The sequence below is a fragment of the Hakea prostrata genome, chromosome 1, assembly GCF_041222555.1.
Source record: "Hakea prostrata isolate BN-2017 chromosome 1, UWA_Hpros_2, whole genome shotgun sequence".
Classification (NCBI taxonomy): Eukaryota; Viridiplantae; Streptophyta; class Magnoliopsida; order Proteales; family Proteaceae; genus Hakea; species Hakea prostrata.
The window spans coordinates 44548044-44620132 of NC_142600.1; the positions used below are offsets into that span (position 1 = coordinate 44548044).

Sequence of the window (72089 nt, forward strand, 5' to 3'; positions counted from 1 at the left end):
CATAAATAACATAGTAACATAAACAAAGCATAAAGTGATATGATATGAGTCAGATAATGCATGTATGAATCTAACTCTATGTATGCTGGTCTCTATAGGTAGACATGCTTGAAATCATAGCACCATACTTCTTTGGGTAACAACTGTGGACCATTAAAGGAGTAAACAATCCTGGATTTCTAACCCGTTAACCTATGGTTTCAGGACCGTGAACCCGGGCCTCGAGTCGGCAACAACTGTGGACCATTCGAGTTGAGCCTGAAGGTTCGAAGGAGGACCAAATGATCGTGGATGAACCTAGTGATGATTTGATAACTCTCATGGAGTTTAAAAGAAGAGAGAAGATTCATCACAATGGTGGTAAAAGGTGATTTTGGCATGTTTGTAGATCGGCGATGGATAATTCAATTGACACAAATAAGGTATCAAATTGAAGATTGTCAAAAACCTTTCCAACGAGCTAAAAATCACTGAATTCCGAGTCTGTTTGGGGGTCCAACCATGGACGGAAAGTTGGGCCGGTTGGGTGAACCAATCCCCCACCCTATTTTCTATTTAGGGGCAAAAACGGAATTTCGGATTTTTAAACCCTATTTTAAGTTTTAACTCATCCGTAGCCGCATTTTATTTTACAAGAACGACTTTGAGGCTGCGGGAAGAGGAGAAACGAAAGAGGGGGCGATTTCCATTCTTCCGGAGGCATTCTGTGATTCGAATCTTCACGAAAACTTCAAGAAAGGTTAGTTTTCTTTAATCATTCTCTTACTCACAATTTTGTGAGTATTTTCTCTCCTTCCCTTTTGAGGAATCTTGAAAGGGAAGCATGTTATATTGATGCTTATTTCTCAATTTTCATTTAATGTCCCTTTCTAGTTGATGCGTCTAAAATCTGCTCAGCCCTTAGATCTCCTCGTGATGTCCTGCAAAACGAAAGCGTCAGATGTGGCCCGACCGCTGGGGTCGGGAGTCCACCTCCGAAGGCTAAGCCATTTGATGAACTTAATCACAAACGGCTCTGCTAGAAGCGCAGAGCTTAAGGAATGAAGAACGGGGAAAGGTGATCTAGATAGCAGATCGCTGATAGTTTAGGTCTATCAGTATGTATTTGAACCTGAGTCTCAGATAGTATTCTTTTCGATCCCCTCACCTTGTATGGTAGTGAGGTTTATATAGAGTGTACCTTCGAATCTCCTTCGTTGGATGCACTTGAGCCTTCTTCGGGTAGTCGTTGGATCTTAACAGTTAGATCCGTTGAGCAATGGACTTCTACTAGTTTGGACTAGTAGAGGACTCCTGAGATAACCTTTAGGTTATGCGATGATTATCCGTAGCCGTCAATTCGAGTCTGCCATTATTAGGGTGATTACCCTAATCCATAAGTAGGATTAGGGCGCGCTTGCAGCCGAATAAGCTTTCTTCTTCAGCAAGCCATCTTCAGGATCCGGTTCGCTCCGGAGTGAGTCGGATCTCTTCGTCTCGACCGGGGTCGAGGGTCGGACCAGGTATGAACCTGGTCTGATCATAATCTCTCCATATCACGAGCCCCCCAGACCAAGCGTTCAGTCGATCCCGAGGGCTTGGTTTTTAACTGGGTTCGTCGTTAGGTGATAATCTCTGCGTGCTTCATTAAATGTCATATCACATTTAATGCGGTGGTCACTTTTCCTCGAGCGTTGTGAGTGTAAGGCCACATATCTCCTTGCAGTTGATCTGTCTTGGCTCACGTCATCCAAGCGACGGTTTCCGAACGCCTATTTCGGATTCGTGAGTTCAAACTTTCAAAACGTCTTTCAATCTTGATCGCTGATTTTGAATCAATCTCGATCGTTTAGATTCCCGAACACTCGTGCAGGAGTTTTAAAAGCGGTTCGTTGTCTTCCTAGGTTTCATTCTTCCTATCTGGAATTTGAACCTTTGTTGTCTGCTTCGCGCCTTCCTGCTCTCAAGCTTCGCTCACCGAATCAGTAAGTTTCTTGGTCTTTTTCTTTTTGTAGTTTACTGAAACAAGTAATGGCGGACGATAGGGCTTCTCTCCGGTACCCGGTGTTGGTAATATAGTGTGAGGCTTTTGCTTCTCCCCGCTCCCGAACAATCGGATAGTGATAACAAAACCCTAATCGTCCTCTCGGCGCGAGTTCGCTGAAGTTTCTCAAAAAGGTTTTGAAAGAAAAACCGAAACTTCTCCTGTCCTTCTCGAGTCTGGATCTTCCAAGATTGTCGAGTCTTCTAGGTAGCCTCAAACTTCCGGGTCCGATGGTGGACGTGGACCTGGCTCTGTTCCCTCCATTTACGATGAGGAAACCCTTCTTTCAGCTGTCCAAGATTTTGATTTTCCTTCCTCATATCAGGTTAGGGCTCCCCACCCTGATGAGAGGGTTGATTCATCCCTTTTGGGTGAATTTTCTCTCGTATATAGATGCACCGGAAAGCGGGGTTCGCTTTCCCTTTTTTAATCCTTTGTTCTCCGCAGATTCGAATCATTGGAACATTTGTCCCGGAATGCTCCTCCCCAATAGCTGGCGTCTTATCGTCGGCTTCTTGGGTTTGTGTTTTGAACTTGGCATTACGCCATCTCTTTCTCTCTTTGTACATTTTCATGTTCTTTCTATCTCCCATCCTCCCGGATGGGTTTTTCTGTCCAAACGCAATAAGGCTGAACTTGATTGGAGGGGCAGCATCCTTGTCAAAGGAACTTGCCCTTCTAACCACAAAAGATGGCGTGAACGATACTTTTTCTGTCGAGCGCCTCCATCAGATCTTAACTTCCCAACCACCTGGAGGAGGTGTACTTCTTCTTCCGAGAATAACCGAGGCCTTCCCTTATCCAGAGAAGACGAGGCGGCCATCAGGAAGATCAAATCCATTCCGTGGTATCAAGAGATACATGGACTTGAAGTGGAGTATAACTCCATCCTTCAGTATTGGGGCTTGGCTCATTGTGAGCTTCTAACCACCATCCTTTAATTTGACTGAAGTGATATGTTTTTAATTCTGACTCTTGTCCTTCTTCTTTGCAGTGCCTCCAAGAATGAACCCTGAAAGCCTGCGGGTGAAGGCCGCTAGGGCCGTTGTGACAGCCAAGCAATGATCGCACAGAGCCTTGACCGTAGATCAAGAGGCTTCTATTCCCTCTCCTGACCCCTCTTATAGGGGTATCAGGAATATCAGGCCTGTGGCTGATGCTTCGGGTAAAGGGAAGAAACCGATGGTGGAGAGGTCTAATGTCTCCTCCTCCGCCCGAACCAAGAGGAGGCATGACACAATTGATGCTCCCTCCAATAAAAAATCCAAAGCTTCAACGGATGGTGAGGAGGTCTTCACCCCCCAGTGGACCCTGAAGCTGACCGACAGGGTGACTCGGGATCCCGAGAAAGCTGGAGAATGGAGCTCCCTCAGTCTTGCTCCTTTTGATCGCCAGGAATTTGAAGCCCCGGATGACACCTCCCTTGTTAGTCAATCTACAAGGTACCGGTCTTCTTGCTTAGTTATTTTTTCATAATTCCTTATGACTTCTTCTCGATATTTTCCGCCTTCCCAAGAATGCTGTGTTGAGCTTTTATCAACACATGGAAGCATTGAGCCGGGTTGGTCGCACCAGCTCCTTGCTGCAAACCTGTGAAGAGAATTTGGCGAAAGCCAATTCTGAAATAGACCAGCTGACTGCAGCTGCCGTGGAGCTGCAAAAAAAGCATGAGGAAGAAGTGATCTCCCTCAAGGAGGCCCTCGAAGCGTCGAAGATTCGTGCCGCTGCTGCCGAGCGCGAGGCCAGGAAGCAAAAAGCAGCTGCCACGTTGTTTGGTGACAGGCTTGAATTCAAAAGTAGGGAGCTCGAAGAACATCTGAAGTTGGCGATCCCTAGCAAGCCCGAGCATATAAAGCCAAAGCTTCGAAAGCAGTGTGTTCGGAAATACCTGAACAGCGTACCTTTCTCCGAGCTGCTAGGTATCTACAACCTTCAAGCTTATCGCTTGGGGCAGAACGACGTTTGGGAGTGAATCCTCAGATCAATCCTTGCCTTTGACACTGCTCCTTTTCGTGAGGTGTGCCACAAAGAGGTCTTCGGGAAAGTTGGTATGGATCTCCCGGACTGGGCTCAGGAAGAAGATGATCCTTTTCCAGCTGACCCTCAATATGAGGCATACCTGGCTGACAAGCCGGCACTTCCAGAGGAGAAATCACAAGCCGAGTCTCAAGTTGCTGCTGTAGAGGACTCAGCCGATGCCATTCTTGAGGAAGGCTCTTCTCATGATCTTGAGAAAAGTCCTCCCGATCAGGGTCCCTCGGGCAACAATGAAGAAAAGGCTTAGGGAGTTATCTTTTTGTACAGATTTACCCTCTATTTAATGAATAGACATTTCTTTCTCATGTTGGCCTTTATATTTCCCCGTCTCCTGCCGAAATCTTGCCTTGATTATCAAAGTATTAATGATAAAACTCATCACTTAACTTTACATTCCTTGCCGAATAATAATCTTGTAGAAATATTGTGAAGATGCGTTTCGGGAAGATGCATTAATCTTCTCCACTACTTCATTTATTGCAAAGTCCGCAAGTTTCCCTTCTGCAAAGTTCAAACGTTTTCTTGCCTTTGTATACCATTCACTGTTTCCAATGAATCGGAAATACATCCATTATTTTAATGGCGGTGCGACGATTGGAGGTATCTCTGCATCAGGTGCTCGCTTCCACATGTTTCCATGTGGCATCCCTCCGACCGTTGATCTTGCTTTCTGCGGATTTCGAAGCATCATTTCGATCTAGTTTGTCGGTTGTCCTTAGCCTTCAACCGTCGTCTTAATACTTGAGGCTATTTAAAGCGTTTGTGGGTACTCTCCATCTATCCTGTCTTCTGCAAGTTAGATTTGCTAAAGTGTTAAAGCGACCTTTCGTCCTTCGGCCTGCTTCCGTATTCCTCGTACTCCAACAATAGTTCTATCAACTTCTAAACAAGTGAGTTTCTTGATTACTCATCTCTTTCCCCGCTTCCCCCCTGAGTAAAATGCATAGTAGTTATACTTGGGGTTTAGTTATTTGGGTTTGTTGGAAGTAATAAAAAACTAGGGTTTTCCCTCTTGTTGTTGTCGTTTATTTCTGTACTGATACGGCTTGTTTGTTTGCATAGTGGCTCTCAAGATCAACCCGAACTTTATCAGAGCAAAATCTTGCAAGAAAATCGTTCCATCGGTGGTGGTTGGGGCCAGTGCGGTGGTTTCAGCTAGTGAATCCTCCAAGCGTAAGGCGACTGCTGCCGGTGAATCTTCAAGTCAGATTCCCACTGTCACATCCCGCCCTAAATCCACCAAGGGGATACCCTATCTGGATTACCCGGGGAGTGAATTACTGTCCCGCCGATCAAGTTTAGGAACGATCATAATCACTTAGCACAATAATATAATCAAAAGCAAGAACAATTCCTTATTTCCAAATAATTCAATAATAAAAGTCGAGAAAGTGCCTCAGAAGGATTCACAAATAACATCAGAGTGCGGAAAGGATTTCATTAGTATAAACAATCAAGTGTGAAAAGGAGGGAGGAAACTCATCCTATAAAAATAGCGGAAGATGGTTCGACTAAAATTTAAAGATTACAACCGGTTCACCAAATAACAAGTGAAACAACTAAACTATAGTCCCAACAATTCAAATAAAAGGTTGAAAAGGGAATGAGGCGACATCCCATCCCTAACACACAATATAAAACTGAACTACTATAAAAAAAGTCCCGATCTCGGTCTACTCGTCTTTATCAACTGGTTCATCGCCACCAGTATGATACAAGTCTTCAACTCGGCCTCCAGAGGGTTGACTGCTATAGCCAACAGTGGTAGTACCTGCAGGAAAGTCTAACAAAGTATGTTGCAAAAAGGAGTGAGTTCGAAAGAACTCAGCAAGGAAAGTTATTCCATAATAACATAAATCATATGATGCGCAGCATAGCATGATGCAATATGATATGAGACATATGATGCAAATATGGATCTAACTCTAAGTATGCTGGTCATCTAGGGTAGACATGCTTTAAGTCATAGCACCATACTTCTTTGGGTTGTCAGTCACTCCCCCTCAATCATACAAGATATCTTGGGTCTGCCCGGGGAAGTTCGGTAAAGTCATCTAAAAAAAAAAACCATGGTAGGGGAATCGGTCACCGCTCTCTCACATCACCGTTTGGTATAAGTACTGGCGCATGTCACAGAAAAGCCTAGCCCAATGCAAGTCATCTACTCAGTCGTATCAACTCAGTTCCAGATATGTCCATTCCTCGCCCCCGGCGATCCTTTCCGGTATCCTTCACACTAGAGTCAGCGTAATCCCGGATTACAGACTCATCAACCCTATTGGTCATCCACAAATAGTAAACGGGAAGCTCTCACGTCCTCTCACGGATTGGTTACCGGTCTTGAGCGCTCGTGAGCCCAAGTCTAGCCATTTGCAACCCTACCAATAAATGGCCCCTTTCAGGTATCCGTAGCATGGTTTATGTCCCCTACCGGATTGGTTACCGGCCTAGAGCGCCCATCAAACCATACACTACCACGGGTCGTTCGGTCTCAATGCCCTTTCGATTCGGGTCTGATACGACAGGGATATCCTAGCCATACATCTAGACAAGTCCTATGTATGTCATCCAATGATCCAGGAGAGCGTCGATGGGCATCTTCGGAGAACATCCCATACTATTCCCTCCAATGTCCAAGGACAGAAGTACCAGTAGGGCACTACCCAATCCCAAATCATACCTAAGCAATCACATGCTTATTTCCATCCATTACATATCAACAATACATTATCATATTGAAAACATGTCATAACATCTCATAATACAATGTATAAATAAATGACAAGAATAAGTAAACATGATAAACCAAGTAATTAAGCATGGTGCTACTGTCATAAGGTAACTACAGTAGTCATATGATGTCTGAAATCAATTAATAAGTTATGTCTACTAAGTTACCAACAACAGTGTAAAAGTCATACAGTCTATGTTATATGGCAATAATCGTCCTTACCTTAAGTCACGATGATGATAATCCAACAATCTCAAAGGAATGATCCAAAGATGGTAATAAGACCCTAGACAAACATAAATGAAAGGTTAGAAAAGAAATTGGGAAAATCGGAGGTCGAACGGATCAAAACGGAGCAAGGTTGCTGTCAGCAACAAGTTTGGTCGATGGTCTTGGTCGATGGTATCGACCAAAAGGATCGACCAAAATTGTCTCCGGGACAGAATAGAGGATTTTGGGGATTTTGGTCCGAAATGGGTCTTCCGGGGTTCGGATCGATCTGAAACTTGGAGGGATGATTAATAACAATGTAAGAACACTACCTAGCAAGTATTATCACAATCCAATGGTTCAAACGAAAACCCCCAAATTGAGGTCCTATGTTCTAAAGACAAGAATCCTAGCATTCATGAGAAATTGATGTAATTGAAAGGGAAGCTAGAGAATTAGTTGGGGAATAGGTTAGGAACATGATTACAATCATTTGCAAGCCAGAGATTAGACTAATCATACTCCACATCTTAGTTTAGTATAAGAAATCAAGTTGTTAAGCAAGAAATCATGGTAATGTATATGTAAGGATCAAGATGCAAGTGAAGCATAGCAAGAATGAAGGAAAAGCAAGTATAAATGGGAAGAGACGTTCATGGCAAGGTGTTTGCAAGGTTGCAGCACCTTGGCCATGGTCTCATCAGTAAAAAGAAGAAGGGAAGTGAGTAGAATAGAGAGCAAGAGAGAGAATCATACCTTATAAGATGGTAGTTGGAGAAGAGAGACAAGGATTCTTGTAGAAGGTCATCTCCCAAGCTAAGGAGGAGCCTAAGAGGAGCTTTCCCACGTTCTCAGGTGTTGAAATGAGTGAAATATCGTTCTAGGTTCGAGGTTTCACTTAAATAGATGAAGGAATATCCAAAAAGCATATTTTTCTCGATTCTGGGCAACTTTGGTCGATGGTTTTGGTTGATGGCATCGACCAAAATGATCGACCAAAACAGGTAACAGGTTTCAGCAGAAAATCTAGAAATAGTTCAGCAACTTCGAACAGGGATTCAGAGGGCTATACAAGGTCAAATTGAGTGAGGTTTTCTCCTACAAGTCAATCAAGAAGTCTAGTTTCCAGAAATACCTTTGGATCAAGCATGTGAGGTCATTAGGTCCACCAACTAAGCTCACCTTCTTCGATGCGCAAGCAGGATTTGCCAGACACAGTTCAGCAACTTCGGACAAGGATTTGGAGGGCTATATGGGGTCAAATGGAGTGGGGTTTTCTCCTACAAGTCCATCAAGAAGTCTAGTTTCAGGAAATATATTTGGATTGAGCACATGAGTTCATTTTTTATTTCAACTAATTCACCCCTCTTCGATGCGCAGATTCAAAACTAACACTGACAATGCCCTCAAGTGAGGGGCATCATCGTCAATGTCCACGGGCTTGGGTTCCGACACCAAAACATCAACCAAAAGGGTCCACAAGTCTCATTTCCCCCACTTTGGGTTTTCGGACCTACAAACATAATAGGTCCCGGGCCGGGCCAAGGTAGGATAAGGCCAACCATTACAGATCTACCCTAAGGGAAAGGTCTGACATGGCTTCCTAAGGTTTTCAAAGATAATAATATTGAAATTAAAGTCCAACTTTTAAGGTCTAACATTCAACCAGTCTTTCTTTATCCCAAAATAAATAGGGTGTCCGGGCTAGGTTTGGGCTGGATGTTACACCCACAGTTTCTATTGATGTAGTCCCTTCGCCTCCTTTGCCCAAAGTGATCGCTCGTCTTTCCCAGGAAGATCTTGATCACTCCGTTGCCGATGGTGCTGATTACGCCCCTGCTGGTGAGACTGTTGGTGCACCCCCGAAAGAGACTCTTCGGGCATCTGAGGCAACTATGTTGGCGTCTGATGAAGGTGTGGTCCCAGTAGGTGCTGCTCCTATTTCCAACTCCAGTGCTTGTTTGGCATCCTCCTCCTCTCCTTCCGAGTTGGAGGATTTTGCCACTAGGAAGCGCCGTTGGGTGACAAGTGATGCAGCTCATCCTTCTCTTGGTGTAGCTCATCCTTCTCATCCTTCGCTTGAATTAGTGTCAAACGAGTTTGACAGGGCGTTGGAATGGTGTATTGCTGCTCGAATGACTTCTGAGAGCGCAGTTCTTTCCAAACTTCCAGATGAAGTCTTTACGAAGTCACTGGTGATGTAAGTCTTTCTTCATTATCCTCTAATTTTGAAAAATTACTTTTCTGCTCCTCGTTAACTCGGAAGTTGTTTGCAGGAGTCTTGCTGGTAACTTCCACAACCAAGTGGAAGCAGTTACTAGGCTCAGTAGATTGAGCAATGAAGTTTCTAGGCTTCGGGAAATCTCCGAAGCTAAAGAAGTTGAGATTGCTTGCCTTCGGAATCTAGCTTGGGAGGTGGCAGGAGAAAAAAATTCGATGATTGGTCGTCTTTGGTCAGACTTGGATGATGCCAGGGAGAAGATCCGGCGACTGGAGCGAACAGTTGGAAAGTCAGGAGCCAAAGGATCTGAAACATTACCTGAAAGGCAAGCTGTCGTTCCTTTGCCCGAATCCCTTCCAACTGATGTTCGCAGAGCCTGCGTCTTCAAGTATTTACACAATAAGCCTTTTGTTGATATGCTGAATGCTTATAACTTGCAGGCGTACCGGGATGGTGAGAACGAAGTATGGGAATCAATATTAAGGAAGGATCCTCATTTTGGTACGACTCCCTACAGTGCTATTTGCCATCCTGAAGTATTTACTGACCTGGGTATTCCTCCTCCCGACTAGACCAAGGATAAGATTGATCCTCCACCTTCCGATCCAGATATTATGCATTATCTGGAAGATTCTTCTGTTTATTCTCCCCTGGAAGAAGTCAATTATGACGAGCTTGTCTTGAATGTGAGTTTGGTCGAGGACCATGCTTCTCCTGGACAAAGAGTATGAAATTGCGGAGGATTTTATGCATACCGAAATATTTTTGTAATCCTCATTTCTTCTCTTCTTTTCCTTGAATCCCCACCAATGGTTGACTCATATGTTTGTTCTAGCAAAGTCGCGTTGATCTTGTATAACTTCTCAACAATCACCTATGATGACTTTCTTTTTTGACCGAAGATTGTATCCAGCTCTTGTAATTGTTTTGATACTGGCCTCTTTGGATCTTTTGAAGAAATAAGAAATTAACTTTATCTTGAACTTTGCTAGCCACTTAAATCGCTATTGCATTAGGTCTTAGTTGTTTGAAACAACGCCTTTACTTAAGGATTTCCGGAGAAATACAATAAGTCTGAGAAGGAACTCACTCGGGTTTTAAACCGATGCCTTTACTTAAGGATTTCCGGAGAAATACAATAAGTCTGAGAAGGAACTCACTCGGGTTTTAAACCGATGCCTTTACTTAAGGATTTCCGGAGAAATACAATAAGTCTGAGAAGGAACTCACTCGGGTTTTAAACCGATGCCTTTACTTAAGGATTTCCGGAGAAATACAATAAGTCTGAGAAGGAACTCACTCGGGTTTTAAACCGATGCCTTTACTTAAGGATAATTCAAAAATTCAATAAGTCTTGAAGGAACTTACTCGGGTATAACCTACGCCTTGCAAAAGGAACTCACTCGGATTTTCATTTGATGCCTCGACTTAAGAAAGTCCAAAAATTTCCATAAGTGTTGAAGGACCCACACGAATTTTCATCCGATGCCTTATAGTTGGATATTGTTCTTGAATGTGGTGTATGATGCCCCCCAATCAAAAGATAGTTTGTTGAAAGCCAAAAATTGCATTGATTGAGTTGAAAATGATTACATCGCGAACAAAATTGAAATCATCCTCAAGGATAAAACTTTTTGAGATGCCTAGCATTCCACGAACGATCCAACTCTTTCTGGGTGTTGATGTTCTTCAGCCTGTAAGCTCCTGAACTGACCGGTTTCACAACCATATAAGGTCCTTCCCAGGAAGGGTCTAATTTTCTTTGGTGACGCGGGTCGGAAGCTAGGGTGTTTCTTTGGTGACGCGGGTTGGAAGTTAGGGTGTTTCTCAACACCAAAACGCGGGTTGGTCTAATTTTGAAATGCCTGCACTATCTCTTGATATTTCTGCAAGCGTGGTTCTTTAATACCATACTCCCCCTGGACTTGGTTGACTATAAGTTGAGAGTCACTATAAATAGTAACATCTGCAATAGATAATGCTTTTGACAACTGAAGTCCTGCTATCAGAGCCTCATATTCTGCTTCGTTATTACTTGCGTCAAATGCGAATCTCAAAGCATATCGAATAATAAATCCTGCTTGACTTTTTAATAGAATTCCAGCTCCTACTCCATCTTTATTACTCGAACCATCCACATATACCTCCCAAGTGGTTGGTATAATTGGATCCTCAATGGTGGGTTCCACCGGTGCAGTAGTTTCTACTACAAAGTCGGCTAATGCCTGAGCCTTGATTGCAGTTCTGGGCTTAAAGCTCACTTGGAACTCGCTGAGTTCAACCGACCAGGACACCATCCTTCCGGACAAATCAGGTTTGTTAAGAACTTTACTAAGAGGAAAAGTTGTAAATACCTCAATTGGATGAGCCCGAAAATATGGCCTTAGCTTCCCTGGCGGCCATCATGAGAGCCGAGCCGCTTCTCAATCTGTGAATATCTTGTCTCCGCATCTAGCAACACGTGGCTTACATAGTAAATCGGCCACTGTTTTTTATCTTTTCCCGAACAAGTACTCGCACCGACCGCCGAAAGGGACGTCGCTAGATATAGCTGTAATACTTCTCCCTTCTCTGGTCTGGATAGGATCGGTGGTTGTCCAAGTGCTTCTTTTAATTCCTCGAAAGCTTTCTGGCACTCTTCAGTCCACTTTGCTTCCTTACTGCCCTTTAGGTCTTTAAGTGCCTTGAAGAAAGGCAAACATTTTTCTCCGGACTTGGAGATGAATCGATTTAAAGCAAGAACTCTCCTCGTTAAACACTTGTACATCCCGAACAGTTTTGGGCAGAGCTTGTATTTTGGCAAGATTAGCCTCAATTCCCCTCTGTGATACCATGAAGCCCAAAAATTTGCCCGAGGAGACTCCAAAGGCACATTTTTCTGGGTTTAGCTTCATTTGATGTTTCCGCAAGATCGAGAATACCTCAGTCAAATCTGCAATATGATTTGCTTTTGTAAAGCTTTTCACTAGCATGTCGTCAACATAAGCTCCAACATTCTTTCCTATCAGCTCTTTGAAAATCTTGTTGACGGCCCTCTGATATGTTGCTCCCGCATTCTTCAGGCCAAAAGGCATGACCTTGTAATAATAGCTCTCACGATCAGTCATGAAAGCCGTATACTTCTCATCCTCCTTATTCATAAGGATCTGATTATACCTCGAGTAGGCATCCATGAAACTTAAAGTTTCATATCCTGCAGTCGCATCTATCAAGAGGTCAATCCGAGGCAACGGGTAGCAATCTTTTGGGCAAGCTTTGTTAAGATTTGTGTAGTCTGTACACATCCTCCACTTCCCATTCGCCTTTTTTACCATTACCACGTTGGCCAACCAAGTTGGGCACTCAATTGGTTTTATGAAACCAGAATTCTTAAGTTTTTCAACTTCGCTCTCGAACGGCTTCATACTTTTCAATGGAGAAATTTCTTCTTTTCTGTATCACTGGTTTCGCCTTAGGGTCTATCCAGAGTTTGTGCTCTGCAATGGCCCGATCGATTCCGAGCATGTCCTCAGCAGACCATGCAAATACATCTTTATTCTGCAGAAGAAAAAACTTCAACTCATCTTTAAATTCTTCCATTGCTCGGACCCGATATAAGTAATCTTTTTCTCATCCTCGGTACACAGCTGGATTTGTTCCAGCTTCTCCACTGGTTCGGGTCTTTGCATCTTTGTCTCTTCCCGATCATCTTGAACTTCTATGGGGAGGGTAGTTACCTTCCTCGGGCCCTCCTTGTCTTTTAAATAGGCAACATAACATTGTCGAGAGATCTTCTGGTCAGAGGAGACTTGACCAATTCCCATATCAGTCGGGAATTTTATCTTCAGGTGCTTTGTCGAAACAATAGCACCTATCTTGGATAAAGATGGTCGCCCGAGGATCATATTATAAGTGGCAGTTTCCGAACCACCAAAAAATTGATTCGGACAGTTGTTTCCTTAGGAAAACTTCCAATGGATAAATCCAACTGGACCGATCCTTCCGCCACTACAGATGACCCTGCAAAACCATATAGATGTGTGGATGAAGGTTTCATCAAGTCTTGATCCACCTTCAATTTTTGATACACTTCGTAGGAAATTAGGTCAGCTGCAGACCCTGTATCAATCAAAACTCTATGCACTTCCCGTCGTGCAATCTCTACCTTGATGACTATAGCATCATCATGAGGTAAACAAACATCTCTTTTGTCTTCCTCGCTAAAGGTGATAGAATCTTCACCATTAAGCTTCTTCCGCTTCTGCGTCTCTCCGGTTCCAACAAATTTGGATTTTGTTTTCAGACTCCAGAGTGATTCGGGCTCTAGTCCCCCGAAGATGGTAAGGATTGGTGACCAAGTAGCTTCAATCACCTCATTGCCCTTCTTAGATTTCGGGGCCTCCCTTGATCGTTCCGAACTAACCGAACGATCCCTTTTCGGAGCAGCCGCACGTGGCTCACGTGGCTCCTCCCTTCTTCTCGCTAACGAAACCGGAGAGATGTCCCCGAGATATTAATCTCTCAATATCTGCCTTCAGATGATGACAATCATTAGTATAATGACCATAGTCCTTGTGGAATCGGCAATACTTTTCTCGATCCTGCTGCTCTCCGGGATTCAAAAGAATTTTAGGCGGCCACTTTAAAATATTTTTTCTTTTGAGGATATTTAAAATATCAGCCCGAGGAGCATTCAATGGAGTGTACTCACTTTTACCAGGGGACCTTTGGCGCCAAGCCTGAGATTTTCCAACCCGATCACGAACATTTTTCTTTGGCTTTGGCTTCGCTCGTCAGAGCCTTCTGTTCCTTATTGGAGACTTTATTATCTCCTTGGCGCGCATCTAGAATCTCCATGACTTCAGCCTCGCTTCGGCATCTCTGTACCAACTCAAGCATAAGTCGCAGGCATATCCCGTAGTAATAACTCCAGGAGTTTCCTATTAGTGAGTCCCGTGAATAGAGCAGTTTTGGCTACTTGTTCGTCCAAATTTTCTATCTCCATCGTCACCTTGTTGAATCTTTTCAGAAACTCTCTCGATTGATTCGCTCTTTCCTTGTTTGACAAGAAACAAGGTTTCTTCCGTTTTCTTGACCTGTATTCCACTCTGGAATCACCCTATGAATTGGCGCGCCAATTCGTCAAAGTTTACGATCCTTCTAGAGGGGAGGTTCAAAAACCACTTTTGTGCTGCTCCAGTAAGTGATGAACCAAAAACCCTGCATAAAATTTCATCGAATTACTCGAAACTCGCCATGGTCTCGTTGGTAATAGCCGATGTGAGCTGTTGGATCTCCGGAGCCATCGAATGTTGAAAAGGTAGGCAAACGGAAGTTACGGGGAAACTGATATCCCGCAATTGGCTCGGCAAAGGGAGTCTTCCGAATGACTGAGTAAATATCCTCAGTTATTCTTCCCTTAGCCAACTGCCCTAATTTCTCATTGATGTTGGCCAATTCCTGACCAATCTGGGTCGGGTGATCTTCAGCAATATGATCACAACCTCGATTAACACGATCATCCCGTGCTACTCGATCATCACGAACAGCCCGTCCTTCCCGAGCATTCCTCTCGTCGCGAATCGCTTGATCATCACGAACGGTTCTTCCGACGGTGGGTGAGTGAGTTCTTACCCCCGTATCCAACCTTGTGTTTGAATCAGTTGTACTCTCTTGCGGTCTGTCGAACCGATCGTCTCGCCTCGGTTGATCATCGATCCTCCTAAGTCCTCGGTCTCCTTCACGGAAATTCCGATCGATATTCCGGTCTTCAGCCAATCTCGGTCACGTGGCAATGCACGTCTCTCTCGAATCGCGCCGACCGGGCTCTTGTGGTAAAACCACTCGTCCGGTGAGCATGCGGAGTGCTTGGCTCACCTCCAAGAGTTGAATCTTTACCTGATCCAATTGATCTTGGATTGTATCAGGAGGAGGATTACGTCCTCCCTGGCCACCATATACCTCGATAGGATTTTGGCTTTCCTGGGGAATATCTGGATTATTCACTCCAGGGATCTGAACACCGGAATTGCATTGTGCAGTGGCTGCTGCGGCTGCTGATCTAGTCACCATGGCTTTTCTAGTTGTTTCCCACAGACGGCGCCAATTGATGCGTCCAAAATCTGCTCAGCCCTTAGATCTCCTCGTGATGTCCTGCAAAACGAAAGAGTCAGATGTGGCCCGACCGCTGGGGTCGGGAGTCCACCTCCGAAGGCTAAGTCAGTTGATGAACTTAATCACAAACGGCTCTGCTAGAAGCGCAGAGCTTAAGGAATGAAGAACGGGGAAAGGTGATCTAGATAGCAGATCGCTGATAGTTTAGGTCTATCAGTATGTATTTGAACCTGAGTCTCAGATAGTATTCTTTTCGATCCCCTCACCTTGTATGGTAGTGAGGTTTATATAGAGTGTACCTTCGAATCTCCTTCGTTGGATGCACTTGAGCCTTCTTCGGGTAGTCGTTGGATCTTAACAGTTAGCTCCGTTGAGCAATGGACTTCTACTAGTTTGGACTAGTAGAGGACTCCTGAGGTAACCTTTAGGTTATGCGATGATTATCCCTTCTATAATGATTATCCGCAGCCGTCAATTCGAGTCTGCCATTATTAGGGTGATTACCCTAATCCATAAGTAGGATTAGGGCGCGCTTGCATCCGAATAAGCTTTCTTCTTCAGCAAGCCATCTTTCGGATCCGATTCGCTCGGGAGCGAGTCGGATCTCTCCGTCTCGACCGGGGTCGAGGGTCGGACCAGGTATGAACCCGGTCAGATCATAATCTCTCCATATCACTAGTATATGAGTTATTGGTGCAATCCCATGATAAGGGTGATTCATTTTGACTCTCTATGTTACCCACGGGTGATTTATGAGAGCCAATTTGGGGCATTTTGATTTAGGTCAAATTAAATCAAATTGAGAACACCCTTGTGATCTCTTTATTGCCAATTAATTTTTCCCCACAATTTCGTTTCATTTCTACTTCAATTAAAGATAAAATTATAACTTTTAGTCGATTTAGGTGAAAAAGGGTGAGTTAGAACCTAGAGTTCTATTTGGGGTTGTTACGGGAATATTTTTACATATTTTACTAAACCCAAATTAACTCCTATTTTTATTTTTGTTAATCCTTTTGAATGATTAGGGTAAATTACCCAAAGGTTATTTCCTTGTGGGAAGAGAGTATTGATCTGTGGAGAAAATATCAAAGTAAAAGGTGAGGAATAACCAACCCATTATACTGAATTGATTGTTGTTATTTTATATCTTTTGATAAATATGAATTGCCATAATATATGTTTACCATTATTACTTATGATGTTGCTCCTTGCTGTGAAATATATTAATGTTGTTATGATATGGAATGTGAATGTATGTGAAGGGAGAGGAGAAATATTATTATTTCTTCTACCTTGTATTATCTGCTTGGGTTGTGGCTTCGCCCATCGCCCTAGTTGTGTGATTGCTTAGTTGTGGTTGGAGAATGGGGAATGCCCTTTCGGCATTTCTGCCATAGGATACCAGAGGAGGCGGTATGGGACGCATTCCTATGGTGCCCTTGGCGCTTTCCCTAACTACTGGTTGGCATATTTAGGGCATGTTTGGAAGTGTTGGGCTAGGTGACCTCTTGAGTACTACTACTCTTTCGGCAGGGGTATTGAAGCCGGTTAACCGGTGATGGTAGTGGCTGGGTCCTATATCGAGCAAGCCCACTATCATCATAGAGAAGTAGGGTTGCATACAACAGATAAGGGCTCAAGGGCACTCAAGACCGGTGAAACGACCCGTGAGAGGACATGGAGATCATCCTGTCTATTATATGTGGATGACCACTGGGTTAAGGGATGTAATCCAACAGATGCCTCCCGTTGAGGATTACATTCATAGGTAGAAAGGTATTGAACCAACAGAGCACTAGGCGTGATGGGAGATATCCGGACCATTGTAGTACGAGACTGTATGACCCTGCAGTGGGCTTAGATTTGTCCCTGACACGCGCCAGATTTTATACCAATGGTGATGTGAGAGAGTGGTGACTTAATTCCCAACCATGGCTCGATGAGACTTTACCCAACAGCCGCGGAGAACCCAACAGACGTGCTTAAGTGCCATGAGGGAAGAGTGATGAGACTGCCCAAAGAAGATTGGTGTATGACTTAATGCGTGTCTACTTTAGAGACTACATTATAGAGTTAGGAACCTCATACCATCACTTTGCATTTTTTTATTTATATTATTAAATACATGTTTGTCTTATGAATGTTGACATGGAAATTGTACGAAGATATGATGTGATTGTGTTACCTCACTGAGTTCTATGAACTCATTCCTTTATTTTGTTGTTTCTTTAGATTGTTCTATAGGTCATGAGGACCCCTTTTTCGTTGAGGATCCCTTATCAGGTGGTTATCAAGACGGTGAAATTGGAGAAGAAGTGGAGGCACATGACGCTTCCTATTCCTGCCAAGATTGCTCTTATGGAGAGTCTTTTCCTTAGAATTCTTTAGATTATTTCCGCTGCAACGTTATACATTCTTTCTTTTCGTATAACTCTGATGTTTAGCTTTGAAAGGGAGTTTTGAATATTGTAATCCTTTCTTTTCATTCTTGATTATTAAATACTTGAACTGATTTATCTCTGGTCCATTCAAATTTACTTTATCATGTATTGTATGGAATTGTCCCTGAACCTAGATCTTGAGGTGTATCACCCCCACGGGTATTCGGGTATGACCGGATCCAGCTGGGTGGGGTGTGACAGAAGGTGGTATCAGAGCTTGGGTTCATACAAGTCCTAACTTTATATGATACAGTAGGGGCATCTGAGTCATCGATATATAAATGACTCTATTGAATAGGAGTGAATAATATGCTTAACATGAACTTAGGAAAAATTTGATATTTACAAGTGCATAATGAATCCAATTTTAATAAGATACAATAAGTATATGAAACCCAAAGTCACATGTGCTATTAATCCAAATAAAGCATAAATCACAATAAGTATATGAAATATCAAAAACTGGTAAAATTTTAGATTCAAAATATTACAACCCCATATCAAGTGAAATAGCGTGAACAAACACGCATAATAAAATATATGTTCGAAATAAAATAAAACTGAGTGGAACAAGTAAATCTCTAGCGCTCTGGCGGGGGCATGTACTGACGAAGGAAGTTCTCCCAATGCTAGACTCGAGCATGGATGTCTCTCATTCTTCGGACCATCTCCTGTTGTTGAGTGTGAATCTCTACAATTTGCTGACCCATAAAATTCTGATTCTGCTCTACTCTTCGTATTGCGGCCAAGAGCGTTGCCCACATGGCGGGATCAACTGCGGGTATCGGTGGAGCCTTCCTACTATGGGAAGACTCACCGTTCTCCATGTGACACACTGGTGGCACATGCTTCTGTTGCTTACCTCCTCCATCATCATCCGTTAAAACTGGAGAGTTGGGTCCATCTCGAATATCCATTTGAGATATAAGTTTCCTCCCAATGTTGTCTCCCATATTTTCTCTCAATTCTTCTGTGCGAGAGAAGTCTACTCCGAAGTGTTTGAAGATTCGAGTTAAGAGACGCCCGTGCCCAATGTGTGATACCTCTGGATTTTGCACTTTATGGATCATTGCACACTGAATGATGTATGCAAGGTCTATGCGATATCCCACATAAATGTCGAAAGTGATGAACGCTTGCATGATCGATATCTCATCTTGATGCCAACCTTTGGGCAAAATGTTGTGACTCACAATGCAAGAAATAAGTCTCGGGGAAGGAAGCATGTTTCTCCCCAGTCGCACGTGATCGCACTCGGAATTGCACAACATCAAAAAGATGAGGAATCTCTCGGTGTAATTAATGAAATCATTCCCACCACTGGGTGGAATCCACCTCATCTCATCGGGTACATATGGTACATCCATAATTGCAGCTAATAACTCAGTGTTGAATTGGATGAGTGTACCTCTAACCCGAGATCGGATAGTGAGAACAGTTCCTCCATCGTTAGCTGAAAGCTCAGCAAAAGTCAGATTGCTGTAAAAGTATCGGATCAAATTGGGGTAAGCCGGTTCATTGAAGTTCAGCATGCTGCCCCATCCTAGTGCTGCAAATCTTTCATATACCTTGAATGGAGCCACTGGGAGTGGCTCAACGAACCATTCATACTCAATGAGATGATTTTGGAAGGAGTTGAGATACAACGTTTCTGCTTTGACGGTGTCGAATAATTCGAGATGTTGGACTCCCCGAACTCGTCCACGACCTTTACCACGTGGAGCCATTTGAGTTTTGGAAAAAAAAAATTTGAAAAGTGAAGAGAATAATATGAGGATAGTGGATCTAAAAGAATACATGAAATCCCACTTGCGAAAACGCAAAAACCAAGCGAAATTTCACAAAAGACTTATGTGGAGAAAGGTTACCTTTGGTTTCGCGGATGATTTGCTGTCGGATGTGCGTTTGAGCATTGTACGTGGCTAGATCGAAGCTAGGTATGGAAGACCTAACCCCAAGTAAGAGAGGAGAGTGAAAAAGTGAAAAGAAGTGAGAAAAGTCTGAAAAATCACGTTTTTGGGGTGGGAGATCGTATAAAACGACCCCCCAAAGGCGGTTTGGCGTGCCAGCGTGCGCCGCGCAGGGCTGCTTAGCCGTCTACGAGTGCAGCGCCAGCGCAGACGGCTGTGTCAGCGTGAGTGCCACATGTAGAGTGGATTCCGGAAAAAAAAAGTTTCTGTTTGACAGATCTCTGATTTCCAGAGAGCTGCCGAGAGTGTGGCTGGTGGCATGAAGCGCCCGGGCCAAACCCCTTGGTCAAAAAAAAAAAAAAAAAGTTTCTGTTTGACAAATCTCTGATTTCCAGAGAGCTGCCGGGCGTGTGGCCGGTGGCATGAAGCGCCTGGGCCAACCCCCCTTGTCAAAAAAAAAAAAAAAAAAAAGAGACCGAAAAAAAAAATAAAATTTATGGAATCCTTTCATGCGCTTCAACTGGTTTTCATGTTTGCTTTTAACTCATCTATTGTTGGAGTTGGATATGAAGATTTGATGTTTTATGTCGTGATTTTGGAATTAATGAATTTATGGTGTTATCAAGATGGTTAATTTGAGGAATCAATCGGTCGGAAACGGAAGTACCGAGGGCTCTCCTAATGATTCGAGTCAAGTAGGAGTAGATGGTGTTCGTCTACCTAATACAGGAACACCCCTTACTTAAGAAGGTATCATACCTGAAGCACCACCGTTGGCCACAACTCAGGATGTGTTCAACATTATAACAACCGTAATGCAGCAGCAGCAGACTCAAATCAATGCTCTCATGCAAGGAGTGGTGGCTATAGGGAACAGGCCTGCACCTCAAGCCCCTGGCGCTGGAACCTCCACTCAGGGAGGGAATGATGGGACTACCGGTGTGGTATCTCACAACAAACTGATGGAGCAATTCCTCAAGCTTCGTGTCCCAGCATTCACAGGAATCACGAAGGACGTCTTGTTCCCGAATAAGTGGTTAAGAGAAATGGAGAAAGCTTTCCGTCACTTAAGGTGTGATGAGGAACAGAAGATAGTCTGTGTTGAACAAAAGCTTCAACATGAGGCGGATGCTTGGTGGAACGCCACCCAACCTGTCTTGGCGGCAAAGCATCCAGTGATCACGTGGCAGATTTTCAAGGAAGCATTCTGCGAAAACTACTTCCCAGTGTCGGTAAGAGACTCCAAAGAAGCTGAATTCATGGCGCTTCAGCAGGGACCTCTCTCTGTTCTTGATTATCAACAGAAATTCGAGGAGCTCTTCTTCTTTGCTCCAGTATTTATGAGGGCTGACTTGGAGAAAGCCAAGAAATTCGCGAAAGGTTTGAGGCCAACCATCAGAACTTATATGGCCATAGAACCTATCACGAGTTATGCTCAAGTGGTGCAAGCGGTGAAAAAGATTGAGGAAGGTGAAAGAGAGACCTACCAACTGCAGAGAAGTCTAGCTAATAAGGGTCCCAGTCCTTATGTCAGCAGAAATCAAGGAAGGTTCAATAGGCCTTCACCTTACCCCAACACTCATTTTCAACCAAGAGGATCAGGGTTTGGTTATGGGAATAGTAGTGCACCTATGCGGCCAGCTCGTACTACTCCACCATCAGAACCTATCTATGCAAATCCACGTCCTGTGAATGGCCCTAGACCAGCAGTTCAGCCAGCTGCAGTTCGAGGTTCAGGAGAGCTTTTATGCTTCTATTGCAAGAAACCTAGACATCTTGCTCGATTTTGCCCACAAAAAGGAAGCCAGCCTAATACTTCTTTCAAGCCAGCTCAACACCCTCAGACGGGAAAGATGTATAGTGTGATTGGAATTGAGATAGACCAGAGTCATGATGTGGTGACAGGTACTCTTCTTATTGCTTCAATTCCTGCATTTATATTGTTTGACACTGGAGCCTCACACTCATTTATTGCATCATCATTTGTGAGGCGTACTTCTTTACCATCTAGTAAATTGTGTCATGAACTAGTGGTTAGTACACCTACTCAGTCTCTAGTAAAACTTAATGAAGTAGTTGGACCTTGTCCCATAACTGTTGAAGGAAAAGACTTAGAGGCTCAACTTGTGAAATTGGATATGAAGGACTTTGATGCTATCTTACGCATGGATTGGCTAACAGCTCACAAGGCAGTCATCTCATGTTCTGAGAAGAAGGTTCAATTTCATCCCATTGATAGCCCTGCTTTTGAGTTCCAAGGTGTAATATCCAGCCCTATTCTAACCTTGACCCTGACCCGGAACCACTGTTGTATTCAGGTTCGAGGACCCGAAGCGGTGGAAGAAGAGATCTATGGACCATCCTGATTGATGATCATGATTTGGAGACCGAGTCCATGGACATTGACAATCATACCCCTTGCTTAAATGCATTGTCAGTGTTTAAGGAAAGTCTGCGCATCGGAGAAGATTAACATGGTTGATGTACCAAATGACCTCCTGTGCACAATCCGAAGGTATTCCTAGAAACTAGACTTCTAGATTAAATTGTGGAAGAAAACCTCACTCAATTTGACCTTGTATAGCCTTTCAAATCCCTACTTGAAGTTGCTGTTCTAAACCTGAGTTTTCTGCTGAAATCATCTTGGTCGATCATTTTGGTCGATACCATCGACCAAAAGCATCGACCAAAATGTCCCAGTTTGCCAAGTTAATGATTCCATGGAATATTCCTTTTCTATTTAATATGACCTCGAGCCTTGAGCCTTGAGCCTTTTGCAATCATTTTTCTCACCTGGAAACGTGGGGAGAGCTTCCCAAAGCAGCTCCTTGGTTAGTGTGAAGGGTATCTCATCAAAGACACTTAGTTTATCATTGATTCTTGCCTTCATCTTCTACACTAAGGTAAGACTCTTCAATCCACTCTCTACCCTACCATTTTTCTACTCCTTTCTATTGTCATCTTGCTGATGGGACATTTGGAATGGTGCTGCAACCTTGCAACCACCACTCCAAGTGCCTACTCATGCTCAATCCATGATTCCCTCAACCATTCATTGATGCTAATGCTTATATCTCATGCCTAGCATATGTATTCCATGATTTACCTATTAACACCATACAATTTGATATCAAACTGAGCTATAAAGTGTATTATGTTCATGTTTAACATTGCCATATGATTCCAATCGAATTTCTATTAGTTCCTCTAACTATTGCATGCTATTACTCATCAATGCAATCAATTCCAACTCATACCATGATGTTTATCACTTGAACTTGATAGCTCAAATTGGGGCTTTTTAATTAGACCATTGGATTGGGTTAGTTCCTTGATTTATAGTGTCCTACTACTGTTGTTAAGTATGCCTCCAAATTCCAGATTGATCCAAACACCGGAAGACTCATTTCGGACCAAAAATCCCCAAAATCCACTATTCTGCCCGAGGACTATTTTGGTCGATCATTTTGGTCGATACCATCGACCAAAACCATCGACCAAAGTTGTTGCTGACAGCAACCTTGGTCAGTTTTGACTCGAATGACATCCGATTTTCCCGACTTCTTTCTAACTTATTATTGATGTCTGTTTAGGGCCTTAACACTTCTATTGGACTATTCTTGGTATTCTCAATTCATCATCAACTCATCCAAGGTAAGGATGGTTATCTCCATAAACATATAAGTCATCAAATATTGAATTGTGTTTTATTTAAAGAACGAAATCCGTTATTTTTCTTTCAATCATTATAAGACTGTTACATATGTGTTAGAACAGTAGCATTTAAATCTTTATACTTTTGTTGTGTCATCTTATCATTTTGATTTACTTATGTTTATAATGATTCGCTTCAATATCATGATTTGATTACTATTATGAATATGCATTGGATGCATGAGAAATGATGAGATTGAATATGTGATTGCTTACGTATGACTTGGGATTGGAGGGTGTCCTCGACACTTCTGTCCTTGGGCATCGGAGGGAATAGTATGGGATGTTCTCCGATGGTGCCTATCGACACTTTCCCGAGTTATTGGATGACATACATAGGGGTGTCTAGTGGTGTGGCTAGGTTCATCCTTGTCGTGTCAGACCCGAATCGGAAGGGCATTGAGACCGAACAACCCGTGGTAGTGTATGGTTGGATGGGCGCTCTAGGCCGGTAGCCAATCCGGTAGGGGACATAAACCATGCTACGGATACCTGAAAGGGGCCATTTATTGGTAGGGTTGCATATGGATAGACTTGGGCTCACGGGCGCTCAAGACCGGTAACCAATCCGTGAGAGGACGTGAGAGCTTCCCGTTTACTATATGTGGATGACCAATAGGGTTGATGAGTCCGAAATCCGGGATTTCGCTGACTCTAGTGTGAAGGATACCGGAAAGGATCGCGGGGGCGAGGAATGGACGTATCTGAATCTGACTTGACTGACTGAGTAGATGACTTGCATTGGGCTAGGCTATACTGTGACTTGCGCCAGTACTTGACCAAATGGTGATGTGAGAGAGCGGTGACCAATTCCCCTTACCATGGTTTTGATGACTTTACCGATCTTCCCCGGGCATTCCCAAGATATGGAAATGGGAGAGTGACTGACGACCCGGAGAAGTACGGTGCTATGACTTAAAGCATGTCTACCTTAGAGACCAGCATTCATAGAGTTAGACTCATATCTCGCATCATATGTTCCATATCACATTGCATTATTATATGTTCTGAATGTGTATGATTTCTAATTATGGGATAACTTCCTTGCTGAGTTCTTCGAACTCATTCCTTTTGTGCAAATGTTTTAGATTACATTCCAGGTACCGAAGATTACGATGGCACCTCCTATGAAGCGGACTATGATTCCACATACTACCCTCCGGGTAGTGGCGTCGGTGAAGATTCGTATATTGGAGCCGAGGAGGATTATTATTCGCACCAGGGTTAGCCCCACAGTTGTGCGGGAGCGGCAGCGCTGGGTTTACTTCATCCGTACTGTTGAGGAGACTACTATTAGTATAGAAGAAACCCTAGCATAGTGCCCCATTCCCCTGGTGTATTTGTGGAACCTTAGATTTTGTAATTAACTTGTCTTAAATTATTCCGGTGATACTTGGATATGTAACTAACTTGATTTAATACTTTTTCGTTGCTCTGAGAGGGTGACTACCATACCTTCTCACCCTTTATGATTTTGATCATACCTTATCTATCATCTATATTCCGCACTCTGATTTAGTTAATCTTGTCTTGTTCATCATACTTGATATTAGTTGTTTTTACCATTGATTATTACTGTTCATGATTGTGTTACCGTGTATGTGGGAGGCATGGACCTCAGATCATTGATCCTTGGACTGTGGATCACATCCCGGGTATTCCAAATGGGGTACCGGCTGGGTGGATGTGACAGATTGGTATCAGAGCCCAAGATCAAGTGGAACCCCGACCACATAAACGGTGACGGAACATTCCGAGTCACAGATCCGGAAGTGACTCAAGTACTCCTAGGAGTGAATAATAGATAACCTGGACTAGAAACCAAAATATGGAAACATAACTTGACTCATGAATAAGACACAATAATATAAACAAAACAACTGAACTTCGTTGATTTCATAGGGAATTTTTACAAGTTTGAAAAAGAGAAATGCATCCATAATGACATAAAAGAAAATTCCTAGTGATGTCTATGTAGGTGAACGACTCCTGCGATCTGTCTGATCCCTCCTAGATCTGAACTCCTCTTCCAGTCATGCAAACCTCTCACTGAGGGTGCACATGTGTAACTCCATCCTCTCCTGCCGAGCCTCGATCCTCTCAAGAATAGAGTAAATCGACGACTGATGGGAAGCCACATCTGGAGCCTTAGAAGTCGTGTGTGATGGGCCTCCGACCTCAGTAAGTCATGGAGCGGGAACCTCCTCATGCCTCGGAGCATCATAATGATCATGACCCTGATCATCACCCTCACTATGCTCATCATCGTTACCACCGTCATCATCATCAGTACTATCATCCTCTGAGTCGTCATCTCCTGATGCATCATCGATATCATCCTCATCCTCTGATCTGACTGCATCCTGGAGCCCCATCTTCCTGATCAACCATGCACAAATGGGCTCACCTAAATCTCGACCTTGAATCATAGGTGTATGCTCCAAGTCCACACCAAAATACTCAAAGATACGAGTCAAGAGTCGACCGAAAGCCAAGTTCCTATCCCCAGGAAACTCGATCCGATCAATCATGACGTTTTGCATGATGTATGCTAAATCGATTTGTACTCCAGTATACATACTATAAATGATCAGTGCCTCCATCGCCGACACTTTGCTATGATGCCTTGCCTTCGGAAGGATGTTTCGCCCGACGATGCGAGCGATAACTCTAGCTGAAGGACGCATCGTGGTACCACACCGGGGCACATAACAGTAAATGTCATCCCATAGAGTCATGCACACCTCGTATACCTCGTAAGGAAGAAGCACCTCTGTGATATCTGTACCAGCAGGAATCCACCAACGGGAATCTCGCACGATCGGTACATCTAAGATGCGAGCCAGTGTCCTCGTGGTGAAACTGATCTCTCTACCTCCGACCATGGAATCTATGACAATCCTAGAACCATCCCTCGGATCATCCTCTATACGGTAAGTCAGATTACTATAGAAGTATCTGATAAGAGCTGGGTAGACTGGCTGTGCTGTAGTGTATAAGTGAAGCCAATCCATAGCCTCTAATCTCTCTCGTATGCGAAATACCTCTAAATCATCCACATCCACCAGTCGTCAGTGCTCGATCGGTATATCATGGAAATAATGCTCGTATAGAAACTCCGCCATAGGAGTAGTGAAATGCTCCTCGTCTATGACCTCAGCCCGGGGAACAAGTCCTCTACCCCTGTCCACTCGTCTCCCTCTTCTAGGCATGGTGTATCTGTTGAAACAAGGAAAGAAACTCATTCGGATTAGTCTTAGTGTATGATTGTTAGATGAAGGGCATTTTCGTAATTTTCAGAAAACTCGATTTTTGGTGAAATTTTGGTTTGATCATTCTAACATATGCATAAGACCTACACAAGCATGCTAGAATACTTTATTGGGTGAAAATCCATCTTTTTGGCATATTCAAAGTGAAAATTCAGCAAGTAAGAGAGAGAAAAATCACTCTTTTGGCTTGCATTCGTGATTTTTGAAAAATTGGAATTTGACCGAATGGAGAATGGGAACACTTTACCCCTAGTAGATCAGTGTTGTAGAAATTTGTTTCATGTCGAAATTCCTTTTGGATTGAAAATGAGACAAGTGCTTGTAAAGTTGAGTTTTGTGAAATGAATAGTGTTTTGGTAACCAAAATGGATGCAATCTTGTGTTTGGAACTTAATCTTATTTGAAAAGTTATGAAAACATGTTTCTAATCATGTATATGTATGATTCTAATCATTGGCTGCAAGTATTACTCAGTTTTATTGAAGAACACAACAATGGTGAACGAAGTTTATAAGAAAAGAGAAAAAGAAAGAGAACTTACTTGTGTAGATGATCAAGTGAGATTATCAAGAATGATTGAAGCCTTGAATCAAGTCCTAGCACTCTTGAAAACCCTAGGAAATCGCTTTCTCCAGAGCTAAACCCGAAATGGTTGAGTGAGAAATGAAAATGAAATGAGAAGTGGGCCCTTTAAATCTGATTTTTCGCGCAGAATTTATCTTGGTCGATCATTTTGGTGGATACCATCGACCAAAAGCATCGACCAAAATCCTTCATTTTTCTGCATTGGGTTATTTTGGGAGTTTTGATTCTTGGACTCATTTCCTTTGGATTTTGATCGATGCTGAATTATTTTACTGTTATATTGATAATTCTAACCATGATTTGGTTATCCTATCCGTTGGCCAAGTTGTCTCTGTCAAATTTGAAATTTTGGTATCCTTATCTTTGATCCTTGCAGAATGATCTTACTTAGAAATCGTTTCGTCGGATCCGGAAGCAACGGAAACGAAGAAACCCCTGCTGGGGGCTCTGATCAACAGACACAGGACGATAGCCACACCACGAATGGCATTCCTGGTGCCCCCGATATCGGAAGCTTTAGAGATATCGCCAGCGTCATGACCAACATGATGCAACAGCAGGCTGCCCAATTTAATCAAATGATGACTGGTTTTGCTACCCTTCACAATGAGAACCGTGCCGGAATTGGAACTTCTGGAGCCGCAACCCCTCTTATGGAAAGATTCACCGGGACACCCCACACCCGTTTGATGGAAAGTTTCCTGAAGTTGCAAGTACCTTCCTTTACTGGTGTAACAAAGGACACCCTCTTTCCGAACAAGTGGCTTCGTGAGTTGGAGAAGGCCTTCAGACATTTGCAATGTTTCGATGCTCGAGAAAGTGTTGTTTGCCGAGCGAAGCTTCAGCAAGAAGCTGATGCATGGTGGGCTTCCACTAGGCCTATCCTTGAGACCTTGAATGGTGGTGTCGTTACCTGGGAGAAGTTTAAAGAAGCTTTTTACAAGAACTACTTTCCGGAAGCTGTTAAGGACGCAAAGGAGGCCGAGTTCATGGCCTTAGTACAAGGTACTTTGTCTGTGCTTGAGTATCAGCAGAAATTTGAAGAACTTTTCTTCTTCGCCCCCGAGTCTATTAAGTCTGAAGAAGCCAAGGCGAAAAAGTTTTTCAAGGGTTTGCGACCTTCTATTAAGGCATACCTCACTGTCTTGCCTCTTGAAGGATATGCTCAGGTGGTTCAAAACTCGAAGAAGCTTGAAGAGAATGAAAAGGAAAATGCTCGAGTTCGAAACCCGGCAGCCTAGATCTTCGGATTTGTGGACCGCACTGATCGGCGTTTTGCTAGACCTACTCCTTATCCTGCACCCGCCTTTCAGCCGAGACATGTTGGTCAGAATCCTAATTCCCTTCCTGTGAGCTATCATGGTCAGTCCAGTGGAGCCAGACCTCAGGGAGCTACTTATCCTCCTAGGCCTGGGATGGTGAATCCTAGACCAGCTTATCAGAGACCTCCCCCTGCTGCAGCCCCTATTGGACCGAAAGATACTACTTGCTTCCTCTGCAAGCAAGCAGGCCATTATGCTCGTTCTTGCCCCAACAAGTCTGTGCAATCTCAAGCTCCTGTAGTGAAGAGTACTCCTGCTGCTACTTCTGCCCCTCCCTTTGGCAGAGTGTTTAGTATATCTGGTACCGAGCAAGACCCCTGCCACGATGTTGTAACAGTGCTACTGTTAGTAGCTTCTCTTCCCGCATTTGTATTATTTGATACGGGTGCATCACATTCATTCATATCATCTACTTTTGCCTTGAGGACTAACTTGACACCTCGCTGTTTATCTAGTCATTTGTCTCTTTGTACCCCTGTTGGATCTGCTATTAAACTAGATAAAGTGTTAGAAGATTGTTCTATTTTGATTTGTGGAAGAAATCTGGAGGCAAACCTTGTATTATTTGACATGAGAGATTTTGATGTAATCTTGGGAATCGACTGGTTGACCTTCTACAATGCCGTGATCTTATGTTCCTCAAAGAAGATTCAGTTCCGTGTAGAAGAGAATTCAGTCTTCGAATTTCAAGGAGAGAAGAGAAGGGAAGATTTAGCAAAAGGACCTTGTCCACTCTAATGCAAGTCCATACCTTTTTGGGAAATGCTTCGTCTGGAAGTAAGGTCAGAGAGAAGAAGAGACTTGAAGAAGTCAGAGTTGTTAGTGAATTCCCTGATGTTTTTCCGGATGACTTGTCAGGTTTACCTCCTGATAGGGAAGTTGAGTTTTCTATAGACTTAATTCCTGGAGCGGCTCCTGTATCCAAGGCCCCTTACAGAATGGCACGTACCGAACTCGAAGAGTTGCAAACTCAATTAAATGAACTCTTAAAGAGAGGTTTCGTGCAGCCAAGTGTGTCACCTTGGGGAGCTCCGGTCTTGTTTGTAAAGAAGAAAGATGGTAGTATGCGTCTGTGCATTGACTACCGGGAATTGAACAAGCTGACAATCAAGAACAGATATCCTCGCCTCGGATTGATGACCTTTTTGATCAGTTGAAGGGTGCTGCTTTGTCTTTTCAAAGATTGATTTGAGATCGGGATATCACCAGCTGAAGGTGAAGTCAAGTGACATCCTTAAGACAGCGTTCAGAACAAGGTACGGACATTATGAATTTAAAGTGATGCCTTTTGGCTTGACTAATGCCCCCGCCGTGTTCATGGATCTCATGAACCGAGTATTTCACGATGTACTCGATAAATTTGTAATCGTCTTCATTGATGACATCTTGATTTACTCGAAGAATGAGGAAGAGCATGCGGAGCACCTGAACTGCACGTTGCAAAGGTTGAGAGAAAAGAAACTCTATGCTAAATTTAGCAAGTGTGACCTCCGGCTCTCAAGTGTAGTGTTTCTTGGCCATGTTGTTTCAGCCGAGGGCATTCTTGTTGACCCAGAGAAAGTCCAAACTGTTACTGATTGGGAAAGACCGAAGACTATGACCGAGATAAGAAGTTTTCTTGGATTAGCAGGATACTACCGGCGATTCATTGAAAAATTTTCTAGGTTGGCTGCCCCTATGACTAAGCTAACTATAAAAGAGGAGAAGTTTGTCTGGACCGATTCTTGTGAGAAGAACTTCGAGGAGCTGAAGGTTAGATTGACAAGCGCGCCGGTTCTGACTATACCTGATAGTTCCGGTGGATTGACGGTCTACACTGATGCTTCTAAAATCGGTTTGGGCTGCGTGTTGATGCAACACGGAAAGGTAGTGGCTTATGCCTCTCGACAACTAAAGGATTATGAGCGGAACTACCCCACTCATGACTTAGAACTTGCAGCTAATGTATTTGCTTTGAAAATTTGGAGACACTATCTATACGGTGAGAAGATCGCCATCTTCACGGATCATAAAAGTTTGAAATACTTCTTCACCCAGAAGGAGTTGAATATGAGACAGAGAAGATGGTTGGAGTTGGTCTCTGACTATGATTGTGACATCCAGTACCACCCGGGTAAAGCAAATGTAGTAGCAGATGCTCTTAGTAGAAAGAGTCAAAGAAAAGAGTTGGATTTAAATGCTTTGAGTCGGCCTTTGTTGTCCTCAATGGAAAGATTTGGTTTGGAAGTGATCCCTAAGGGTTCGGATTGTATTCTCTATGCCATGACTGCGAGATCCTCCCTTAGAGATAGAATTGTTGCCTTGCAAAGTTCTGATCAGGAGTTGAAAGAGAAGATTGATAAGATTGTCTCGAATTCAGAAATGGACCCCGCTTTTAGTACATCTACGGATGGTACATTATTGTTTAGAGGTAGACTCTGTGTGCCCGCTGTCGATGAAATCAAGAAAGAAATATTGAAAGAAGCACACCAGTCCATCTTTACAGTACACCCTGGAAGTACCAAAATGTACAAGGACTTAAGGGAACATTTTTGGTGGAATGGTTTGAAAGCAGATGTTGAAGACTTTGTTGCCAGGTGTGGAACTTGCCAACGTGTGAAAGCTGTTCCCCAACCCCCATCTGGATTACTTCAGCCCCTTCCTATTCCTAGTTGGAAGTGAGAAGATATCTCAATGGACTTTGTGACTAGCTTGCCGCGGACGAGTAAGGGAAATGACACTGTGTGGGTGATTGTTGATAGGTTGACTAAATCAGCCCATTTCATTCCTATGAAGATCACATACTCTTTGGATAAGCTAGCTAGACTTTATGTGGACAATGTAGTTCGTCTACACGGAGTGCCAATGAGTATCGTTTCAGACCGTGATCCTAGGTTCACCTCAAGGTTTTGGAATGGATTGCAGAAAGCCTTGGGAACCCAATTGAATCTGAGTACAGCTCATCACCCACAGTCTGATGGACAATCTGAGCGGACAATTCACATTCTTGAAGACATGCTTAGGTCCTGTGTGGTTGACATGGGTGGAAATTGGGATGAACACCTAGCCTTAGTCGAGTTTGCTTATAACAACAATTATCAAGCAACAATAGGCATGGCTCCGTTTAAGGCTGTGTATGGTAACACTTGTAGAACACCCTTGTATTGGACTGAGACTGGTGAAAGAAAAGTCTTAGGTCCAGAGATGATCGAAGCTACCAGTGATATGGTTGACATGATTCGGGAAAGGATTAAGTCTGCTCAATCTAGACAGAAGTCGTATGCCGACAAGAGAAGAACCGACTTAGAATTTCCAATTGGAGAGAAAGTCTTCCTTAAAGTATCACCTATGAAAGGGGTGACAAGATTCAATGTGAAAGGAAAGCTTATTCCCCGCTTCATTGGACCTTTTGAGATTCTGGAAAGGGTTGGACCAGTAGCATGCCGCTTGGCCTTGCCTCCGTCACTTGCTGGAGTTCACAATGTGTTCCATGTTTCAATGTTTCGGAAATACCTAGAAAACTCAGAGCACATACTACAGCAAGCACCCGAAGGACTTAGTGCCGATCTTTCTTACGATGAAGGACCAGCCGAGATCCTAGATAGAAAGGACAAGCAGTTACGGAATCGCACCATCCCTCTGGTGAAGATCCGATGGAAAAACCATACCCCTGAAGAAGCTTCATGGGAGAAAGAAGAAGACATGAAGGAGAAGTTTCCTCATCTTTTTGGAAGCACAGGTAGACTTTCAATTTCGAGGACGAAATTCTTTTAAGGGGGGGAGAATGTAATATCCAGCCCTATTCTAACCTTGACCCTGACTCGGATCCACTGTTGTATTCAGGTCTGAGGACCCGAAGCGGTGGAAGAAGAGATCTATGAACCATCCTGATTGATGATCATGATTTGGAGACCGAGTCCATGGACATCGACAATGATACCCCTTGCTTAAATGCATTGTCAGTGTTTAAGGAAAGTCTGCGCATCGGAGAAGATTAACATGGTTGATGTACCAAATGACCTCCTGTGCACAATCCAAAGGTATTCCTAGAAACTAGACTTCTTGATTAAATTGTGGAAGAAAACCTCACTCAATTTGACCTTGTATAGCCTTTCAAATCCCTACTTGAAGTTGCTGTTCTAAACCTGAGTTTTCTGCTGAAATCATCTTGGTCGATACCATCGACCAAAAGCATCGACCAAAATGTCCCAGTCTGCCAAGTTAATGATTCCATGGAATATTCCTTTTCTATTTAATATGACCTCGAGCCTTGAGCCTTGAGCCTTTTGCAATCATTTTTCTCACCTGGAAACGTGGGGAGAGCTTCCCAAAGCAGCTCCTTGGTTAGTGTGAAGGGTATCTCATCAAAGACACTTAGTTTATCATTGATTCTTGCCTTCATCTTCTACACTAAGGTAAGACTCTTCAATCCACTCTCTACCCTACAATTTTTCTACTCCTTTCTATTGTCATCTTGCTGATGGGACATTTGGAATGGTGCTGCAACCTTGCAACCACCACTCCAAGTGCCTACTCATGCTCAATCCATGATTCCCTCAACCATTCATTGATGCTAATGCTTATATCTCATGCCTAGCATATGTATTCCATGATTCACCTATTAACACCATACCATTTGATATCAAACTGAGCTATAAAGTGTATTATGTTCATGTTTAACATTGCCATATGATTCCAATCGAATTTCTATTAGTTCCTCTAACTATTGCATGCTATTACTCATCAATGCAATCAATTCCAACTCATACCATGATGTTTATCACTTGAACTTGATAGCTCAAATTGGGGCTTTTTAATTAGACCATTGGATTGGGTTAGTTCCTTGATTTATAGTGTCCTACTACTGTTGTTAAGTATGCCTCCAAATTCCAGATTGATCCGAACACCGGAAGACTCATTTCGGACCAAAAATCCCCAAAATCCACTATTCTGCCTGAGGACTATTTTGGTCGATCATTTTGGTCGATACCATCGACCAAAACCATCGACCAAAGTTGTTCTTGACAAGCAACCTTGGTCAGTTTTGACTCGAATGACATCCGATCTTCCCGACTTCTTTCTAACTTATTATTGATGTCTGTTTAGGGCCTTAACACTTCTATTGGACTATTCTTGGTATTCTCAATTCATCATCAACTCATCCAAGGTAAGGATGGTTATCTCCATAAACATATAAGTCATCAAATATTGAATTGTGTTTTATTTAAAGAACGAAATCCGTTATTTTTCTTTCAATCATTATAAGACTGTTACATATGTGTTAGAACAGTAGCATTTAAATCTTTATACTTTTGTTGTGTCATCTTATCATTTTGATTTACTTATGTTTATAATGATTCGCTTCAATATCATGATTTGATTACTATTATGAATATGCATTGGATGCATGAGAAATGATGAGATTGAATATGTGATTGCTTACGTATGACTTGGGATTGGAGGGTGTCCTACTGACACTTCTGTCCTTGGGCATCGGAGGGAATAGTATGGGATGTTCTCCGATGGTGCCTATCGACACTTTCCCGAGTTATTGGATGACATACATAGGGGTGTCTAGTGGTGTGGCTAGGTTCATCCTTGTCGTGTCGGACCCGAATCGGAAGGGCATTGAGACCGAACAACCCGTGGTAGTGTATGGTTGGATGGGCGCTCTAGGCCGGTAGCCAATCCGGTAGGGGACATAAACCATGCTACGGATACCTGAAAGGGGCCATTTATTGGTAGGGTTGCATATGGATAGACTTGGGCTCACGGGCGCTCAAGACCGGTAACCAATCCGTGAGAGGACGTGAGAGCTTCCCGTTTACTATATGTGGATGACCAATAGGGTTGATGAGTCCGAAATCCGGGATTTCGCTGACTCTAGTGTGAAGGATACCGGAAAGGATCGCCGGGGCGAGGAATGGACGTATCCGAATCGACTTGACCGATCGAGTAGATGACTTGCATTGGGCTAGGCTTTATTGTGACATGCGCCAAGATTTTGACCAAATGGTGATGTGAGAGAGCGGTGACCGATTCCCCTTACCATGGTTTTGATGACTTTACCGATCTTCCCCGGGCATTCCCAAGATATGGAAATGGGAGAGTGACTGACTACCCAGAGAAGTACGGTGCTATGACTTAAAGCATGTCTACCTTAGAGACCAGCATTCATAGAGTTAGACTCATATCTGCATCATATGTTCCATATCACATTGCATTATTATATGTTCTGAATGTGTATGATTTCTAATTATGGGATAACTTCCTTGCTGAGTTCTTCGAACTCATTCCTTTTGTGCAAATGTTTTAGATTACATTCCAGGTACCGAAGATTACGATGGCACCTCCTATGAGGCGGACTATGATTCCACATACTACCCTCCGGGTAGTGGCGTCGGTGAAGATTCGTATATTGGAGCCGAGGAGGATTATTATTCGCACCAGGGTTAGCCCCACAGTTGTGCGGGAGCGGCAGCGCTGGGTTTACTTCATCCGTACTGTTGAGGAGACTACTATTAGTATAGAAGAAACCCTAGCATAGTGCCCCATTCCCCTGGTGTATTTGTGGAACCTTAGATTTTGTAATTAACTTGTCTTAAATTATTCCGGTGATACTTGGATATGTAACTAACTTGATTTAATACTTTTCCGCTGCTCTGAGAGGGTGACTACCATACCTTCTCACCCTTTATGATTTTGATCATACCTTATCTATCATCTATATTCCGCACTCTGATTTAGTTAATCTTGTCTTGTTCATCATACTTGATATTAGTTGTTTTTACCATTGATTATTACTGTTCATGATTGTGTTACCGTGTATGTGGGAGGCATGGACCTCAGATCATTGATCCTTGGACTGTGGATCACATCCCGGGTATTCCAAATGGGGTACCGGCTGGGTGGATGTGACACAAGGTGATTTGGGAAAACAATGTGAGAAGACTTTAGTGGCAGCACTTCAAGTCAAAGAACTAGTTGGAGGTTCTAAACTTTGTGCTTTTATTGAAGAAAATAAGGAAGTGAAGTCCATTGAAGACCTTGAAGTAGTGAAGAATTTCAAGGATGTTTTTCCTGATGAATTACTCGGGGATACCCCAGAAAGAGAGTTGGAATTTGCCATTGAATTGGTACCTGGAGCTGCACCTGTGTCCAAAGCTCCGTACAGAATGGCACCCATGGAGTTAAAAGAACTTCAAGACCAGCTAAATGAGCTACTAGGGAGAGGTTTCATTCAACCTAGTGTATCTCCTTGGGGAGCTCTGGTGTTGTTTGTGAAGAAGAAGGATGGAAGTATGAGGATGTGTATCGACTATAGAGAGTTGAACAAACTTACTATCAAGAATAGATACCCCTTACCGAGAATTGATGATTTGTTTGATCAATTGAAGGGTGCCTCAATTTTCTCTAAAATTGATTTGCGGTTAGGATATCATCAACTGAGAGTGAAAGACAATGACATATGTAAAACGGCTTTTAGGACTCGATATGGTCATTACGAATTCAAAGTGATGCCGTTTGGTTTGACTAATGCACCAGCTGCTTTCATGGATTTGATGAATAGGATATTTCATGATGTCTTAGATAAATTTATCATAGTTTTTATTGATGACATCTTAATTTATTCTAAGGATGAGAAAGAGCATGTCGAACACTTAAGATTTGCTTTGCAGAGGTTAAGAGAAAAGAAGTTGTATGCGAAGTTTTCCAAGTGTGAGTTTTGGCTTTCACAGGTAGTGTTTTTGGGACATGTTGTATCTGCGGATAGAATCAAAGTGGATCTAGATAAGGTCAAGGCAGTGGCAGATTGGGACCAACCCAAATCGGTCACCGAAATCAGAAGTTTCTTGGGACTTGTTGGATACTATAGGAGATTCATTGAAAATTTCTATAGGTTATCCGCCCCAATGACAAGATTGACGAAGAAAGGCGTGAAGTTCGTGTGGAGTGAATCATGCGAAAAGAACTTCCAAGAGTTGAAGAAGAGATTGACTAATGCACCGGTTTTGACTATACCAGATAACTCTGGAGGATTGATAGTCTACACGGATGCATCAAAGATCAGTCTTGGTTCTGTGTTAATGCAACATGGAAAAGTGGTAGCCTATGCATCACGGCAACTCAAGGATTATGAACACAACTATCCCACCCATGATCTTGAGTTGGCTGCGGTGGTTTTCGCTTTGAAGATATGGCGCCACTACCTTTATGGAGAGAAGATAGCCATCTTCACCGACCATAAGAGCTTGAAATACTTTTTCACCCAGAAGAAGTTGAATATGAGATAACGTCGGTGGTTGGAGTTAGTAACGGACTATGATTGCGATATCCAGTACCATCCAGATAAAGCAAATGTAGTGGCCGATGCCTTGAGTAGGAAGAGCACTTGAGGAGTGACTGATCTTAACGTTCTTAGTAAGCCGTTGTTGAACTCTATTGTGAGGTTTGAGTTGGAGATTGTACCGGAAGGTTCTGAGGTAATCCTTGCCGCATTGATAGCAAGGCCTACCCTAAGAGATAGGATCATTACCTTGCAGTCTTCAGATCCTTTGTTGCAAGAGAAGTTAGAGAAGATTTCTTCAGACCCTCAAGAGGTGATTGACTTTTCTTTATCCTCCAATAATGCTTTAGTGTACAAGGGAAGAATATGTGTACCGGCGAATAAAGATCTTAGGAAAGAGATTTTGGGTGAAGCACATTACTCTGTGTTCACTGTGCATCCCCGTAGCACCAAGATGTACAAAGACTTGAAAGAGCACTATTGGTGGGTTGGTCTGAAAAGCGATGTTGAAGACTTTGTGGCCAAGTGTGGAACTTGCCAAAGGGTAAAAGCCGTTCGACAACCATCTGCAGGTCTTTTACAACCACTTCATGTGCCAAGTTGGAAGTGGGAAGACATCACGATGGACTTCTTCACGAGTTTGCCTCGGACCAATAAAGGAAACGACACAGTGTGGGTAGTGGTGGACCGATTGACAAAATCGGCACATTTTATTCCTATGAAGATTACTTTCACCATGGACAAACTAGCAAGGTTATATGTGGATAACGTAGTGAGATTACATGGTGTGCCGGTCAGTATTGTGTCGGATCGTGATCCGAGATTTACTTCAAGATTTTGGAAGAGTCTGCAAAAAGCTTTGGGTAACCAGTTAAACTTGAGTACAGCTCATCATCCCCAAACAGATGGACAATCTGAAAGAACCATTCAGATCTTGGAGGACATGCTTCGTGCTTGTGTAGCTGACATGAGTGGAAGTTGGGATGAACACTTAGCATTGGTGGAGTTCGCGTACAACAACAGCTATCAGTCTACCATTGGCATGGCACCTGTCACATCCTCCCAGCCGGTACCCTAACTGGCATACCCGAGAGTGTGATCCACAGCCCTAAAGATTAAGTTTAGGAATGATCATATCCATTTCGCACAAATAACATAATCAAAAGCAAGAACAAATCATAATGTTCAAGTAATTTATAATAAAAGTCAAGAAAAGATCTCAGAAGGATCACTATAGAATATCAGAGTGCGGAATAACAAGATACCAAATCAAAACACAACTGTAGAGTATAGCGGAAATATACCCTACAAACACATGCAGAAGGTAGATCGAAATCTAAGTAAAGCTCTAAGCTAATACAAGTAAAGTAAAAGATAAGTCTAGAAGAAACAAGAGAAATCTAATCCACTTCTTTAGTCAGCTCTTCTTCTCCTTCAGTCTTCATCTTCTTCACCTTGTGCTTCCTCATACATATCGTCATAGTATTCAAACTTGTAGAGAAGTCTAACAAAAGACTGTACAAAAAGGATCAGTAAGGCAAGTTAATCCATAACATCATAGATAACATGTGGCAAAACATAACATGATGCAATGCAATATGGAACAGATAAAGTATTAATGCATCTAAACTATATGAATGCTGGTCTCTATGGTAGACATGCTTTAAGTCATAGCACCGTACTTCTTTGGGTAGGTCAGTCACTCCCCCTCAGCCATCCTGGCATCTTGGGTCTGCCGGGTAATTGGGTAAAGTCCTCATCAAACCATGGTAGGGGATTTGGTCACCACTCTCTCACATCACCATTGGTCTAAGTATTGGTGCATGTCAGGGAAAAGCCTAGCCCAATGCAAGTCATCTAGTTAGTTACATCAACTCAGGTCCAGATACTTCCATTCCTCGCCGCGGGCGATCCTTTCCTGTATCCTTTCCACTAGAGTCCTAATAGTCCTGGACTACTGACTCATCAACCCTATTGGTTATCCACATATGGTAAACGGGAAGCTCTCATGTCCTCTCACGGGTTGGTTACCAGTCTTGAGCGCCCATGAGCCCAAGTCTAGCCATATGCAACCCTCCAACAAATGGCCTCTTTCAAGTATCCACAATGTGTCCATGTCCTCTCACGGATTGGTTACCGGTCTTGAGCGCCCACGAATCCCCATTGCTACCACGGGTCGTTCGGTCTCAATACCCTTCTGATTCAGGTCTGATATAACAGGGGTATATCCTAGCCAAACACTGCTAGACAGCCCTAGGTATGACAACCATTGATTCGGGAAAGCGTCGATGGGCATCTTCGGAGAACATCCCATACTATTCCCTCCGATGTCCAAGGACAGAAGTGTCAAAAGGACACTTCCCAATCCCAAACCAAACTTAAGCAAACACATTCTCAGATCAGTCATAACATATACAACCAACAGTTCATCATATACAAGAGAATGTAAAAGCAAAATCAGATTAGGCAATAATAGGTAATTCATATAACATGAAAAATGAAAAAGATAATATAAACAAGTGCTACTGATCTCACAGTAAGAGATTAGAATTAAATTAGAGCAAATTGCACTGGCACCCCAAAATGGAGGCTCTAAAGCATTGACACCCCACTTTATATTTAAAAAGCACCGACACCCTAGTTCATTTAACACGTTAGTCCATTCTGTTAGTGAAACCGTTAACTCATTATAATTTTTTTTAATTCAAAAAATACCCTTCCCAAAATGTGGAGAAAAAATGGGCCAAATCTCTCTCTTCACTCGGTTCTCCGCTGCTTCACCTCTCCACCTTCGGTTCCGGCAGCACCAGCGACGCTGCCACCACGATTACCGTCATTCAATTCCTTTTTGGGTTGTTGTTGTTATTGAATAAGCAATCTCTCATACCTATAAACAGCTATGCTTTCTCGGAATCTGAATACAACTCTATAAACTGCCCATTTTGGTGAGAGAAATCCGTTCGAAATTTAGATCAGAGAGAGTCCATGGCATTCAAGAGCTTGGATTGTATAACAGTGAGAGAAATCCGTTCTTGGGATTTCTTCCAAAGTTGCAGATGAACTCCATGGAAATCTCACTGATATCATCTGAAATTGCGGCAACGATACGACGGAGAGATGGAAGAACATTACTGGGAGACTCTTAAACCCTGACTTACCTTTCACGTCTCATCAGATGATGTATTATGGATGCTACAAGGATTTCGCCTTTGATCCTCCTGCTTGGATTCCCAATCCGTAAACACCAAACTCTACTTCTCAGTTTGGTTCCATTGTTCATGTCTTCCATTCCTTGTGAAATCCAAACATCTATCCCTGAACTTTTTTTTTTTTTGGTAATCTCTATCCCTGAACTAATATCATATACTAATATCATTTCTAACTTCTCATCACAGGAACCCATCAAAGACACTAAATGCCTGTGCCTTAGCTTGGACAACATTTGAATCTCTGTTTGGAACTCTGTGATCCCCTGTTCAGACTTTTGGTTCCCTCTCTTTACAGCTACTTCGGTCCCATCATCCAATTTCCCCAAGTAGACACCGCCAAACCTCTTACTCCAATCACTGTTTTCCTATCAAAATTTTTGGTTACGTTTTGCAGTTCGCCGAAGGAGAAGTGATGACCAAACCCATCGGAGGAGGATGAGTAGGGGCTACCAGATCCGCCCTTATGTAACCCAATTGAAGTTTTAGAATAGCTCATGGAGGTAGAGTTAGCTGTATGGAGAAGAAGCAACCATGAGGAGAAGCTGTGACTGAATTCTGCTTCCTGCCGATTCTTCTAGTCTGGAGGCGGTAATCGTGGTGGCGACGTCACTGGCACTGTCGGAACTGAAGGTGGAGAGGTGAAGCAACGGAGAACCGAGTTAGGAGAGAGAGTAGGTTTGGCCATTTTTTCCCTCAGATTTTGGTAAGGGTATTTTTGGTATTTAAAAAAATAATAATGAGTTAATTGTTTCACTAACAGAATGGACCAACGTGTTTAATAAACTGGGGTGTCAGTGTTTTTTAAACATAAAGTGGGGTGTCAGTGTTTTAAAGCCTCCATTTTGGGGTGTCTCTACAATTTGCTCATTAAATTATAATAACAGTAAGTAATCTCATAGTTTCACAAAGTAGAAACCAAAGAACAAGCAATCTATGTAGTTAAGGAATTAACTGTCCTTACCTTGATTATCGAAGAAGATGATTCAAAGATCAAAGAGAGCAACTCCAAACTTAGCAAATAGACTCCTAACAATCATAGATACAACATTAGGGAAAATGCCTAAAAGATCAGAGAGCAAACGAATCAAATCGGGCAAAAAACGAAGCTATTGACTCCTTTGGTCGAGTGCTTGGTAGATTGGCCCAGTCGACCAAGCAAGTCAGTACGGAATTGTACAGACTGCTTTGGCCATAACTTCCTCGTTTGAAGTCGGAATGATCCGAAATTCGAAGGGGAACTTCCTAGGATGTATTAGATTCATATAGGAAGATAAAAACATCAAGTCATGGTTAAAATTTGGGTTCTTGATTTAACCCAAGAAACTAGGGTTTCAACCTTATGGTTCCCATAAAAAGGTTGAGATCACAGAATGAAAGAGAATTAAATAATTGGCCAAAAGCAATAAAAAAATCATAGGAAAACTAATTTAGGTTAACAGAAACATTGCCCATGAGGTTTCCCTCGCATGGGAGGTTAACAAGAGTTTCCAGAAGATCATACTAGGGTTAGGGTTTCAAGAAAATCTTCGGCTAGGGTTGAGATCATGATGATGATCATAGATCTCAAAGAAACAAAGGAGATCACGAAGGGATGGTTGCAAGGATGCAGCATCAACTTGCTGATCTCAATCAAGAATAAGATCAAAGAAAGAATAATTAGAATTTTGGAAGAGATACTAACCTTGAATTGTCAGATCAAAGAAGAGAGGTTTCAGATCTGCAGAGGAATTGTTCGAAATCACCAGAGAGAGTTTCGGAGAGGTCTTCTCACGTTCAAAAAGTGTTTAGGAGGCTGCCGTAACTAAGAAACTCGAAGTAGGGTTTAAATAGAAGTGAAAAACCCTAAAAATTACAAATTCTCGGATTTGACAAACCCTTTGGTCGAGTGCTTGGTCGAGTGGTCCAAAGTAGACCAATCGGTCGACCAAGCGAGCAAAGCAAGGTTCAAACAAGGATTCGGAGGGCTATACAGGGTCAAATTGAGTGAGGTTTTCTTCTACGAGTCAATCAAGAAGTCTAGTTTCCAGAAATACTTTCAGATCAAGAATTGGAGTTCATTAAGTTCACCAACTAATCTCATCTTCTTTGATGCGCAAGCAGGATTTGACAGACATAGTTCAGCAACTTCGGACAGGGATTTGAAAGGTTATATGGGGTCAAATTTAGTGGGGTTTTCTCCTGGAAGTCCATTACGAAGTGTAGTTTTGGGAAATATATTCGGATTGAGCACAGGAGTTCATTAGGTATTTCAACTAATTCACCCCTCTTCGGTGTGCAGATTCAGAACAAAGCTGATGGCTCTCATGAAAAGGCTAGGGGTAATCAAGATTCACCCTAGGAAAAGAGAAACAAAGAATGCACAATCTGAAAAGATGTTGGGAAGTTTCCAACAAATAAAAGAACATTAGGGTCTCAGATATGGTTACCTCTCATAAGAGTTGGTTACCTCCCATGAGAGTTACCCATAATAAACTCTCACAAAAAAAACAACCTAAGATAGATAAAGAAACATCTCATTAATATTTCAAAATCAAGAATGAAAATAGGAAGGGTGTACCAATGAGAGAAAAGAATGTAAATAAATTCAAAGGAAAGAAATCCTAATATTCCATGGGAAGACTAGGGAGAATAAAGATTCACCCTAGGGAATAAAGATAAAGAAATCATAATAAAGAAAGGCTTGGGGAGGATCCAATGAATTAATAGAAAATAGAAGGGTTGCCAATTGGTCTTAGGAAAAACAAGGATCAACTCCTCAATCATGAGGACACAAGGGAAGGTCATGGTAATAGTATGAGACCTTCCCCACAATCATAAAGATAGGTAGAAAATTCAGGGAAAGTATCATAAAGATTGTTGGTGGAATCAAATTCAAGAATCATCGCCATATGGCTTCAAGAACATAGAGTGAATTGGGGAATTAACTCTAGGGCTAAAAGAATTAGAGAAGAGGTCACTACAGCAGTGTAATACCCTTATCATAATCAGAATATCAGAAGTAGAGAAGAAAGAATGAATTAAAGAAGAAACGAATTGAATACTAACCTTTTAGAAGAGAAACCGATGAAGAAATCTGAACAGATGTTTGAGGGTCTTTCTTGGCTTCGAAGGAGAGGATCTAGGGCTCTTCCCACGTTCTCCAAAGGTTTAGAACAGATTGGGATTGAAAAACATGGAGTTCCGCCTCTTTAAATAGCACACAGAGTCCAAGAATTACTAGGATTTCACCAAACTGACCAAACTGACCCTGTTGATTGATTGGTTGCCAAAGAGGAAGTTCTAAGGTCCTTTCCACGTTCTCTAGAGAGTTAGAAACATAGTGGGATTGTTTACCACGAAATTAAAAGAAATAAAGCTTTTAAAAACCTTCAAAACAGAAAATTACCAAAATGCCACTGCCTAGACAGCTTGTTCAAAAATAGGGATTTAATGGGCCTAACTTCAATATTTTTGGATGGGCTTCTTTCAACGCATAATACTACTTACCTAGTATGGAGGGATGTCTTCAAACTAGGTCCAACTAAGTTTTAGGTCCATCAACTAAGTTCTTCTTCACCAATGAGTAGTTCAACACCAAATCAATTAAGGTTTCCATAAGGAAACACCATCATCAATATCCATGGGTTTTGGGTCAAACACCATATCTTCTACTGAGATGGCCCACAAAGACATCATCCCTCATTTTGGGACATTGGATCAACCCTAAGAGAAAGGTCTGACATGGCTTCCTAAGATTTTCAAAGATAGTAAAACTGAAATCATGGTCAAACTTCAAAGTCAACATTAAACAAAACTGAAATCACGGTCCAACTTTAAAGTCAACATTTAAACTAACCCTTCTTTACCCAAAACCGATAGGGTGACCTGGCTAGGTTTGGGCTGGATTTCATAGCACCATTCAAGGCTTTGTATGGACGGATATGTAGAACTCCTCTCTATTGGGATGAAGTTTGAGAATGAAGAGTTTTGGGTCCTGAGTTGATAGAAGCCATTGGAGCTATGGTTGACTTGATTAGAGAAAGAATCAAGGCAGCTCAATCTAGGCCGAAATCCTATGCAGATAAAAGGAGAACAGAACTGGAATTTCAAGTAGGCGAAAGGGCTTTTTTGAAGGTCTCACCAATGAGAGGTGTGATGAGGTTCAACATCAAGGGGAAGCTTAGTCCAAGATATATTGGTCCTTTTGAGATTTTAGAGAAGGTTGGACCAGTTGCTTATCGGTTGGTACTCCCAACATCTTTGGTAGGTGTACATAGTGTGTTCCATGTTTCTATGCTTTGTCAATGCATAGCGAACCCGCAACACCTATTACCACAAGAACCTGAAGGATTGAGTGCAGATTTGTCTTATGAAGAAGAGGCTGCAGAGATTTTGGACCGAATGGACAAGCAACTCCGGAATCGAACCATTCCTTTGGTGAAGATTAGGTGGAAGAATTACACAGTAGAAGAAGCTTCGTGGGAAAAGGAAGATGAAATGCGGGAAAAGTATCCTATCCTCTTTGGTGCCTCAGGTACGTCAATTTCTTTTAAGGGGGGAGGAATGTGAAATCCCCTGGATTTCTAACCCGTTAACCTATGGTTTCAGGACCGCGAACCCGGGCCTCGAGTCGGCAACAACTGTGGACCATTCGAGTTGAGCCCGAAGGTTCGGAGGAGGACCAAATGATCATGGATGAACCTAGTGATGATTTGATAACTCTTATGGAGTTTAAAAGAAGAGAGAAGATTCATCACGATGGTGTTAAAAGGCGATTTTGGCATGTTCGTAGATTGGCGATGGATAATTCAATTGACACAAATAAGGTATCAAATCGAAGATCATCGAAAGACCTTTCCAACGAGCTAAAAATCACTGAATTCCAAGTCTATTTGGGGGTCCAACCATGGACGAAAAGTTGGGCCGGTTGGGTGAACCAATCCCCCACCCTATTTTCTATTTAGGGGCAAAAACGGAATTTCGGATTTTTAAACCCTATTTTATGTTTTAACTCATTCGTAGCCGCATTTTATTTTACAAGAACGACTTTGAGGCTGTGGGAAGAGGAGAAACGAAAGAGGGGGCGATTTCCATTCTTCCGGAGGCATTCTGTGATTTGAATCTTCACGAAAACTTCAAGAAAGGTTAGTTTTCTTTAGTCATTCTCTTACTCACAATTTTGTGAGTATTTTCTCTCCTTCCCTTTTGAGGAATCTTGAAAGGGAAGCATGTTAGGTTGATGGCTTATTTCTCAATTTTTATTTAATGTCCCTTTCTAGTATATGAGTTATTGGTGCAATCCCATGATAAGGGTGATTCATTTTGACTCTCCAGGTTAACCACGGGTGATTCATGAGAGCCAATTTGGGGCATTTTGATTTAGGTCAAATTAAATCAAATTGAGAACACCATTGTGATCTCTTTATTGCCAATTAATTTTTCCCCACAATTTCGTTTCATTTCGACTTCAATTAAAGATAAAATTATAACTTTTAGCCGATTTAGGTTAAAAGGGTGAGTTAGAACCTAGAGTTCTATTTGGGGTTGTTAGGAATATTTTTACATATTTTACTAAACCCAAATTAACTCCTATTTTTATTTTTGTTAATCCTTTTGCATGATTAGGGTAAATTACCCAAAGGTTATTTCCTTGTGGGAAGAGAGTATTGATCTGTGGAGAAAATATCAAAATAAAAGGTGAGGAATAACCAACCCATTATATTGAATTGATTGTTGTTATTTTATATCTTTTGATAAATATGAATTGCCATAATATATGTTTACCATTATTACTTATGATGTTGCTCCTTGCTGTGAAATATATTAATGTTGTTATGATATGGAGTGTGAATGTATGTGAAGGGAGAGGAGAAATATTATTATTTCTTCTACCTTGTATTATCTGCTTGGGTTGTGGCTTCACCCATCGCCCTAGTTGTGTGATTGTTTAGTTGTGGTTGGAGAATGGGGAATGCCCTTTTGGCATTTCTGCCATAGGATACCAGAGGAGGCGGTATGGGACGCATTCCTATGGTGCCCTTGGCGCTTTCCCTAACTATTGGTTGGCATATTTAGGGCATGTTTGGAAGTGTTGGGCTAGGTGACCTCTTGAGTACTACTACTCTTCCGGCAGGGGTATTGAAGCCGGTTAACCGGTGATGGTAGTGGCTGGGTCCTGTATCGAGCAAGCCCACTATCATCATAGAGAAGTAGGGTTGCATACAACAGATAAGGGCTCAAGGGCACTCAAGACCGGTGAAACGACCCGTGAGAGGACATGGAGATCATCCTGTCTATTATATGTGGATGACCACTGGGTTAAGGGATGTAGTCCAACAGATGCCTCCCGTTGAGGATTACATTCATAGGTGGGAAGGTATTTAACCAACAGAGCACTAGGCGTGAGGGGAGATATCCGGACCATTGTAGTACGAGACTGTATGACCCTGCATTGGGCTTAGATTTGTCCCTGACACACGCCAGATTTTATACCAATGGTGATGTGAGAGAGTGGTGACTTAATTCCCAACCATGGCTCGATGAGACTTTACCCAACAGCCGCGGAGAACCCAACAGACGTGCTTAAGTGCCGTGAGGGAAGAGTGATGAGACTGCCCAAAGAAGATTGGTGTATGATTTAATGCGTGTCTACATTAGAGACTACATTATAGAGTTAAGAACCTCATATCATCACTTTGCATTTGTTTATTTATATTATTAAATACATGTCTGTCTTATGAATGTTGACATGGAAATTGTACGAAGATATGATGTGATTGTGTTACCTCACTGAGTTCTATGAACTCATTCCTTTATTTTGTTGTTTCTTTAGATTGTTCTACAGGTCATGAGGACCCCTTTTTCGTTGAGGATCCCTTATCAGGTGGTTATCAAGATGGTGAAATTGGAGAAGAAGTGGAGGCACATGACGCTTCCTGTTCCTGCCAAGATTGCTCTTATGGAGAGTCTTTTCCTTAGAATTCTTTAGATTATTTCCGCTGCAACGTTATACATTCTTTCTTTTCGTATAACTTTGATGTTTAGTTTTGAAAGGGAGTTTTGAATATTGTAATCCTTTCTTTTCATTCTTGATTATTAAATACTTGAACTGAATTATCTCTGGTCCATTCAAATTTACTTTATCATGTATTGTATGGAATTGTCCCTGAACCTAGATCTTGAGGTGTATCACCCCCACGGGTATTCGGGTATGACCGGATCCGGCTGGGTGGGGTGTGACAATACTTCTTTGGGTAGGTCTCAATTCACTCATCCTCGGTTGGCAAAGGGTCCGTCATCCCTCTCAGACAATCCATGGCTGGGGGTTAAGTTACTTCTCTCTCACATCACCGTTTGGTTTAAGTACTGAAGCATGTCAGGGTAAAGCCTAGCCGAATGTGAACAACTTTCCTTATCTTAAATAGATTCGAATATATTCCGGACGAACAAGAGGATGAATCCAAAGTTAGAAAACAAACCCTAGAATAGCATCACACAATCATTAGGAAGTAGTCCTAAATGAATAAGCATCAATCGAATTGAATTGGACGAAGAAATCAGATTCTGTTCTTGCGGGTTGATTGGCTGGGTTTAGTGATCTAGTCGACCCAGGCAATCTGCCCAAGAGCAAATCCGAATTCAAGAATAGAATCTTGATCCGATACCTATGCTACACAAACCGGAATGCGACGAAACTTGGAGAGAATGTCTAACACAGTAGTCTAAAACTAAAAAGCATAATTTAGACATCAAACAACCATTAAAACCATTACTTACTAATTTGGAATCATAGTTTCTATTTTGGTAAAAATCATGGTTTTCATTGGAAACATGCTATGAATGAAAGAGATGAACTAGAGATGATTAGATCTCATTCTAGTACAAGAACACAGTAGATCAGAGGTATGAATAATCATAGAGAAGCATCTACAATGCTAGGATAAATCAAAATAGGAATATGATCATAGCTTAAGAAGAAATCATAAAAATCATGTTAAGAATGAATGAGATGATCATGGTACAAGATAATGAAAAGAGATTGTAAAGATATGACTACAAGGTTGTAGCATCTTCATCATAATCTCAGTTCAGAGATGAGAGTGATCATGGAAAGAATGAATCAATAATACAAAAGATTGAATGCTAACCTTTAATTGATGAACAAGAGAGAGAACCTGCAAGTTTGCAAGGTTGGATCTTCTTCTTCACTCTTGGAGGCTTGGAGATGGGTTCCCTTCGTTCTCTAAGTGTTTTGGAGGCTAAGGATACTAGAATCACAAAGTCATGGGGTATATATAGTAAGATACTCAAAACAGAAGATTCTGCTTGAGTTCAGCAACTCTGGGTCGATTGGCTGGGTAGCATGGCCCAGTCGACCCAAGCAGTCGACCCAGGCTGTCTGCAAAGCCAAAGACAGGGATTTGAGGGTCTTCCACTACTCAGAATCAAACGAAACTTTAAACACATATACTTTATGTCACATCCACCCAGCCGGTACCCCATTTGGAATATCCGGGATGTGATCCACAGTCCAAGGATCAATGATCTGAGGTCCATGCCTCCCACATACACGGTAACACAATCATGAACAGTAATAATCAATGGTAAAAACAGCTAATATCAAGTATCATGAATAAGACAAGATTAACTAAATCAGAGTGCGGAATATAGATAATAAATAAGGTATGATCAAAATCATAAAGGGTGAGAAGGTGTGGTAGTCACCCTCTCAGAGCAGCGGAAAAGTATTAAATTAAGTTAGTTACATATCCAAGTATCACCAGAATAATTCAAAGACACGTTAATTTCAAAATCCAAGGTTCCACAAATACACCAGGGGAATGGGGCACTATGCTAGGGTTTCTTCTATACTAATGGTAGTTTCCTCAACAGTACGGATGAAGTAAACCCAGCGCTGCCGCTCCCGCACAACTGTGGGGCTAACCCTGGTGCGAATAATAATCCTCCTCGGCTCCAAGATACGAATCCTCACCGCCGCCACTACCCGAAGGGTAGTATGTGGAATCATAGTCCGCCTCATAGGAGGTGCCATCGTAATCTTCAGTACCTGGAATGTAATCTAAAACATTTGCACAAAAGGAATGAGTTTGAAGAACTCAGCAAGGAAGTTATTCCATAATCAGAAATCATACACATTCAGAAACATATAATAATGCAATGTGATATGGAACATATGATGCAAATATGAGTCTGACTCTATGAATGCTGGTCTCTAAGGTAGACATGCTTTAAGTCATAGCACCGTACTTCTCTGGGTCGTCAGTCACTCTCCCATTTTCATATCTTGGGAATGCCCGGAGAAGATTGGTAAAGTCATCAAAAACCATGGTAAGGGGATCGGTCACCTCTCTCTCACATCACCATTTGGTCAAGTACTGGCGCATGTCTCAGAAAAGCCTAGCCCAATGCAAGTCATCTACTCAGTCGGTCAAGTCAGATTCAGATACGTCCATTCCTCGCCCCCGACGATCCTTTCCGGTATCCTTCACACTAGAGTCAGCGAAATCCCGGATTTCGGACTCATTAACCCTATTGGTCATCCACATATAGTAATCGGGAAGCTCTCACGTCCTCTCACGGATTGGTTACCGGTCTTGAGCGCCCGTGAGCCCAAGTCTATCCATATGCAACTCTACCAATAAATGGCCCCTTTCAGGTATCCGTAGCATGGTTTATGTCCCCTACTGGATTGGCTACCGGCCTAGAGCGCCCATCCAACCATACACTACCACGGGTTGTTCGGTCTCAATGCCCTTCCAATTCGGGTCTGACACGACAAGGATGAACCTAGCCACACAACTAGACAATCCTATGTATGTCATCCAATAACTCGGGAGAGTGTCGATAGACACCATCGGAGAACATCCCATACTATTCCCTCCGATGCCCAAGGACAGAAGTGTCAGTAGGACACCCTCCAATCCCAAGTCATACGTAAGCAATCACACATCAAATCTCATCATTTCCATGCATCCAATGCATATTCATAATAGTAATCAAATCATGATATTGAAACGAATCATTATAAACATAAGCAAATCAAAATGATAAAGTAACACAACCAATGTATAAAGATTTAAATGTTACTGTTCTAACACATATGTAACAGTATCATAATGATTGAAAGAAATCTAGGGATTTCATTCTTTGAATAAAGCACAGTTCAATACTTGATGACTTATATGTTTATGGATATAACCATCCTTACCTTGGATAGGTTGATGATGAATTGAGAATACCAAGAATAGTCCAATAGAATTGTTAAGGCCCTAAACAAACATCAATAATAAGTTAGAAAAGAAGTCGGGAAGATCGGATGTCATTTGAGTCAAAACTGACCAAGGTTGCTGTCAGCAACAACTTTGGTCGATGGTCTTGGTCGATGGTATCGACCAAAATAGTCCTCGGGCAGAATAGTGGATTTTGGGGATTTTGGTCCGAAATGAGTCTTCCGATGTTCGGATCAATCTGAAACTTGGAGGCATACTTAACAACAGTAGTAGGACACTATAAATCAAGGAATTAAGCCAATCCAATGGTCTAATTAAAAAGCCCCAATTTGAGCTATCAAGTTCAAGTGATAAACATCATGGCATGAGTTGGAATTGATTGCATTGATGAGGAATAGCATGCAATAGCTAGAGGAACTAATAGAAATTCGATTGGAATCATATGGCAATGTTAAACATGAACATAATACACTCTATAGCTCAGTTTGATATCAAATGGTATGATGTTAATAGGTAAATCATGGAATACATATGTTAGGCATGAGATATAAGCATTAGCATCAATGAATGGCTAAGGGAATCATGGATTGAGCATGAGTAGGCACTTGGAGTGGTGGTTGCAAGGTTGCAGCACCATTCCAAATGTCCCATCAGCAAGTTGACAATAGAAAAGAGTAGGAAATGGTAGGGTAGAGAGTGGAATGAAGAGTCATACCTTAGTGTGGAAGATGAAGACAAGAATCAATGATAAACTAAGTGTCTTTGATGAGATACCCTTCACACTAACCAAGGAGCTGCTTTGGGAAGCTCTCCCCACGTTCCCAGGTGAGAAAAATGATTGCAAAAGGCTCAAGGCTCGACGTCATATTAAATAGAAAAGGAATATTCCATGGAATCATTAACTTGGCAGACTGGGACATTTTGGTCGATGGTCCTTGGTCGATGGTATCGACCAAAATGATCGATCAAAATGTTTTCAGCAGAAAACTCAGGTTTAGAACAACAACTTCAAGTAGGGATTTGAAAGGCTATACAAGGTCAAATTGAGTGAGGTTTTCTTCCACAAATCAATCAAGAAGTCTAGTTTCGGGGAATACCTTCGGATTGTGCACAGGAGGTCATTTGGTACATCAACCGTATTAATCTTCTCCAATGCGCAGACTTTCCTTAAACACTGACAATGCATTTAAGCAAGGGGTATCATTGTCAATGTCCATGGGCTCGGTCTCCGAATCATGACCATCAATCAGAATGGTCCATAAATCTCTTCTTCCACCGCTTCGGGTCCTCGGACCTGAATACAACAGTGGATCCGGGTCAGGGTCAAGGTTAGAATAGGGCTGGATATTACACTTTAACTTACCTAGCATGGAAAAATGGCTTTAAATCATATCCCACCAAGCTCTAAGGTCATCAACTAATCTTCTCTTCATCAAGGCATAGTCTCTTCTCTATATCCAACACTGTCTTCAAGTATGGGGCATCATCTTCAATCTCCATAGGTTCGGAGTTGAACTGTCACATCCCGCCCTAAATCCACCAAGGGGGTACCCTATTTGGATTACTCGGGGAGTGAATCACGGTCCCGCCGATCAAGTTTAGGAACGATCATAGCCACTTAGCACAATAATATAATCAAAAGCAAGAACAATTCCTTGTATTCAAATATTTTAATAATAAAAGTCTATAAAAGATCTCAGAAGGTTTCACAATTAATATCAGAGTGCGGAAATGATACAATTAGGACAAATAATCAAAGTGTGAAAAGGAGGGAGGAAACCCATCCTATAATATTAGCGGAAGGTAGATCGACTAAAATTAAGGGTTACAACCGGTTCCCAACATGACAAGGGAACATACTAAACTACGGTCTCAACAAATTAACTAAAAGGTTAAAAAGAAAATGGGATGATATCCCAACACTAGCACACAAGTGCAAAGGCCGAACTGCTCCAGATAAGTCCCAATCTCGGACTACTAGTCTTTATCAATTTGTACACCGTGACCAGTGGGGTATGGGTCATCAACTTGGTCTTCAGAGTGTTGAAAATCATAGTCAACAGTGGTGGTACCTGCAGTAGAGTCTAACAAAAATGTTGCAAAAAGGAGTGAGTTCAAAAGAACTCAGCAAGGCAGGTTATTCCACAATAACATAGATACATGATACAAAACATAGCATGATGCGATATGATATGAAACACATGATGCAATTATGATTCTAACTCTATGTATGCTAGTCTTTATGGTAGACATGCTTTAAGTCATAGCATCATACTTCTTTGGGTTGTCAGTCACTCCTCCTCAATCATACAAGATATCTTGGGTCCTGCTCGGGAAGTTCGGTAAAGTTATCTCAAAAACCATGGTTGGGGATTTAGTCACCACTCTCTCACATCACTGTTTGGTATAAGTACTGGCGCATGTCACAGTAAAGCCTAGCCCAATGCAAGTCATCTACTCAGTCATATCAAGTCAGATCCAGATACGTCTATTCCTCGCCCCCGACGATCCTTTCCGGTATCCTTCACACTAGAGTCAGCGTAATCCTGGATTACGGACTCATCAACCCTATTGGTCATCCACAAATAGTAAACAGGAAGCTCTCACGTCCTCTCACAAGTTGGTTACCGGTCTTGAGCGCCCGTGAGCCCAAGTCTATCCATTTGCAACCCTACCAATAAATGGCTCCTTCCGGGTATCTGTAGCATGGTTATGTCCCCTACCGGATTGGCTACCGGCCTAGAGCACCCATCAAACCATACACTACCACGCATCATTCGGTCTCAATGCCCTTTCGATTCGAGTCTGATATGACAGGGACATCCTAGCCATACATCTAGACAAGTCCTATGTATGTCATCCAATAATTCGGGAAAGCGTCGATGGGCATCTTCGGAGAACATCCCATACTATTCCCTCCAATGTCCAATGACAAAAATGTCAATAGGACATTCCCCAATCCCAAATCATACCTATTCAATCACATTCTCAATCCCATCATATCATACATAAATGACATTTCATCATATAGAAAGATACATACCATAACATGATCAATTACATATGAATTTATTAAGAATACATAATCATGATAACAAAAGAATATGTAAACATGGCACTACTATACTTGAAGTACTTATAATAGTCATATACTGTAGGAAATACGATAAAGAAGGTAAATCTACTAAGTCTCTAACATAGAAGCAAGAATCACATAATCTATGTAGTCATGGTAACAACTGTCCTTACCTTAAGTCACGATGATGATAATCCAACAATCTCAAAAGAATGATCCAAAGATGGTAATAAGACCCTAGACAAACATAAATGAAAGGTTAGAAAAGAAATCAGGAAAATCGGAGGTCGAACGGGTCAAAACGGAGCAAGGTTGCTGTCAGTAGCAAGTTTGGTCGATGGTCTTGGTCGATGGCATCGACCAAAGAGGATCGACCAAAATTGTCTTCGAGGCTGCATAATGGGTTTTGAGGATTTTGGTCCGAAATGGGTCTTCCGGGGTTCGGATCGATCTGAAACTTGGAGGGATGATTAATAACAATGTAAGAACACTACCTAGCAAGTATTATCACAATCCAATGGTCCAAATGAAAACCCCCAAATTGAGTTCCTATGTTCTAAAGACAAGAATCCTAGCATTCATGAGAAATTGATGGAATTGAAAGGGAAGCTAGAGAATTAGTTGGGGAATAGGTTAGGAACATGATTACAATCATTTGCAAGCCAGAGATTAGACTAATCATACTCCACATCTCAGTTTACTATAAGAAATCAAGTTGTTAAGCAAGGAATCATGGTAATGTATATGTAAGGATCAAGATGCAAGTGAGGCATAGCAAGAATGAAGGAAAAGCAAGTATAAATGGGAAGAGACGTTAATGGCAAGGTGTTTGCAAGGTTGCAGCACCTTGGCCATGGTCTCATCAGTAAAAGAAGAAGGGAAGTGAGTAGAATAGAGAGCAAGAGAGAGAATCATACCTTGGAAGATGATATTTGGAGAAAAGAGACAATGATTTTTGTAGAAGATCATCACCCAAGCCAAAGAGGAGCCTTCCCACGTTCTCAGGTGTTGAAATGAGTAAAATATCGTTCTAGGTTCGAGGTTTCACTTAAATAGATGAAGGAATATCCAAAAAGCATCTTTTTCTTGATTCTGGGTAACTTTGGTCGATGCCTTGGTCAATGGTATCGACCAAAAGGGTCGACCAAAACAGGTAACAAGTTTTAGCAGAAAATCCAGAAATAGATCAACAACTTCAAACAGGGATTCGAAGGGCTATACAAGGTTAAATTGAGTGAGGTTTTATCTTACAAGTCAATCAAGAAGTCTAGTTTCCAGAAATACTTTTGGATCAAGCATGGGAGTTCATTAGGTCCACCAAATAAGCTCACATTCTTCAATGCGCAAGCAGGATTTGCCAGACACAGTTCAGCAACTTCGGACAGGGATTTGGGGGGCTATATGGGGTCAAATTGAGTGGGGTTTTCTCCTACAGGTCCATCAAGAAGTCTAGTTTCAGGAAATATATTAGGATTGAGCACAGGATTTCATTAGGTATTTCAACTAATTCACCTCTCTTCGGTGCGCAGATTCAAAACTAACACTGACAATGCTCTCAAGTGAGGGGCATCATCGTCAATGTCCATGGGCTTGGGTTCCGACACCAAATTATCAAACAAAAGGGTCTAAAAGTCTCTTTTCCCCCACTTTGGGTCTTTGGACCTATAAACATAATAGATTCCGGACCGGGCCAAGGTTAGGATAAGGCCAAATATTACAGGTCTACCCTAAAGGAAAGGTCTGGCATGACTTCTTAAGGCTTTCAAAGATAATAACACTGAAATCAAGGTCCAACTTTAAGGTCTAATATTAAACAAGTCTTTCTTCAACCAAAACAAATAGGGTGTCCGGGCTAGGTTTGTCACGCCGTCCCAGCCGGTACCCTATCTGGCATACCCGAGAGTGTGATCCACAGCCCGAAGATCAGGTATCGAGTGATCAACCTCCCACATAAACAATAACATAATCATGAACAACCATAACAAGAGTGCGGAAGATAAATCATAGATCCAATAAAGAAAGAATGAATCATAAATGAATCAGAATAATAGATATAATCAGAGTATCAAACAGATAAGTAAAGTGAGGCAAAAATCCCACTTTACAACCAGCGGAAAAGTAGCTCTAAAGAATAAACTAGACAAAACCTAATCCCAGTAGCAAGTATTGGGTAACTAAATTGTTCTCCACTTTATAGACAACATCCTTGTAAGTGTAAATCTCATAAATGGCACAAGGACGCTTCCACTCAATGGTCGGACTAAGCATCGTACGGAGCATAACCACTCGCGGGATCTTCAGAGTAATTGTGGTAACCGCAATCACCTTCCTGGAGATATGCCTCTTCGCCTTGCGCTTCTTCATAGGGACCGTCATAGTACTCGGTACTGCAGGATAGTCTAACAAAATTGTACAATAAAGGAATGAGTTTCAAAGAAACTCGGTAAGGCGATTAAAAATCCATAATAACATAAATGGCGGGATTCCGGAACAATCATGAATGCAATATGATATGAGACAAGCAATGAATGAATGAATCTAACTCTATGTATGCTGGTCTCTATTGGCGGACATGCTTTAAGTCATAGCACCGTACTTCTTTAGGAAAGTCCACTCACATCCTCAACCATTTAAGATATCTTGGATTCTCTCACGGATCATTTCACCGGTCTTGAGCAGCCGATTGGTAATGGGTCCTTCATCCCTCGGGACAAACCTTGGCGGGGGTTAAGTCAACACACTCTCTCACAACCATTTGGTATAAATCTTGGCGCATGTCGGGGTAAAACCTAGCCAAATGCAAGTCTTCTACTTAGTTACATCAAGTCAGATCCAGATACGTCCATTCCTCGTCCCGACGATCCTTTCCGGTATCCTTCACACTAGAGTCCTCATAGTCCACGACTACGGACTCATCAACCCTATTGATCATCCACATATGGTAAACGGGAAGCTCTCACGTCCTCTCACGGGTTGGTTACCGGTCTTAAGCGCCCGTGAGCCCAAGTCTAACCATATGCAACCCTACCAATAAATGGCCCCCACAATGTGATTCCTGTCCTCTCACGGGTTGGTTACCGGTCTTGAGCGCCCATGAATCCCCATTGCTACCACGGGTCGTTCGGTCTCAATACCCCTCCGATTAGGGTCTGACATAACAGGACATCCTAGCCAAACACTACTAGACAATCCTAGATATGTCATCCAACAGTTTAGGAAGGTGTCCAGAGGGCATCTCCGGAAACATCCAATAATATTCCCGTAGTAGTCCAAGAACAGAAGTGTCAAAAGGACACCTCTCCTTTCCAAACCATACTTAAGCATACACATGCATCAATTCATATCATCACATATATGGTAACTTCATATATGGAAAGAAATCAATAATTACAATCACTTTTATAACATTGGTAAGTAAATCATACATGAATCAATTTAATATGAATAAGTAATGCTACTGTAATCAAAGTTATGCAACAGTAGTATATCATTGTAAGAATCTAATCTAGGAATCATATCTATGATATTCAAATGTAGAAACTAGATTCATGCTATCTATGTAATTAAGGAAATAACCATCCTTACCTTTTATAACTCGCAAAGGAATCCTAAGAAATCAAGTAAGATCTCGGCAAACTTGAGAAGAAGGTCCTAAACAAGTATATACAACATATTAGGAAAGATCCCTAACAGAAAAGATACCAAAACATCCAACATAGACCAATTCTGGAGTTGCTGCACTCATTGGTCGAGTGGATTGGTCGACTGGTCCAGTCGACCAATCAGTCGACCAATGCAGACAGTAGCCTAAAAACAGAGTTTTAAGATATGAAATCCGAATTTGGTGGTTCAAAAGGGTACTAATCAAGGGGTAAACTACATCAGTAGTATTCTAACATATAGGGGACCTCAAAACACCAATCAAATCAAGATATCAAGATCCAAATTAGGAAACAAAAAGTTACCATAATTAAATCAACCATGGATCTTGATGAATTTGAAATAGAAAACAAAGACAAGAACAATAGAAGGATGGATCATTGCTTCAGGTAAAGGTTTCATGAAAACATACTTAGATCTTCAAGGAACAAGGCTTAGAAGCATAAATCTAAATAAGGAAATAAAACCTACCATATATGTAACTACCATGCATCATGAAGAACACACAGTAAGGTAGAAGAGAACAACTAGAGATTTATAGATTATGGATCATGGAAGGAAAACACATTAATTAACTACTAACATGATCAACATAGAAGATCCAAAGAGATCAGAATTCAGATTAGGAGTTTAACAAAGATTAGATCATGGTTTGATCATGATTCCTTCAAAAGCTTGCAATGATCATGGTTAAGATCATTGTTCTAGCCTCAAATCCTTAGGATGATCATGAGAACATGTTCAGAGATGTTTGCAACAGAGAATGCAGCATCTCTTCTACTGTCTCAACTCAAAAAGGAAAGAAAAACAAAGATGGAGGAGAAGAAGAGAGAGTAGACATACCTTTTGATGCAAAAAGAAGAGTTTCGACGAAGATCCGTCAAGAAAACACCAAGGATGCAAGAGAGATGACTTGCAGAGGACTTTGGTTCGTTCCAGAGAGTTTGGAGGCAGCAAATACGAAGTGGACTCGAGATTGGACTTAAATAGAGCAAGAACAACCTAATTGCCAAAGACAGCACTCATTGGTCGAGTGGATTGGTCGATGGCCCGATCGACCAATCGGTCGACCAATGCCGACAGCAAGACCAAAACAGGGAATTGAAGGTCCAGATCAAATCCAATCCTAAAGGGGTTTTGCACACAAGTCAAGTGACTTACCTAATAGGTAGAAATGCCTTCAAACCAAGATAGAGAGCACTCCAAGTCCATCAACTAATCAGATCTTCATCAGGATTCAGTTTCCATAAATAGAACCTCATCATCAACTTTCATGGATTCAAAGCCAGACACCAAGTCCTCTACTGGGATGGCCCAAAGCTGACTTCTTACTTTACTTCGGGTCATCGGACCTACAAATAACAAGGTTTCCGGGTCAAGGTTAGGGCTGGGTTTTACAAGGTTTGGGTTGGATGTCACACGAACACTATATCTTCTACTAATATGGCCCATAGTTGACTTTCACTTCTACTTCGGATCTTTGGACCTACAGACAAAGAGTATCCGGGTTAAGGTTAGGGCCAGTTTTCACATTCCCCTCCTCCTTAAAAGAGATTTCGTCTCGAAATTGAAAGCATATTTGAACTTCCAAAAAGATGAGGAAACTTCTCCTTCATGTCTTCTTCCTTCTCCCAAGACGCCTCTTTCAGGGTATGATTCTTCCACTGAATGAATCTTCACCAAAGGGATAGTTTGATTCCTTAACTGCTTGTCCTTTCTTTCCAGGATTCTGGTCGCTTCTTCCTTATAAGATAGATCAGCGCAAAGTCCTTCAGGTTCTTGCTGTAGTATATGATCCAGGTTCTCAACATACTTTCGAAGCATCGAAACATGAAATACATTATGAGTCTCAACGAGTGACGGAGGTAAAGCCAAACGGTAAGCAACTGATCCAATCCTTTCAAGAATCTCATAAGATTCAATGTAATGAGGACTAAGCTTTCCTTTAACATTAAACCTCATTACACCCTTCATAGGCGATACCTTTAAAAAAACATTCTCGCCAACTTGAAATTCCAAATCTGATCTTCTTCTATCAGCATAAGATTTTTGTTTTGACTGAGCAGTCTTAATCCTTTCTCTTATCATATCTACCATCGCACTTGTAGCTTCAATCATTTCTGGGCCTAACACTTTTCTTTCTCTAGTTTCGGTCCAATACAAAGGCGTCCTACAAGTGTTTCCATATAAAGCTTTAAATGGAGCCATGCCTATTGTCGACTGATAACTATTGTTATAGGCAAACTCAACCAAAGCTAAATGTTCATCCCAATTACCACTCATATCAAGAACACAAGATCTAAGCATATCTTCTAAAATCTGAATTGTCCGCTCAGATTGTCCATCAGACTCTGGGTGATGAGCAGTACTCAAAATCAATTGGGTTCCTAAAGCTTTCTGCAAACTATTCCAAAATCTTGAAGTAAACCTAGGGTCACGATCAGACACAATACTCACAGGCACTCCATGCAGACGAACAACATTGTCCACATAAAGCCTAGCTAACTTATCCATAGTGTCACATCCACCCAGCCGGTACCCCATCTGGCATACCCGGGAATGTGATCCACAGTCCAAGGATCAAGAATCGAGGGACCATGCCTCCCACATACATGATAACATAATCATGAACAATAATAATCAAGGTAAAAGCAACTAATACTAGATATCATGAATAAGATAAGATTCAATAAATCAGAGTGCGGAAAAGCAAATAATATCAAGGTAAAAATGTGATCATAAAGGTGAGAGGATATATGATAAACACCCTCTCAAAGCAGCGAAAATTGTGAAACTCGGCACTAATCTTAACCCGGATACTCTTTGATTGTAGGTCCGAAGACCCGAAGTAGAAGTGAAAGTCAACTATGGGCCATATTGGTAGAAGATATAGTGTTCGACTTCGAACCTATGGAGATTGAAGACGATGCCCCATACTTGAAGTCAGTGTTAGATATAGAGAAGAGACTACACCTTGATGAATAGAAGATTAGTTGATGACCTTAGAGCTTGGTGGGATATGATTTAAAGCCATTTTTCCATGCTAGGTATGTTATAGAATATGTGTTTAAAGTTTCGTTTGATTCCGAGTAGTGGAAGACCCTCAAATCCATATTTTTGGCCTTGTTGTCAGCCTGGGTCGAGTGCTTGGGTCGACTGGCCAATGCTACCCAGCCAATCGACTTCGTGATTTTAGTATCCCTAGCCTCCATAACACTTAGAGAACGAAGGGAAACCATCTCCAAGCCTCCAAGAGTGAAGAAGAAGACCTAATCTTGCAATCTTGCAAACTCTCTCTCTTGTTCTTCAATTAAAGGTTAGTAATCTATCTTTTATGTTAATGATTTATTTTTTCCATGATCACTCTCATCTCTGAACTGAGATTATGACGAAGATGCTGCAACCTTGTAGTCATATCTTTACAATCTCTTTTCATTCTCTTGTACTATGATCATCTCATTCATTCTTGACATGATTCTTTTGATTTCTTCTTAAACTATGATAATATTTCCTATTTTGATTCATTCTAGCATTATAGATGCTTTTCTATGATTATTCATACCTCTGATCTACTGTGTTCTTGTACTAAAATGAGATCTAATCATCTATAGTTCATCTCTTTCATTCATAGCATGTTTCCAATGAAAACTATGATTTTTACCAAAATAGAAACTATGGCTCTAAATTAGGAAGTAATGTTTTAATGGTGGTTTGATGTCTAAATTATGCTTTCTAGGCTTAGACTACTGTGTTAGACAATCCCTCCAAGTTTCGTCGCATTCCGGTTTGTGTAGCATAGGTTTCGGATCAAGATTCCCTTTTTATTTTCGGATTTGCTCTTGGGCAAACTGCCTGGGTCGACTGGCCAATGCTACCCAGCCAATCAACCCGCAACAGCAGAATTTGTTTTCTTCGTCCGATTTGATTCAAATCATGCTTATTCTTTTAGGACTACTTCCTAATGATTGTGTGATGCTATTCTAGGGATTATTTGCTAACTTTGAATTCATCCTCTTGTCCGTCCGGAATATTCTCGGATCTATTTAAGGTAAGAAAAGTTGTTACCATATTAACATAGATTTGCATAGATTTAGTTTCTAATTTGGGAGCTAATTAGATTTGCTACTGTACATTAGAATCTTATTTCCTTATTTACTTTATGTACTTGATTATGTATAAATACTTTCTCATGTATGTTTCCTTATTTATTTAATCTTGTCTTATTATACTCTTTCACATGATGAGATATTTGTTGTGGATGATATGACTGAATTATGATTGTGATTGCTTAGGTATGATTTGGGATTGAGGAATGTCCTTTTGACATTTCTGTCCTTGGACCTCATTGGGAGTAGTATGGGATATTTCCAATGTTGCCCTTTGACGCTTTCCCGGATTATTGGTTTTCATACCTAGGACTTGTCTAGCTGTGTTTGGCTAGGTTATACCCTTGTTATATCAGACCCGAATCGGAAGGGTATTGATACCGAACGACCCGTGGTAGTAATGGGGATTCATGGGTGCTCAAGACCGGTGAGTTATATCTGTGAGGGGACATGAGTCACATTGTGGGGACCATTTGTGGGTAGAGTTGCATATGGATAGACTTGGGCTCATGGGTGTTCAAGACCGGTAACCAACCCGTGAGAGGACATGAGAGCTTCCTGTTTACTATATGTGGATGACCTATAGGGTTGATGAGTCCGTATTTGAGAGAGTCGGATACGCTGACTCTAGTGTGAAGGATACCGGAAAGGATCGCCAGGGGCGAGGAATGGACGTATCTGGATCTAAGTTTATGTAACTAAGTAGAAGACTTGCATTGGGCTAGGCTTTACCTTGACATGCGCCAATACTTAGACCAAACGGTGATGTGAGAGAGAGGTGACTTAATCCCTAACCATGGATTGTCCAAGATGGATGAAGGACCCACTACCAACCGGCGTTGTGTGATGAGACCTACCCAAAGAAGTATGGTGCTATGACTTAAAGCATGTCTGCCTATAGAGACCAGCATACATAGAGTTAGACTCATACATGCATTGTTGTCTCATATCATATCACTTATTGCTTTGTTTGTGATACTGTGTTATTTATGCTATTATGGAATAACTTGCCTTGCTGAGTTTCTTTTGAAACTCACTCCTTTTTGTACAATATCTTTTGTTAGACTATTCTACAGGTTTTGATGGCTATGAATCGCAATATGAGGAAGCGCAAGATGAAGAAGCGTACCATACGCAAAGTGTTGGCGATTACGAAGATTACTGTGAGGATCCCTCGAGTGGTCTCTCTTATTTCCAAGATTAGCCCTATTGTGGAGTGGGAGCGTCTGAGCATCATCGATGAAGTCTACGTTTATGATGACATCCTTTATAAAGGAGAAAAGATTCTATTTTAGTTAGATTATATCTTTCTTTCCTATCTTTAGAATCGGTTGTAATCCCATTTGATTTTCGAACTACATTCCGCTGTACTCGTGGAGTGAGATTCCGCCTCACTCTACTTTTGATTTATATATCTATTGGTATCTTTTCCGCACTCTGATGATTATCTCGTTACTTATCTACGATTCATTTGAATAATATTGTTAACATTGATTTAGTCTTGTTTTGGATTATATTGTTGTGAATGTGGGAGGATGATTTCGCTAACTACTGGATCTTGTGGACTGTGGATCACACACTCGGGTATGCCAGATAGGGTACCGGCTGGGTGGATATGACAGAGTGGTATCAGAGCCCACAGTTCCAAGTGAAATCCTAACCACATAAACGATGATAGAACATTCCTGAGTCATAAATCCAAAAGTGACTCAAGTATTCTTAGAATTGAATAATAGAACACTTGAATTAGAAACTTAAAAGTGAAGAATAATGTACTATGAATAATACACAATAATTCTGATTTAACAAACATCACTTAATACAACAAAAGAAATGCATAATGTACAATAAGATGGTGAAACAAAAGTGAACTTCATTAATTCTAGGAAAGTTCTACAACAAGTTACATTTGAGAAACATAAAAGGAAATCCTAGTACAATCTATCTAAGACTACTGTCTCTGCTCTATCAGTGCTCTAACATCCCCTACAACCTAAGTCAACTCTGACTCCATCCTCTCCTGTCTCGCCTCTATCCTACCTAACATGGAAGTCGTAGAGCGCATCTGTGCACACAGCTCCGGTCTCTGGAACTGTTAGTGAAGGGCCTCCAGTCTCAAAGTGTGATGATGTGGGATATCTTGATGACCCTGATCTGCCTCACGCATCTCAATGTCATCTCCTGCCTGGTCATCTGTATCTGGACCCGCATCTTGATCACCATCATCTGGCTCATCATCATCCTCATCAGTCTTAAGACCATCATCATCATCTGACCTCTCGGTCTGAGTAATCTGCATCTTCCGAATAGTCCTGGTTCCGATGGCATAGCTGTGAAACCCAGCCCTAACCTTGACCCGGAAAAACCCTATTGTTTGTAGGATCGACAACTCGAAGTAAAGCAAGAAGTCAGCTTTGGGCCATCCCAGTGGATGACTTGGTGTCCGGCTTTGAATCCATGAGTGTTGATGAAAATGTGCTATTTATGGAAATTGAATCTTGATGAAGATCGGATTAGTTGATGGACTTGGAGTGTTCTCTATCATGGATTGAAGGCATTTCTACCTATTAGGTAAGTCACTTGGTGTGTTTGAAAAACCCCTTTATGTTTGGATTTGTTCTGAGCCTTCAATTCCCTGTTTTGAACTTGCTGAACTAATTGGTCGACTCATTGGTTGACTGGACCAGTCGACCAATCCACTCGACCAATGGGTTTTGTCTTTGGTAATTAGGTCTTGCTTGCTCTATTTAAGTCCAATCTTGAGTCTACTTCGTATTTTCCGCCTCCAAACTCTTTGGAACGAACCAAAGACCTCTACAAGTCATCTTCCTTGCACTCTTGTGTTTATCTTGACGGATCTTCGTCAAAACTTGTGTTCTTATACAAAAAGGTATGTTTACAATCTCTTCTTCTTCTTCATCCTTGTTTTCTTTCCTTTTTGAGTTGAGACAGTAGAGGAGATGCTGCATTCTCTGTTGCAAACATCTCTGAACTTATCTCTCATGATCTTCCTAAGGATTAATGGCTAAAGCAATGTCCGTAATCATGATCATTGCAAGCTTTTGAAGGAATCATGATCTAAATCATGATCTTGTCTTCGTTTGTCTTTGATTTAAATTCTGATCTTCTTAGATCTATTTTACTGATCATATTAGTAGTCAATCGCTGTGTTTTCCTTACATGATCCATGATCTATCAATCTCTAGTTGTTTCTCCTCTATCATACCATGCTTTCTTCAAGTATCATGACTGATACATCTATGGTAAGTTTTGTTTCCTTATTTAGATTCAGGTTCTTAGATCTATTTCTTGAAGATCTATGTATGCCTTCTATGATATCTTTATCAAAATCAATGATTCATTCTCCTATTGTTCTTGTCTATGATTTGTATTTTTAATTCTTCAAGAACCATGATTAATCTAATTATGGAAACTTTTATTTCCTAATTTGTAACTCTAAAACTTGATTCGATTGATGTTTTGAAGTCCTCTTTATGTTAGGATACTACCAATGTAGTTTACCCCTTGTTTAGTACCCTTTTGAACCACCAAATTCGATTCTTTATTCTTTAAACTCTGATTTTGTAGACCACTGTCTCTGTTGGTCGACTAATTGGTCGACTGGGACAGTAGACCAATCCAATCGACCAATGAGTATAGCAACTCCAGATTTGGTCTGTTTTGGATGTTTTGATATCTTTTCTTTTAGGAATCTTTCCTAATATGTTGTATACACTTGTCTAGGACCTTCTTCTCAAGTTTGTCAAGGTCTTACTTGAATTCTTAAGATTCCTTTGCAGGTTATAAAAGGTAAGGATGGTTACTTCCTTAACAACATAAATTGTATATCTTAGTTTCTATATTTGAATCTTGTTAGTTTATTTCCTTAATTAGATTCTTACAATGTTATACTACTATTGTACTGTCTTGATATCAGTAGCATTACTTGTTTATATTAAATAGACTGATGTATGATTTACTTACCAGTTTTATACAAGTTGAATGTTATTGTTGATTTCTTTCCATATATGAAGTTATGGATTGATGCTTGTGTATGCTTAAGTATGGTTTGGAAAGGGGAGGTGTCCTCTTGACACTTCTGCCCTAGGACTACTATGGGAATATTATGGGATGTTTCCGGAGCTGCCCTTTGGACACCTTCCTAAACTGTTGGATGGCATATTTAGGATTGTCTAGTAGTGTTTGGCTAGGATGTCCCGTTATGTCAGACCCTAATCGAAGAGGTATTGAGACCGAACGACCCGTGGTAGCAATGGGGATTCATGGGCGCTCAAGACCGGTAACCAACCCGTGAGAGGACAGGAATCACATTGTGGGGACCATTTATCGGTAGGGTTGCATATGGTTAGACTTGGGCTCACGGGCGCTTAAGACTGGTAAGCAACCTGTGAGAGGACGTGAGAGCTTCCCGTTTACCATATGTGGATAACCAATAGGGTTGATGAGTCCGTAGTAAGGGACTATGAGGACTCTAGTGTGAAGGGTACCGGAAAGGATCACCAGGGGCGAGGAATGGACGTATCTGGATCTGACTTGATATAACTAAGTAGAAGACTTGCATTTGGCTAGGCTTTACCCTGACATGCGCCAGTACTTAGACCAATGGAGATGTGCGAGAGTGGTGACCTATACCCCCAGCCATGGAATGTCCCGAGGGATGCCGGACCCACTACCGAAAGGCGTTGTGTGACGAGACCTTCCCAAAGAAGTATGGTGCTATGACTTAAAGCATGTCTGCCAATAGAGACCAGCATACATAGAGTTAGATTCATACATTCATTGTTTGTCTCATACCATATTGCATTTATGTTTGCTTTGAAATCCTACCATTTATGTTATTACGGTTTAACTGCGTTACTGAGTTTCTTTGAAACTCATTCCTTTTGTCCAATGTTTTGTTAGATTATTCTACAGGTTCTGAGTATCATGACTGCTTGTATGAAGAAGCACAAGGAGAAGAGGCATATCTCCAGGAAGGTGATTGTGTGGTTACGACAATTACACTGAAGATTCCGCGGGTGGTTATGTTCCGTACGATGCTTAGTCCGACCATAGAATGGAAGCGCCCTTGTGCCATTTATGAGATATATACTTATAGAAACGTCGTCTATAAGATTGAGAACAATTTAGTTACCTATTGTACCTGCTATTGGGATTAGATTTTATCTTGTTCCTTTTCTTTTAGAACAACTTTTTCGCTGGTTGTAGAGTGGGATTCCGCCTCACTTTACTTATTGATTTAGACATTCTGATTATCTTTCGTACTCTGATCATATACATGGTGTATTCTTTCCTTATTTGGATCTTTGGTTTATCTGTTGCACATCAACTATTATTGTTCATGATTATGTTATTGTTTATGTGGGAGGTTGATTACTCGATACCTGATCTTCGGGGCTGTGGATCACACTCTCCGGTATGCCAGTTAGGGTACCGGATGGGAGGATGTAACAGATTGGTATCACAGAAGACAATAACGGAACATTCTTGGGTCATAAATCTGAAATGACTTCTCTACTCTTAGAAGTAAATAATAGGACATTTGGATTAGAAACTTAACCAATGAAGCATAACAGAACATTTCTGAATAACATACCATAATTATAAGTGAACAAATGTCATTAATGCAATAAAAGAAAAGTGCATAATATACAATAATTAAGTGAAACAAAATGAACTTCATTAATTTCAAAAGCTTTTACAACGATTACATCTGAAATGCATAAATGAAAATCCTAAGGTACAGTCTATCTAGGTGATCTCCTCTGATATCTGTATGCTCTGAACTCCTCCGCTAGCTGAGTCACCTGATGCTCTATCCTATCCTATCGTGACTCCATCCTCCCATACATCTGCTCCTGTCTGACCTCCATCCTCTCTAGCATGGAAGTCATCGATCTCATCTGTGCCCCAAGACCTGAAGCCTCTGGAACTGCATGAGAGGGGCCACCTGCCTCGAAGTGCGATGAAGGAAACTCGTGATGCATTGGCCCAGCCTCGTGCATCTCTGTATCGTCTCCGGCCTGATCATCACTATCAGGACCGATATCCTCTCCTCCATCCTCTGACTCCTGATCCTCATCCTCTGTCTCCTCATCATCCTCACCCTTTGGACCAGGAGATCTCACAGTCTGCTGCAGTCTCATCTGACGAATGGTCCGAGTCCCGATCGTATATCCCTGTGAACCAGTGTCCACTGGTGTATCCTCGAAACTCACCCCGAAATGCCTGAAGATCAAGGTCAGTAGCCTCCCATAGCAGGTTCCGCATGCTAGGCCGCAGAACCAAGTCCAGCATAACCTGCTGAATGATGTAGGAGAGATCGTTCTCGAAGCCCATGTAGATGCGGTAGATGACTAAGGCTTCCATCACTGTGACCCGATGGTGATGTCCAACTTTCGGCATAATGTTTCGGCCGACTATGTGACCGATAATCCGTGCTGAATCTGTCATCCGTCCGTTGGTCCACGGAGTGAAGCAGCGGCGACTATCCCATAGTGTGGAGCATATCTTGCGCAGCTCATATGGCATCAGGTAGCTGTGTATATCTGCCCCCGCAGGTATCCATACACACTGCCATGGGTAGTAAGGAAACCGCAAAATCTCAGCTAGTGATCGGGTGGAAAAGCGAATCTGAGTCTGGAAGACCCTGCTCCTGAGGACAAGTCTAAGTGGATGTCCTAGACCTCGAGCCTCCTTAGTGTAAGTAAGGTTGCTGAAGAACAACCTTACTAGCTCCGGGTATACCGGCGGATCCTTAGTGAAGAGATGTGTCCACTGCAACGTGTCGAATCTCTGCCGAATCCTAAAGACTCTGAGCTGGCGTAGGTGAAGCAAACGTCCCAGCTCGATGTTGCAATAACTGAAGTAGGCCTCGTACAAAAACTCGGCCTGTGAATGTGAATCCTCATGCTGCAGTCCTGAATGCGGGAGGTTTAGCTGGAACTCCTCATACTCGCCTGATGGAGAGTTTTCTGAAGATGCAAGTGCCCACTTTCACTGGAGTTACCAAGGACCCCTTGTTTCCTAACAAGTGGCTTCATGAGTTGGAGAAGGCTTTCCAACATCTGCAATGCTCGGAAGCTCAGAATATTCTGTTTGCTGAACAGAAGTTGCAACAAGAAGCTGATGTATGGTGGACCTCCACTCGGCCTTTTTTGGAAGGTTTGCATGCGGGAGTTGTAACTTGGGAATTGTTCAAGGAAGCTTTTTGCATGAATTATTTCCCTGAGGCGGTGAAAGATGCGAAGGAAGCTGAGTTTATGGTTCTCGTGCAAGGATCTTTGTCTGTGTTGGAGTACCAACAGAAGTTTGAGGAACTTCATTTCTTTGCTCTTGATTCTATGAAGGTCTATCTCGCCAAAGCGAAGAAGTTCTTCAAAGGACTGCGCCCTGCCATTAAAGCTTACCTCACAGTTCAGCCTATTGTGAGCTATGCCCAAGTGGTGCAGAACTCGAAGAAGTTGGAAGAAACGGAGAAGGAGAATGCACGTATGCAAAGGCCCTGGTAGCCAAAGAACCCTGGTTTGGTGGATCGTAATGATCGGCGTTTTGTGAGACCCACACCCTACCCCACTCCTACTTTTCAGCCTAGGAGTGTAGGTCAGAACCCTGGTTTCCAGCAGCCCGACTAGTTTAGACAGTATGGCGAAAACCGACCTCCTGTGAGTGCAAGTGCTAGGCCTGTGAATGCGAATCCTAGGCCTTTTGTTCAGAAGCCCCCTGTTGCAGCTACCCCAGTTGGACCCAGCAATCCTGTTTGCTTTTTCTGTAAGCAAACCGGTCATTTCGCTCGTGCCTGTCCGAAGCAGCCTGCCCAGCAGCCTGCTCCTGTGATGAAGAATACTCCTACTCCTCCCTCTGGTAGAGTGTTCAGTATTTCTAGTGCTGAGCAGGATCCAAGCCATGAAGTGATTACAAGTACATTGTTAGTCGCTTCTATTCTTGCATTTGTCTTATTTGATACGGGTGCATCTCATTCGTTCATGTCATCTGCATTCATCAAGAAGACTGACCTAATCCTTGAGAAATTGTCTAGTTGTTTGTTGATTAGTACACCAACTGGTCCTGTTGTGAAACTAGATAAGGGTTTAGTTAAATGTCCTGTTTTGATTGGTGAGAAGAACTTGGAAGCCAATTTTGTACTTCTTGATATGAAGGACTTCGATGTTATTTTAGGAATTGATTGGTTGAAAGCCCACAAAGCTGTGTTTCTTTGTTCCTCAAGGAAGATTCAGTTCCATATTTGTGGAAGTCCACTCTTTGAATTTCAAGGTGAGAAAAGAATGGTTTGTAAGAAGGTGCATGCACTTGCTTGATGCAAGTCTATGCCCTAGTGGATGATGCTTCATCTGAAGACAAGGGTAAGGTGGAGAAAAGAGTTGATGAAGTCAGGATTGTCTGTGACTTTGTTGATGTTTTCCCTGGCGATCTATCGGGAGTGCCTCCAGATAGGGATGTTGAGTTTTCTATTGAGCTCGTCCCTGGTGCCGCTCCGGTATCTAAGGCTCCATATAGGATGGCTCCCACTGAATTGAAAGAGTTGCAAAACCAGTTGAACGAGCTCATTGATAGAGGTTTCGTACAACCTAGTGTATCACCTTGGGGAGCTCCGGTCTTGTTTGTCAAGAAGAAAGATGGTAGTATGCGTCTGTGCATCGACTACCGAGAGTTGAATAAGCTGACTATCAAGAATAGATACCCGCTGCCCAGAATTGATGATCTCTTCGATCAGTTGAAAGGTGCAGCTGTGTTCTCAAAGATTGACTTGAGATCTGGATATCACCAATTGAAAGTGATGTCTAGTGATATCTTCAAGATAGCTTTCCAAACACGGTATGGCCACTATGAGTTTAGGATCATGCCTTTCGGATTGACTAATTCTCCTGCAGTGTTCATGGACCTCATGAACTGAGTTTTTCACGATGTGCTTCTGATATGGAGAGTTTATGATCAGACCGGGTTCATACCTGGTCCGACCCTCGACCCCGGTCGAGACGGAGAAAACCGAATCGCTCCCGAGCGAACCGGATCCAGAAGATGGCTTGCTGAAGAAGAAAGATTATTCGGCTGCAAGCGTGCCCTAATCTTACTTATGGATTAGGGTAATCACCACGATGATGACGAGACTCAAGCGACGCTGCGGATAATCATCATCAAAGGGATAACTATCGCATAACCTAACGGTTATCTCAGGAGTCCTCTACTAGCCCAAACTAGTAGAAGTCTATCGCTCAACGGATCTCATTGATAAGATCCAACGACTACCCGAAGAAGGCTCGAGTGCATCCAACGAAGGAGATTCGAAGGTACACTCTATATAAACCTCACTACCATACAAGGTGAGGGACGGATCAATCGATCAAAAAGGATACTATTTGAGATTCGGGTTCGGATGCATGCTGATAGATCCAAACTATCGGCGTCTGCTATCTAGATCACCTTTCCCGTTTCTTCATTCATTATCTCTCGTGCTTCTAGCGGAGCCGTTTGTGATTAAGTTCATCAAGCGACTTAGCCTTCGGAGGTGGACTCCCGACCCCGGCGGTCGGGCCACATCCGACGCTTTCGTTTTGCGAGGACATCACGTGGAGATCCAAGGGCTGAGCAGATTTTGGACGCATCATTTGGCGCCGTCGTGGGAAAGACTTGAAAAAGCCATGGTGACTAGATCGGCAGCCGCTGCACAGCGCAATTCCGGTGTTCGGGATACACGGGGTGAATAATCCGGATATTCCCCGGAAAGCCAAAATCCTATCGAGGTGGATGATGGCCGGGGAGGACGTAATCTTCCTCCTGATACAATCCAAGATCAATTGGATCAGGTAAAGATTCAACTCTTGGAGGTGAGCCAAGCACTCCGCGTGCTCACCGGACGAGTGGTTTACCACAAGAACACGATCAACACGATTCGGGGAGACGTGCATTGCCACGTGACCAAAGAATGGCTGAAGACCGGAATGTTGATCGGAATTTCCGTGAAGGAGACCGAGGACTTCGGAGGATTGATGATCAACCAAGGCGAGGCCATCGGTTCAACGAGACCGCAAGAGAGTACAAGCGATTCAAATACAAGGTTGGATACGGGGGTAAGAACTCACTCACCCTTTGTTAGAAGAACCGTTCGTGATGATCGAGCGATTCGTGACGAGAGAAACGTTCGTGAAGGACGGGCTGTTCGTGATGATCGGGTAGCACGTGATGATCGTGTTAATCGAGGTCGTGATCGTATTCTTGACGATCACCCGACCCAGTTGGTCAAGAATTGGCCAACATCAATGAGAAGTTAGGGCGGTTGGCTAAGGGAAGAATAGCGAGGATATTTACTCGGTCATTTGGAAAACTCCTTTTCTTTGAGCCAATTGCGGGATATCGGTTTCCCCATAACTTTCGTTTGCCTACCTTCTCAACATTCGATGGCTCCGGAGATCCAACAGCTCACATCGGCTATTACCAACGAGACCATGGCGAGTTTCGAGTAATTCGATGAAATTTTATGCGGGGTTTTCGGTTCATCTCTAGCTGGAGCGACACAAAAGTGGTTTTCTAACCTCCCCTCGGGAAGGATCGTAAACTTTGACGAATTGGCGCGCCAATTCATAGGGCGATTCCAGAATGGGATATAGTTCAAGAAAACAGAAGAAACCTTGTTTCTTGTCAAACAAGGAAAGAACGAATCGATCGGAGAGTTTCAGAAAATATTCAACAAAGTGACGATGGAGATAGAAAACTTGGATGAACAAGTAGCCGAAGCCGCTCTATTCACGGGACTCACAAATTGGAAACTCCTGGAGTTATTACTACGGGATATACCCACGACTTATCTTTGAGTTGGTACAGAGATGCCGAAGCAGGCTGAAGTCATGGAGATTCTAGATGCGCGCCAAGGAGATAATAAAGTCTCCAATAAGGAACAAAAGGCTCTTGAGCAGAAGCAGAAGCCAAAAAAGAATGTTCGCGA

At 42.1% G+C, this 72089-nt stretch overlaps 2 protein-coding genes across 2 annotated transcripts; both read left to right on the forward strand.

Moving 5' to 3' along the window:
• The first annotated feature begins 20484 nt into the window (after positions 1-20484).
• On the forward strand, positions 20485-36835 carry LOC149029026 (uncharacterized). Its single transcript, XM_089140238.1, has 4 exons — positions 20485-21928; positions 31738-32280; positions 35559-35840; positions 36567-36835. Exons 1-4 carry the CDS (start codon positions 20485-20487, stop codon positions 36833-36835), a joined length of 2538 nt encoding a protein of 845 aa, XP_088996364.1.
• A 7201-nt stretch (positions 36836-44036) lies between these two features.
• On the forward strand, positions 44037-46994 carry LOC149029027 (uncharacterized). The gene is made up of 2 exons (XM_089140323.1): positions 44037-44550; positions 46861-46994. Exons 1-2 carry the CDS (start codon positions 44037-44039, stop codon positions 46992-46994), a joined length of 648 nt encoding a protein of 215 aa, XP_088996449.1.
• Positions 46995-72089: the final 25095 nt, after the last annotated feature.

What these genes read in the sequence shown, in the direction of transcription:
- LOC149029027 (XM_089140323.1), top strand. Translation starts at nt 44,037, where the DNA reads ATGGTTGACTTGATTAGAGAAAGAATCAAGGCAGCTCAATCTAGGCCG. An exon ending in TATCCTCTTTGGTGCCTCAG is followed by an intron (nt 44,551 to 46,860) that starts GTACGTCAATTT and finishes ATTGTTCTACAG; the next exon opens with GTCATGAGGACCCCTTTTTC.
- LOC149029026 (XM_089140238.1), top strand. Translation starts at nt 20,485, where the DNA reads ATGCAGCAGCAGCAGACTCAAATCAATGCTCTCATGCAAGGAGTGGTG. An exon ending in CCCTGCTTTTGAGTTCCAAG is followed by an intron (nt 21,929 to 31,737) that starts GTGTAATATCCA and finishes GAAAAGTCTTAG; the next exon opens with GTCCAGAGATGATCGAAGCT. An exon ending in TGTGAAGAAGAAGGATGGAA is followed by an intron (nt 35,841 to 36,566) that starts GTATGAGGATGT and finishes TGACTATACCAG; the next exon opens with ATAACTCTGGAGGATTGATA.